The following is a 56,821-nucleotide window of genomic DNA, read 5'->3' on the forward strand; positions in this document are numbered from 1 at the left end:
ATTGATATTCTACTACTGTACTTTGATACGGAAATATCTGTAATATTTACCAATATTTTACTATGGCTAAACCTAACCCTACTCTCACACAAAACCCTCCCCCTGGTGGTGCCTAAACCTAAGGCCTCCCCCCGGATGGTGCCTAACCCTAAATCCCCCCTGGTGGTGCCTAACCCTAAAACCTCCCCTGGTGGTGCCTAAACCTAACAACCCTCCTGGTGGTGCCTGACCCCTCCCCCCTACCAGTGGTGCCTGGTCCTAAACCTCCCTTAACATCTTCCAGACCGTCTCACACCTATGGGCGGTGGGAAGGTGATGCTCCCAGGACCACGTAATGTCGACTGGCGTCAAGTCCTGGAGGTGGGAATTAGCAGGGAATGCATGCGCGCACGTTCCCTGCTCGTAAACACAGCGGGGATCTGTTAGCCTTCCAGCCACGATCGGAGCTGGCATGCTGGAATGTAGTAAAAAAGATACAATTGTACAGCACAGCGATCTAGTGCAGCGCTTTACAGGGGACAGCCCTGCCACTTAGCTGTCCCTCTGATTCGCTCACAATCTAATCCCTCTCATAGGCTGGTGCCTATGAGAGTGGAATGTTATGTATGGAGCACGGTCAGGGCCAATTTAGGGGGGAGGGAGGAAAGGATTTTTTAAATAAATAAAAAAAATAACTTTAAAAATTAATAATAAAAAATATATACAAATCCTCCATTACTGGCAAGAAAAGGAGGTAAAATTCATTTTGGTAGTAAGTTGTATGACCGAGCAATTGTTAAAGCTGCGCAGTGCTGGATTGCAAAAAAATCGCCTGATCACTAGGGGGATATAAACCTGTGGTCCTCAAGTGGTTAAACCATAACTCCCCCTGCCGCAGAGCTGCAATATGCGGCAAAGCAGGTGAACTTCGGCGCTGCCATGCTGCCAATTTTCCCTTTCTAGCTGCAAAATGGGGCTTTTGTTAAATGCGCCTATGGCTGCGCCGTTTTTTCCGAAAGGGCTCCTGCGCCCTTTTTTCCTGCTTCAGTTCTGTGAACCCTTTGATCCATAATGGTATATATTATTTTAAAAATTCTACTCCAAAAAACTTCGAACCTTGGATCAGGTCCTCTAGGTCCAGTTTGAAAAAAGGTGCCTCTCTGTCCACAAGCTCAGAAACAATAGTGTGTTGTTGCAAGATCAAATTTCGCCATTAAAAAACATCAGTTTATATTGGGTCTTCACTAAAGTGGTGATACATGGCACCTTGAACGGCACCACCATGAAAACGCCTTAGGGTTATTGAATCCTGGGGTACACTGGGGATGATCTAAAAATGAGGCAAGTGGATTGTGTGGGGATGTAAGACCTTTCACTTGGTCCCACACTTTTAGCGAGTGTGTAATTATAGGATCATATTACAGCTTTCTGTGTGCGGGAGATATACACAATAGGTTGCTACCTGTCTACCTTAGTAATATTTTACCACTTTTAATAGTGTATACCTACATTAATATCTCTGTCCCTTATCTTCTATACCCAGGACTACAAGTTTCTTATTAAAGCCACGGAGATCTCTGTGAAAGGAAATGCTGAACAATCCCTTCATTTGGGACATGTACGACATGTTCAATAATAACCCCCCCCCCCCCCCAAAAAAGTCTCTACCTCTAACCTCTCTCCATACTATCCAAAAGTGGAATTGACAAAATCCATGCAGTTGCACTTTTAGATCTTTAGTTAAAATACTATTAATGTGAGGAAATTTCTTTGCAAACTCAAAAGCTTCCAGTTCGCACAGAGATCCTTTGACTGTCAGGCCACTATATTTTCACACTGTGGTAAATGCAATTCTGTGTTTCACTTCCTTGCCAAACCAGGTAACCCAGACTAACAAATGGGAAAAATCTTGCCTATAGCTAACCACTGTTTTGGATGAGCAAAAACAAATTGAAGCAGAACTTTATAGTGTGATCAAATCTGTATTTGCTATAGTTACTCTGATACAGTAACACATTTGTATTACACATAACCCAAATGTATTATTGCACATCAGTAATACATTTGTAAAATCTATTAGGAGTCTTTTTTACATTTTTAAAATCTATGTAAAATCTATTAGGAGAAAATATTCACTGCCACATGTCAGAGGAATAAAATAATTCAAGACCTCCAACCTCCTAGTCCTCCTCTGACCCTCTGAGTATCGACTGGGACTCTGGGACATGGATTAAAATGGCCACAACAGGCCCTCTATAAGCACAAATGGTAAAATCAAACCACTCCAACACTCTAGTGCCACTCCAACCATCGCCTCAGCAAACTGAATTCAACTTTCACGTTCTCCTTACAGCCATATCATTGCTGCCTATATGTAGTACTAGCACACCCAAGGGCCACTAGAGCTTTTAATTACAAGGAAAGTTGGGAAGAAGGTTACCCAGAGTTATCCTCTTTCCTCTCAACCACCTCGTCAATCCAAAAATCCAGATGAGCAGCTACATCTGACATTAAAGAAGGACATAGAAAACACATTCCATGAGAAACTGCCATTTTCCTAAAACATAGAAGAATGTACGGCTTGAAGGACTAAGAGTCTCACATCCTGATTTTACAAACCATTTGCACTTTGGTCACCTGGTTGCCACCATGGCTGCCCCAATTTAGGAGGACTGAAGCTTGTGAAATAACAGTGGCCCGTCTCTTGTGTGCCTTCATAGCTGATACAACCTGAGTTTGTTTGGTTCCTCTAAATTTGTAGATGATGTTCCATTGCTCAATTGTTCTCTGGTATCCTTTCCTCTTTGTGTATCGATCTCCTGCCTTTCCCTTTCCTACCGACCATGTGAGCACTCATAACTGCAGCGCTCATGTAAAAAGAAAAATGCATGTGCTACTGAATCAGCACCCTCCTTGATTAAATTGGCAGGACACCCCATTATTGTGGCTGGAGCCTTGCTGTGCTGAGGCTCCCTGTCCTTCAGCTCCCACAGGAAATAAATGCTTCCCCCCAAGTGCTACAATTCGCTTTATCCACAGAGATTTCTTTGTGTTCCCACTTAATGCTAGGTCTCATTGCTTTCTGTTGTCTAAACTCCTCAGCATATCTTAATCAACCAGAGCTTCCATATGTACAGAGAGCCTTACCAAGTGCTTGGATGAAACAAAACAGAACCAAACAATCTTGTGGCACCTTTTCACCCACACTAGCCAAGACCTGAAAAGTTGTCTAGTCTAGTTTAGACTAGTTAAAAAAAGTAATTGATATCACTGCCTCTCCTGTGCTGTCAGTTTGTCCAGAAATATATCCACTTATATATTACTGACACGCGCTCTATCTAATTATTTTATTGATGTCTTCAAAATGATTTTTTCCCCTTAAAATATAAAAAACACATACATTCAATTCAATATCTCTATATATTCACATACATTCATCTCTAGAGAGGCCTCTCTATATTATAAAAAATGTTATGGATCCACATAAAATACAGTCCTAAAAAAATCCTCCTTAAAAAATAGAAGTTGGTTTGTCAGAAAATTAGTGAATCTTCCTCAACAAATATATGACAGTGTCCCCTGATACGTGTGATATGTTATCACATATATTCCTTTAATACATTCGATCAGTCCGTGCCAGACAATTCACAATCTGCACTATAGTATAGTATGGCCATACACTCACGGTTTCCTCTCTATAGATACACCGCCGCCTGACCAAGTCCACTCAGGATCTTCATGGGATAGCAGCTCCGCTCCTGCTCCAACTCCCAAACAGCTCCGTGCGACTGTCTCCGGGAAGTTAATCTGTGTGCCGCTCTCCCGACTGGCGTCCTTCGTACAGCATACGTCACTTCCGTTTGTAAGTGGCAAAGGTCCTCTCGCTGTACTGCACGTCTCCCAGTCTTCCGCATGCACTTTTCTTGGGTGACGTCACCACTCTAGGTTACTGGAACTCTGCTGGCGGCTGTTGCGCGCTTTCAGCACGCCGCTTCCAGGACCTATACAGATTGTTACAAGCTCTCCAAACACTTGAACTAAGCACCTCTACGCGTTTCTGCCGATAATCGTCGGCCTTCTTCAGGAGGGTTCAAAGTCCAGAAATATAATTCATGAAACATGCTGGTAGGTTGGACCATGGGTGAATAACTGTATGGTTTCATGATCCTTTGACAATACTGTTGCCTATCACTTTACTTTTGGCTATAAATCTTAATATGCACTGATAGCATTTCCTAAATCAGTATTTTTCAGTGTAATAACTCCATTGCAGTACTTCTGAGCACAGAGATTTGGGGAGCTGGGTGTTTTGACGTGGTAGATCTCGGGTGGTAGCTTGAAGTGACATCGGAATCAGATGATCTGATATATCCAAATAAAGCTCAATATTTACTGGTCCAATAAATGGAAGGGCTAACAACTAACAGCAAGATAGGTTAAAGTATCCCTGACATGGTCTTAAAGTGAATCTGAAGTCTCAATTAAAATAAAAAAGATACTTACCTAAGGAGAGGGAAGGCTCTGGGTCCTAGTGAGCCTTCCTGTTCTCCTCCCGGTGTCCTTGGTCTTCAGCAGGCTCTCTCGTTTGAATCTGCCGGGGGAGACTTCGGCAGCCTTTTGAAGCACTCAGGCCTCAGAAGACAGTTGGCTCTGAACCGCGCACACGCGAGAGAGGGCGCATGCATGTGTGCACACTACAGAGCGGTCTGTCTTTGGAAGCCTGAGTGCTTCCGAAGTCTCCCAAACCCGGAAGAGAGCAGCCACGACCCTTTTGGTCGTGGTCTGTTAACGGGGGAGCCTGTGGGGGAATACGGACATCGGGAGGAGAACAGGAAGGCTAATTAGGACCCAGAGCCTTCCCTCTGCTTAGGTAATTATCTTTTTTTTATTTTTATGGAGGCTTCAGACTCTTTAAATACTTATAAAATTGTTTTATTACTAGTGCTGTGACTTTCTGGCAGGAAGTGGCAGTTCTTCCTCCCCTCTGTGTCCTTAACTCCGCCCCCTCCACGCGTGGCTTTAGGTCCGTATATGTTTTACTGCACACAGCCCGCAGGGGAGCTACGCTGTGTGCGGGCTTGTGTTAATTGAGGTTGTAAGGATATCTGAGCTCAATTATCACAAGCCCGCACACAGCCGCAGCTCCCTTGCACGCTGTTTGCAGTGAAACATATATGGACCTAAAGCCACAAGTGGAGTGGCGGAGATAGAAAATAATTAATTGCAGTACTCACTTTCATAAAAATACATTTGGCAGCAGTAAGACTATGGGGTCACTTACCCCACCGTGAAGGGAAAAAAGTAAAAAATCCACAGGAGTCATTTTTTTTTAGCTTTATCTTACTGTCTGTTTGGCAGTGGTATAATGTGAACAGTGTGTGCTTCCCTGTGACCATGAGTGTAAACGGTCAAATACAAATAATGAACACATTGTATAGCAACACTGGGAGAGTACAGCTGCTTCACAGGAATGCCATCACTCCTGGTATTGCATCCTCATCAAATGATAATACCCCAAGGAATTAGGAGAAGAAAAAAAAACTTGTGTAAATGTAGTCAGAATGTTTTATTAAATCTGTATTTAGATACATTTACATTTTTACATGATGTACATTGTGTTAAAAAAATACATTCAGATTTGGATTACCACACATTTTTGTAGTTCACAGGTCTGTAATTGGCACTTGAATCCAAATTATTGGTTTATTTTGTTAAGTTCAGTAGCCCTCAGAATTATAATATTTATCTTCTCTAATCTTATACCACACTGATGTTACAGCACAAGACAAAAGTCTAATGACTACAAGTGTGTCAAATGGAAGGCACAAGTCTAATTCTTCTGGGACAACCATGATTAAAATGGCCGAAGCAAGATTCCACTGGCCTCATCTTTTAAACATTTGGGTGTGTCAGAAATGCCATGTCAAATAAGTGCTTTATTTCGCAAATGCAGTGGTCATTAAAGGCTATAATCTAATTACATAAACATTCAACACTCCCCAGTCAGAACACTGAATTGGAACAGCAATTGATGCACCAAGTTGCAGCATTCGACTTCAGTTAGAGTGCAGTCACAATCCTCAGCGTAGTAAAAGCCAAGCACCTGCCACTTCACCCACCAACCAATCGACTTAGACTATTCACCGCTCCCAATCAGAATATCAATTATTTAGCTGCTTGAAATCAAGTAACTGACTGATAATGAGACACTTACGTGGTTTTAGCAGATCTAGAAATATAAAATCTGTTCAAAATTCCCTTTTGATATTGGTAAATATGGCTAGTTTTAGATAATGGCTGGTGTGTTGAATCATTTGCCAGCTACTAGCTCGCCCAGAGACATCAGAGGTCAGATTTCTTCACAGCAGATAGGGTCTCTGATTCTCTCCACAAGGCTGTAGCTCCCAAAGTGCACTCCTTGGTGAATAAAGAAATTCTTGGCCCGACCTCAGGGCCCTAGTAGACAGCAATGCAAAGCTTGTTGGGGTATACAAACTCTAAGCATAATGGGCTCAATTCTGGTAGCGCTTAGTAAATAATTACCTCATGGAATTGGGTTTACCTCATGAGGGAAATCAACTTTTGAATTCTGGTAGTTTAAGTAAAGTTTTACCTCATGTAATTTCATGAAGTAATTCATGTGGTAATTTTGTACTAAAAATGTGTGGTATTTAGTAGTGAAATACCTCATACTTGAATTCTGAAGTGAAATAAGGTGTGTGTTTGCATGTCTTTTTCCTCACATAATTAGACCTACCTCTACCACATGACAAATGTAGTGCTGTGACAGAATTGTGATATCTGTCACATAACATGAAGCCTTTTCAGCTTGTTCTGTGTTCAGGGCCCCCATATTTTGCTGAAATAAGTAAAAGTGATCTGACCAACGAATCCCCCCAGCTTCCATTTTGTTTTAAAAAAAGAAAAAGTGCTCCAAACCCTGTACAATCCTTCGTTTTTTTTATAATGGATGCCTATAAATTTACTTTTCATAGGTTGCTACATAATCAAATACACCTTCCCGCCTCAGAAAAAAAAAAAAAAAAACATCTTCCAAAGACTATCCTAACTTATGGGAGACAATTAAAGACTATTACTTATGTGTTACTTATGTGCTGCAGGCTTACCAGTTACCACTGAAATACCCCATGTTTTACCTCATGTTTAGAAATGAAGAAAAATCTTTCAGAATTGATAAAGGAAGAGGAAAATACCTCATAAGGTATTTTACCTCCAAAAAAATATTTACCTCACATAGTTACCAGAATTGAGCCCAATGTGTCCTGGGTAGAAATTGATCATTGAGTAGGGGTTAAGTGCTGCAGGACAAAAGTGCTTACACTGCTGTTATTCACACTGACAAAGAACATCTGTACTTCTTCAGTGTTACAGATGGAATGTCTGATGGATACTTTGGATTAAAGTTTTTCATTCACTACCTCGATGATTATCACCTGGAAAGACCATTCTTTAATTGTTGTTGACACACTACTCAGAAGCCTGTTCTGTTCTATGGAGAAGGGAGGATGAATGAGAAGTGCCCCACTGTGGGAATTACAGCAGAAGAATAAAAGAGGTCATTCTCTGAGTCAACATGACAGATCGCTAAAAAACATTGTTAGTTGTAGCAGGGGACACCTGTACCCACAATCAATTTCCAAATGATCTCTCCAAGATAATCCAACAACTGGCCAATGAAAATCCAGGGCTTGTAAATAGCTTCACTTCACATTAAGTAATATCACCTCAGAAGGGATGTCACAATCATCTGACTGCAGGCATTAAGACAGTTGTGAGACATATGCAGCAAGGGTTTGCTAGGACAGCCTACAAGAGATAAAAGAAGCCAGTGTATTGGCAAGTAACCACCAGAATTTCAAATATGTGTTTAGGTGAGTTTGGCCCTTAACTTTACAGGCTGAAATCTTTGGAGGTTCTTTGAGAAAGACTACCACAAAACAAAGCATGCGTTACATAGCGCTGATGGAAGCAGTCGGTCAAGCCACATACCAGGTCTGATGAACCTGAATCAAATCATTGAGACCTTCCTCTAGAACCAGTATATAGCTGAATTGTCAGTGAACGCATGTTATTCAGAGGTTTATCCACAGGTGAACTAAGAGACCAGATGATTACACGGAGGAGTTGTGTCATGTACAGATGCATCATATCAGATCTGCATTTTTCATCTAAAGAGTCACACTAGAATTGCCAAAAAGATCTCAAACAAAATTGCATAATAAACAGTAATCACTGACAGTTTTAGAGTAGCGAAGGTGTTTCATAGGGTACTCCTCCTCTTCTTTTGATGGTGTTTTATAGGGTACTCTTTTTCTTGTGACAAGTTACATATTTATTCTTTCCCCATGCACACACCGTGCTTTTGCCATCCAAACATCCTGAATAAAAAATGGAAATACTTAATTATAATTAAGATTAATGGCCAAACAAAAAGATTTAAAAAAAAAAAAAAAGCTACAAAGAGCTGAAGAACCCTTTATCAGGACAAGGGCTAACACTTTATAATATATAAATAAAAAAGTTTAAAGCTATGCCAGAACCCACTCACCCATGTGGACCTAACTAGGGCAAATATAATCATTTAGGTGTGTTTCACCAACACCTTCACTTGCAACTCTACATTGCCTTATGAAGGAACTTACTGGTGTGTGATCAATATGCAGCAATACATAACTTGAAAAAATGCATTGTATCGGATTATAGAACCTCTACACGAAATAATAATAATAATAATAATATAATTTAACTTTCAGTTGACATTAGTAAAATGAGTTTAAAGTGAACCTGAGACGAAGAACCCTTATGTATTTTACCATATATATCAGTGGGAACATTAGAGAAAACACCTACCCTGCTCTCTGTTTCATCCTTTAGTGCTCAGCCTGCTTGTTATCAACCCTGATAAAATCCCCGACTGAGCATTCAGTCTGGCTTCGCTCAGGAATCATTATAGCTGAGTCATTATAGCAGAGCCTGAAGGGAGCAGGCTTGGGCTTGAAAAGACATCAGAGAAGACAGACTCAGCTATAATGATTCCTGAGAAAAGCCAGACTGAATGCTGAGTCTGGGATTTTATCAGGGCTGATAACAAGCAGATTGAGCAGTAAAGGATGAAGCAGAGAGCAGGGTAGGTGTTTTCTCTAATGTTCCCACTGATATATATAGTAAAATACATGAGGGTGCTTCATCTCTGGTTCACATTAACCACTTAACCCTATTTGGATGACTATAGTTCAGATAGAAGCCGCTCTGGTGTTTCCTCAGCAGAAAATGTATAGAAAATTAAGTACTTACTGAAAAACAAGTATCACCCCCCAAAAAGCCTAATTTGTGGTGAACACTAGAGATGTCGCGAACGGTTCGCCAGCGAACGGTTCCAGGCGAACTTTGGGGGTTCGGGTTCGCCTACATCAGGTGAACTTTTGCGGAAGTTCGATTCGCCCCATAATGCTCTATTGAGCAAAACTTTGACCCTCCATATCACTGTCAGCAGACATGTTATTGCCAAACACACTGCTGGAGGACCCGCCCACCCTCTCTCCTCCAAGTTAGGTCCTTATACCATTTGACTCAGTTGTCTACCTACACTAATTAGTTATGGGACAGCTGCTACACACTCTGCTAGGGAGATTTTAATTAGCCTCTTGTGGGCTCCCTCCCTCCTCCTCCTCCTCCCTCCTCCCCTTCTACCTATTCCCTCCTCCCTCCAGTAGGATCTTTTCTGCCAAGGAATTATACTATTTTAAAAACCAGTATACATCATACCATAGCTGGGAATTGAACCTAGTGGCTGCAGCTCTGGTGCTTTGAGTCCGCCAGGAGAAAAGTGTGATATAAATGTTAATTGTCTTGTCTACTTTTTCTCTTGTATTGAGCATAAATGGTAATTTTTAGGCCAGCTTCAGTTGGTACAGTGGTTAGGGTGCATGCCCACCACACAGTGAGACCCAGGTTCAAATCCCAGCCAATGTGAGTTGGCTTTTATGCTACAAATCCTTAAAGGGAACCTAAACGGAGAAGGATATGAATTTTTCCTTTTAAAATAATACCAGTTGCCTGAATCGCCTGCTGATCCTGTGTCTCTAATACTTTTAGCCACAGCCCCTGAACAAGCATGCAGATCAGGTGCTCTGACTGAAGTCAGACTGGATTAGCTGCATGCTTGTTTCAGGGTGTGATTCAGCCACTATTGCAGTCACAAAGATCAGCTGGACTGCCAGGCAACTGGTATTGTTTACAGGAAACATCCATATCACTCTCAGTTAAGGTTCCCTTTAAAGGAGAACTGTAGTGAAAGGTATTTGGAGGCTACCATATTGATTTCCTTTTAAGCAATACCAGTTACCTGGCTATCCTGCAGATCCTCTGCCTCCAATACTTTTAGCCCTAGACCCTGAACAAGCATGCAGCAGATCTGGTGTTTGACATTTTTGTAAGATCTGACAAGATTAGCTGCATGCTTGTTTCTGGTGTGATTCACACTACTGCAGCCAAATAGATCAGCAGGGCTGCCAGGCAACTGGTATAGCTTAAAAGGAAATCAATATGGCAGCCTCCATATACCTCTCACTACAGTTCTCCTTTAAGAAACCTAATGTTTCTATTGCATTAAGCATAAATGGTAAATTTTAGGCCAGCTTCACTTACTACTGTAGTGGTACAGTGGTTAGGGTGACTTGCCCACCACACAGTGAGATCTGGGTTCAATTCCCAGCTATGGTATGATGTATACTGGTTTTTAAAATAGTATAATTCCCTGGCAGAAGAGACCCTCCTCCCTCCGGGAGGAGGGAATAGGTAGAAGGGTAGGAGGGAGGACCTAACTTGGAGGAGGGAGGGTGGGCGGGTCCTCCAGCAGTGTGTTTGGCAATAACATGTCTGCTGACAGTGATATGGAGGGTCAAAGTTTTGCTCAATAGAGCATTATGGGGCGAGGGAGGTGGGAGGAGGGAGGTGGGAGCCCACAAGAGGCTAATTAAAATCTCCCTAGCAGAGTGTGTAGCAGCTGTCCCATAACGAATTAGTGTAGGCAGACAACTGAGTCAAATGGTATAAAGACCTTGCTTGGAGGGTGGGCGTGTCCTCCAGCAGTGATGTGTATTTCACTCAATCAGGTGTGCCTCCAGGTATTAGAGCTCTTGAAACATGTTTTCTAGCTGGTAGAATTTTTTCAAATTTTCAAAGTTCGCCTCCCCATTGAAGTCTATTGCGGTTCGAACCGCGAACTTTTTCGCGAACTGAACCTTTCGCGGAGGTTCGCGAACCGAAAATCGGAGGTTCGCGACATCTCTAGCGAACACCCCCCCCCCCCAGATATAGTTAATTTACGTATGATCAGTAGGGAAAAAGTTATTGGCGAATTAATGTGAGGAGTGCTGACGGGAAAATTGCTTTCATCCTTATGGTGAAAATACCCATAGGCTGAAGTGGTTGAAGCCGTTATACAGCCTTCCAATTTTTTCAAGTAAATGTATTAAAATTAGCTGGCAGACTCTAGACTCCCATTTTCTTGTGAGTTCTCAGTGCAATGTTACTGGAGAGAAGGCTCTCCAGATCAAACCTCTATCCCATCACATGAGGTAGTCCGGGAGAAGCCTGAGGGGGAATAAACCAGTATTTGCTTAGATTAGAACAGATCACCTAATCCAGCACATAACTTCCTTCTGCTGGAAGAGATGAACTGTTTATGGTCAGCAGTGCAGCCACAGCTGAGTCTCATAATGATAAGAATCTAGTGTAGATGCAGTGCTGGCACAAACAGTCTGTAAATAGCTTCGTAAAGAAGTGTAAAGGTTGGCTATGTGCTAAGCAGCGAGAACTGTTACTTAGCTGGTAAAAACTCACGCTCCTCAAAAATGCAAGCTTTTGAGAATGCATCCTGGGTAACAAGATTGAGTATTTGAAAAGTATGGCTGCATCACATATTGGAATTGTGTGAGAGATGGCATAATCCATATTCACAATGAAAAATAAGTGAGGGTTAAATATGCCTTTAAAAAATTTTTAATTGTTCCCCATTTACTAGGTCTAAAGACAAGGCAAGCAAACTATTAAACTACAAGTACAGAAAAGAATAAAAGTATTATCCATATGAAATAACACAGGTAAGCTTTTGGAGAGCTCTGGAGAAAAAATAGCAGACATCACATTTTACCTGGAGGGTAATAGGAAAATCAACTCCATAGCGCTTCATTGCAACTTCTCCAACTTCCTTCTCAATTAGCTCCTGGGATGTCCCCTTCACATCTATATAGTGGCAATCAGAGCTGGCATAGTGGCAGGAAATTGCCTAACATTCAAAAATAAATAAAAAAATAGTACTTATGGGTTATGTTGGAAACAAGACAGGACAACATTTATATTGCTCTTTTCTCCTGGTGGACTCAAAGCACTTCTGGGCTGCGGCCACTGCTCCATGGGCAACCAGGTTTATTTGGGAGTCTTGCCCAAAGACTCCATACCGTTTTACGTACTGGCTTAAGCCGGGATTAAAACCCTGCTCAAAAGAAACAGCCTTAACCAGTGCACTATAATGAATATCTATATATAAAATCGGATGTATGTGTGTGTGTGTGTGTATGTGTGTGTGTGTGTATGTATGTGCCGCGATCAGGCGAAAACGCCTTGACCGATTTGAACGAAACTTGGTATACAAATCCCTTACTACCTGGGTATGATATGTTCTGCTGGTCTCTTGGCTCCCCTGCACACGTGGGTGGAGCTACAAACAGCCAATCAGATTTCACCCATTCAAGTCAATGGAAAAAATGTAAAAGGCTTCCATTTTCACAGTAATCAAGCGAGAGTCCCCACACTTGGCACAGTTGGTCACTTGGTGACCGAGGTTACAAATCCAGGAAAAGTGGGCGGAGCATAAAACAGCCAATCGAATTTCAGCCATTCATTTTAAATGGGAAAATGTAAACTGCAACCATTTTTAGACTGTTAATCGCAGGGTTCTCAAACTTGCCACAGTTGGTCACTGGGTGAATACGATTAAGATTCAAGAAAGTGGGTGGAGCCTACAACAGCCAATCAGAATTCACCTATTGATTTTCAAGGGGAATATTTAAACTGCTGCCATTCTTACACTGTTAATGGCAGAGGCTTCAAACTTGCTACAGTCGGTCTTTGGGTGACTGGGGTCCAAATTCACAAAAGGGGCGGGGCCACAAACAGCCAATCAGATTTCCTTGGTGGATAAACTTCTTCCGTTCACACATTTTTGATGCCAGGAACCTGAAAGCTCACAAACTTGGTCATTGAGTGACTGTGTGTCCAGGTTACAAAAAGTGGGCGGAGCCAAAAACAAATTTTACTAGGAAAATGTAAACTGTGGCCATTCTTACACCGTTAATGGCAGTGTTCTCAAACTTTGCACAGTTGGTCACTGGGTGAATGAGATTAAGAATTTGGAAGGTAGGTGGAGCCTACAACAGCCAATACAAATTCACCTTTCGATTTTCAAAGGGAATATTTAAGCTGCTACCATTCTTATACTGTTAATAGCAGATGCCTCAAACCTGGTACAGTTGGTCACTGGGTGATTAGGGTTCAAATTCAGAAAGGGGGCGGAGCCACAAACAGCCAATCAGATTTGTTTATTTTTCAATGGGAAAATACAAAGTATTGATACCAAGGACCCCAAAGCTGATAAACTTGATAATTGAGTGACTGTATGTCAAGGTTAGAAAAAGTGTGCGGGGCCAAAAACTTAATTTTTTACATGGCAGGGTTCCCAAACTTGACACAATTGGCCACTAGGTGACTGGGATTAATATTCAGAAATGTGGGTGGAGCCTAAAATCAGCCAATCAAAATTCACCTATTGATTTTCAAGGGGGAACATTTACATTGCTACCATTCTTACACTGTTAATGGCAGAGGTCTCAAACCTGATACAGTCAGTTATTGGGTGACTGGGGTCCAAATTCACTAAAGTGGGTGGAGCCACAAACAGCCAATCAGATTTTTTAGATTGATTTCAGCCATTCTGTTATTGGCAGGGTTCTCAAACTTGACACAGTTGGCCACTGGGTGACTGGGACTAATATTCAGGAAAGTGGGTGGAGCCTTCAGCAGCCAATCAAAATTTACCTTTTGATTTTCAAGGGGAATATTTACATTGCTCCCATTCATACACTCTTAATGGCAGAGGCCTCAAATCTGGTACAGTCAGTCACAGGGAGACTGGGGTTTAAATTCTAAAAAGGGAGTGGGCCAAAACAGCCAATCAGATTTGTTTAATTTAAATGGTAAAATGCAACTTATTGATGCCAAAGACCCCACAGCTCATAAACTTGGTCATTGAGTGACTGCATGTCAAGGTTAGAAATAGTGGGCAGAGCCAAAAACAACTAACTTTTTACATGGGAAAATATAAATTGCAGTTATTATTACACTGTTAATAGCAGGGTTCTCAAACTTGACACAGTTGGTCACTGGGGGACTAGGATTAATATTCGGAAAAATAGGTGGAGCCTACAAGAGCCAATCAAAATTCACCTATTGATTTTCAAGGGGAATTGAAACTGCTGTCATTCTTACACTGTTAATGGCAGAGGCCTCAAACCTGCTACAGTCGGTCATCAAGTGACGGGGGTTCAAATTCACTAAAGGGGTAAAAGCTCACAAACAGCCAATCAGATTTGCTTTTTTTTTTATAAACTGCTTCCATTCACACAATTTTGATGCCAGGAACCCAAAAGCTCACAAAATTGGCCATTGAGTAGTGACTGTGTATCAAGGTTACAAAAAGTGGGTGGAGTCAAAAACAGATTTTTCTGGGAAATTGTAAACTGCAGCCCTTCTTCACTGTTAATGGCAGGGTTCTCAAACTTTGCACAGTTGGTTACTGGGTGACTGGGATTAATATTTAGAAAAGTGGGTGGAGCCTAAAAAAGCCAATCAAAATCACCTGTTGATTTTCAAGGGGAATATTAAAATTGCTACCATTCTTGCACTGTTAATGGCACAAACCTCAAACCTGGTACAGTTAGTCATTGGGGTTCAAATTCAGAAAAGAGGACAGAGCCACAAACAGTTTCATTTCTTGAGAAAATACAAATGATTGATGCCAAGGACCCCAAAGCTCACAAACTTGGTCATTGAGTGACTGTATGTCCAGGTTACAAAAAGTAGGCGGAACGAAAACAAAATTTCACTGGGAAAATGTAGACTGCGGGCCTTCTTACACTGTTAATGGCAAGGTTCCCAAACGTTGCCCAGGTGGTCACTGGGTGACTGAGATTAATATTCAGGTAAGTGGATGGAGCCTATAATAGCCAATCAAAATTCACCTGTTGATTTTCAAGGGGAATATTTAAATTTCTGCCATTTTTATACTGGTAATAGCAGATGCCTCAAACCTGCTACAGTTGTTCATTGGGTGATGGGATCAAATGCTGGAGAGGGGCAGAGCCACAAACAGCCAATCTAATTTGTTTAATTTCTATGGGATTATACAAATTATTGATGCTAAAGACACCAAAGCTCACAAACTTGGTCATTGAGTGTTTGTGCATTAGGGTTAGAAGAAGTGGGCGGAACCAACACAAGACAAATACATACCCGGCAACGCCGGGTCATCAGTGGGTGGAGACAAATACAAATTTTACTGGGAAAATGTAAACTGCAGCCATTCTTACACTGTTAATGGGAGGGTTCTTAAACTTTGCACAGTTGGTCACTCAGTGAATGGGATTAATATTCAGAAAAGTGGGTAATGGCACAGGCCACAAACCTGGTACAGTTGGTCATTGGGTGACGGGTTCAAATTCAGAAAAGGGGGTGGAGCCACAAACAACCTATCAGATTTTTTTCATTTCAAAGCAAATTATTGATGCCAAAGACTACAAAGCTCACAAACTTGGTCATTGAGTAATTGTGTGTTAGGGTTAGAAAAAGTGGGTGGAGCCGACACCAGCCAAATACATACCTGGGCAACGCCGGGTAATCAGCTAGTATATATATATATATATATATATATATATATATATATATATATATATATATATATATATATATATATATACACACACACACAGGTATTCCCCGACTTACAAACGCCCGACTTTACGAACGACCCGCCGAAACGAACGGCATGGATTCTGTGTTTCCATGGGAACAAGTCAAAAAAACTTGTAGTTTTTGAGAAAATTGATTTTAAAAAAATCAAAGAAAAAATGGCTTTTAACCACTTGCCGACCGCCCACTGCACAGAGGCGGCCGGCATGTGGATCCCGCAAGGACCGCCGCATGCACAGAGGCGGCGGTCCTTGTACGGGCATGGGCGGAGCGATCACGTCATTCGTGACGCGATCAGCCACCGGCGCCTGGCTCCGCCCCCTCGCGCTGTAACCCGCTGGCCGTTCAGAAGTGCCGGCGGGTTACTAGCACCCGGATCGCCACATACAAAGTGTATAATACACTTTGTAATGTATACAAAGTGTATTATACAGGCTGCCTCCTGCCCTGGTGGTCCCAGTGTCCGAGGGACCACCAGGGCAGGCTGCAGCCACCCTAGTCTGCACCCAAGCACACTGATTTCCATCCCCCCTGCCCCCTGATCGCCCACAGCATCCCTCAGACCCCCCCCTGCCCACCCCCCAGACCACTGTTTGCACCCAATCACCCCCCTAATCACCCATGAATCACTCCCTGTCACTATCTGTAAATGCTATTTTTTTTTAATTCCCTAAACTGCCCCCTGCTCCCTCCTGATCACCCCCCACCCCTCAGATTCTCCCCAGACCCCCCCCCCCCTGTGTACTGTATGCATCTATCCCCCTGATCACCTGTCAATCACCCATCAATCAACCCCTGTCACTGCCACCCATTAATCAGCCCCTAAAGGGCAATCTGATCACCCACCCACACCAATAGATCGCCCGCAGATCCGACGTCAGATCACCTCCCAAGGGCAGTGTTTACATCTGTTCTCTACCCTAAACACCCACTAATTACCCATCAATCACCCATCAATCACCCCTTATCACCACCTGTCACTTTTACCCATCAGATCCTAATCTGCCCCTTGCGGGCACCCAATCACCCGCCTACACGCTCAGATTGCCCTGAGACCCCCCCCCCTTATCAATTCGCCAGTGCAATATTTACATCTGTTCTTCCCTGTAATAACCCACTGATCACCTGTCAATCACCCCCTGTCACTGCCACCCATCAATCACCCCCTGTCACTGCCACCCATCAATCAGACCCTAACCTGCCCCTTGCGGGCAATCTGATCACCCACCCACACCAATAGATCGCCCGCAGATCCGACGTCAGATCACCTCCCAAGTGCAGTGTTTACATCTGTTCTCTACCCTAAACACCCACTAAGTACCCATCAATCACCACCTGTCACTGTTACCCATCAGATCAGACCCTAATCTGCCCCTTGCGGGCACCCAATCACCCGCCTACATGCTCAGATTGCCCTCAGACCCCACCTTATCAATTCGCCAGTGCATTATTTACATCTGTTCTCCCCTGTAATAACCCACTGATCACCTGTCAATCACCTGTCAATCACCCATCAATCACCCCCTGTCACTGCCACCCATCAATCACCCCCTGTCACTGCCACCCATCAATCAGCCCCTAACCTGCCCCTTGCGTGCAATCTGATCACCCACCCACACCAATAGATCGCCCGCAGATCCGACGTCGTATCACCTTCCAAATGCATTGTTTACATCTGTTCTCTACCCTAAACACCCACTAATTACCCATCAATCACCCCCTGTCACTGCTACCCATCAGATTAGACCCCTATCTGCCCCTAGGGCACTCAATCACCCGCCCACACCCTCAGACCCCAGCCCTGATCACCTCGCCAGTGCATTGCTTGCATCTATTCCCCCCTCTAATCACACCTTGAGACACCCATCAATCACCTCCTGTCACCCCCTAGCACACCTACCCATCAGATCAGGCCCTAATTTGCCCCGTGTGGGCTCCTGATCACTCAGCCAAACCCTCAGATCCCCCTCAGACCCCCTTCCGATCACCTCCCCAGTGCATTGATTGCATCTATTTTCCCCTCTAACCACCCCCTGAGACACCCATCAATCACCTCCTGTCACCCCCCTAGCACTCCTATCCATCAGATCAGGCCCAATACAACCTGTCATCTAAAAGGCCGCCCTGCTTATGACCGGTTCTACAAAATTCGCCCCCTCATAGACAACCTGTCATCAAAATTTGCAGATGCTTATACCCCTGAACAGTCATTTTGAGACATTTGGTTTCCAGACTACTCACGGTTTTGGGCCCGTAAAATGCCAGGGCGGTATAGGAACCCCACAAGTGACCCCATTTTAGAAAAAAGACAACCCAGGGTATTCTGTTAGGTGTATTACGAGTTCATAGATTTTTTTTTTTGTCAAAAGTTAGCGGAAATTGATTTTTATTGTTTTTTTTCCCCAAAGTGTCATTTTTCACTAACTTGCGACAAAAAATAAAAGCTTCTATGAACTTGCCATACACCTAACGGAATACCTTGGGGTGTCTTCTTTCTAAAATGGGGTCACTTGTGGGGTTCCTATACTGCCCTGGCATTTTAGGGGCCCTAAACCGTGAGGAGTAGTCTAGAAAACAAATGCCTCAAAATGACCTGTGAATAGGACGTTGGGCCCCTTAGCGCACCTAGGCTGCAAAAAGTGTCACACATCTGGTACCGCCGTACTCAGGAAAAGTAGTATAATGTGTTTTGGGGTGTATTTTTACACATACCCATGCTGTGTGGGAGAAATATATCTCTATAAATGACAATTGTTTGATTTTTTTTTTACACACAATTGTCAATTTTCAGAGATATTTCTCCCACCCAGCATGGGTATGTCTAAAAATACACCCCAAAACACATTATACTACTTCTCCTGAGTACGGCAATACCACATGTGTGGCACTTTTTTGCAGCCTAACTGCGCTAAAGGGCCCAAAGTCCAATGAGCACCTTTAGGCTTTACAGGGGTGCTTACAAATTAGCACCCCCCAAAATGCCAGGACAGTAAACACACCCTACAAATGACCCCATTTTGGAAAGTAGACACTTCAAGGTAATCAGAGAGGGGCATGGTGAGTCCGTGGCAGATTTCATTTTATTTTTTTTGTCACAAGTTAGCAGAAATGGAAACTTTTTTTTTCTTTTTTTACTTTTCACAAACTGTCATTTTCCGCTAACTTGTGACAAAAAATAATATCTTCTATGAACTCACTATGCCTATCAGTGAATACTTTGGGATGTCTTCTTTCCAAAATGGGGTCATTTGGGGGGTATTTATACTATCCTGGAATTCTAGCCCCTCATGAAACATGACAGGTGGTCAGAAAAGTCATAGATGCTACAAAATGGGAAAATTCACTTTTTGCACCATAGTTTGTAAACCCTATAACTTTTACCCAAACCAATAAATATAGGCTGAATGGGGTTTTTTTAATCAAAAACATGTTTGTCCACATTTTTCGTGCTGCATGTATACAGAAATTTTACTTTATTTGAAAAATGTCAGCACAGAAAGTTAAAAAAATCATTTTTTGACAAAATTCATGTATTTTTTGATGAATATAATAAAAAGTAAAAATCGCAGCAGCAATCAAATAGCACCTAAAGAAAGCTTTATTAGTGACAAGAAAAGGAGCCAAAATTCATTTAGGTGGTAGGTTGTATGAGCGAGCAATAAACCGTGAAAGCTGCAGTGGTCTGAATGGAAAAAAAGGGTCTGGTCCTTAACCACCTTAGCGGTATGGACGAGCTCAGCTCGTCCATTACCGCCAGAGGGTGCCGCTCAGGCCCTGCTGGGCCGATTTTGACCAAATAAAAAGCAGCACACGCAGCCGGCACTTTGCCAGCCGCGTGTGCTGCCTGATCGCCGCCGCTCTGCGGCGATCCGCCGCGAGCAGCGGCCAAAGAGGGTCCCCCCAGCCGCCTGAGCCCTGCGCAGCCGGAACAAATAGTTCCGGCCAGCGCTAAGGGCTGGATCGGAGGCGGCTGACGTCAGGACGTCGGCTGACGTCCATGACGTCACTCCGCTCGTCGCCATGGCGACGAAGTAAGCAAAACACGGAAGGCCGCTCATTGCGGCCTTCCGTGTTACTTTTGGCCGCCGGAGGCGATCAGAAGAACGCCTCCGGAGCGCCATCTAGTGGGCTTTCATGCAGCCAACTTTCAGTTGGCTGCATGAAATAGTTTTTTTTTAATTTAAAAAAAACCCTCCCGCAGCCGCCCTGGCGATCTTAATAGAACGCCAGGGTGGTTAACCACTTGCCGACCAGGGCTGTATTGGCTGATCTGTGCTGCGTGGGCTCTCCAGCCCGCAGCACAGATCAGTATTATGCCAGGGCGATCAGACTTCCCCCCTTTTTTCCCCACTAGGGGGATGTCCTGCCGGGGGTTCTGATCGCTGCCGGCCATCTGCGTTTTGCGGGGGGGGCTCCTCAAAGCCCCCCTCCGCAGCCATTTCCGCCCTCTGTCTCCTTACCTCCCTCCCTCCCTCTCTCCGTAATGCGCAGGACGGAGTTCCGTCCTGCGCATTGAAGGATAGGCTTCCACCTATCAGATGTCGGCGATCCCCGGCCAATCAGAGGCCGGGGATCGCCGATCTGCCTTACGGCGCTGCTGCGTAGCAGCGCCGTATGATGTAAACAGCGGGGATTTTTTCCCCGCGTGTTTACATTTTGCCGGAGAGCCGCGATCGGCGGCTCTCCGGCTGTTCACGGAGACACCCTCCGTGAACTGACATGGAAAGGCCGCTCGATCGAGCGGCCGTTTCCATGGTAACCCGCAGACGACCAGTTTACGCCGATCGGCGTTAGCTGGTCGTCAAGAGGTTAAAGGGACACTTAAGTCAAACCAAAAAAATGAGTTTTACTCACCTGGGGCTTCTAATAGCCCCCTGCAGCTGTCCGGTGCCCTCGCCGTCTCCCTCCGATCCTCCTGGCCCCACCAGCAGTCGCTTCCTGTTTCGGTGACAGGAGCTGACAGGCTGGGGACGCGAGTGATTCTTCGTGTTCCTGGCCACATTAGCGCCATCTATGCTGCTATAGCATATATCATATACCATATAGCAGCATAGAGGGTGCTAATGTGTCTGGGAACGCGAAGAATCACTCGCGTCCCCAGCCTGTCAGCTCCTGTCACCGAAACAGGAAGTGGCTGCCGGCGGGGCCAGGAGGATCGAAGGGAGACGCCGAGGGCACCGGACAGCTGCAGGGGGCTATTGGAAGCCCTAGGTGAGTAAAACTCATTTTTTTTGTTTGACTTAAGTGTCCCTTTAAGGGGGGTAAAGCCCGCGGTCCTCAAGTGGTTAAACTTGTATAAACAGGTACAAAGGACAGAGGTGACACAGAAGGGGACACTGGAGGCACAAGGGGGGAAAGAGGAGGTACAGGGGACAGAGATAGCACACTGTTCCGACTTAAGAACAGATTCAGGTTAAGAACGAACCTACAGTCCCTATCTCGTTTGTTAACCGGGGACTACCTGTGCGTATATATATATATATATATATATATATATATATATATATATATATATATATATATATATATATATATATATATATGCATTTGAAATAAATGACAAGGTCATTTTTTGAGCACCACAGAATGAACCTGCTTCCTGAAGAGGCAGTTACCCAGAGAACTGTATTGTTTTAGAAAGATTAGGCTGTTGTGTTAACCCTTTCTTTTCTAGCTCAGACTAGATAGTGGGACTAATCCCTCAAATAAGTGGAGGCAGTTTACCGTTAACATTGTGAGTAGCAGAATTGTATTCTGGACTCTGTATGCCCATTTCCAGCAATCTGGCATATTGACTGTATACATGAGATTGGTTGGTCTGTGTGCCTGAGTAGATTGGGAGGCTTGACGCAGGCTGGCCGTGGCCAGTAGGTGGCGTGTGACATTGGAGCAAAAGTAGCAACTGCCTGTCAGCAGGGCATATACTGGTTTACATATATAGGTATGCTGACGGTGAGCATCAAATTTGGACAGTAGATTTGCTTATTTCTGTGTGCAATGCGCGATTCATGTATCGATGCAAGTCAATGGAAATGCAGAAAATTTGCATAAAACTGTTCATTTGGCGTAAAAATTTGCATGCAATTTTGTAATTAATTAGATGTATTTTCATTCAAATCAGCTTCATTAATATTCATGGAAAAATCACAATGTGAACTTTTGCATACAAGCGCGTATAATTTTTTTTTTTTTTTGCAAAAACGTGCACAAATGTTAGAAAAAGGAAAATAACATACATAATAAATAATAATAACACACATACATAATAAATATTACTTTTTCTGTGTCCTGTGCAGACAGGAACTCAAGTAAATGTATCAAGTCTTCACTGTTTTCTTCCCTTCCTGCCTCAGTGGCCCCCTATGCTCACTCTAAATTTCATGATGCAAATGGAGCTCAAAATGAGGGAAACACAGACAGCAGTAACAACAGAGGTTCCAGCCCTTATGCTATACAAAGCTAAATGAGGAATGGTCTGTCAGTGTTGGGCTTTAATGATTTACTGTAACAAGAAACAACACATGTGCCTGCTTTCTCAGCTCAATCTCTCTTATAATTTCTATTTTTATTCTATATAGAGTGGGAAAGAGTTTGAACCACTATCAGTTTATTATTGTTGTTGGTATGCCTGTTGGGGAGGTTTCCTCTTGCATTATGTGTCTCCCATGGGACAGACAAGAAGAAAGGCAAACAATGAAAGCAGTGAAAAAAAACAAAAAAAAAAACCTAACAGTGATTCAAACTGTTCCCCACTCTGGAAAAAAAATGTCTGTCTATTTCTTTGTTTTGATCACTTCACCTCTCTTCTTTTTGTTTCTGACACCCATAAGAGCAATAGGAAGTGAGTAAAATTCTCAATGTGAAACTTGACAAAAACGTGTCCTAGGTTCTTACCTTTTCTTGCTCTGTTCAAAAACCCCATGACATAAATCTGTATTCATAAAGGCCTTTTCCGCATGAAAAGCCGACATTCGCGAGCAGAGTGATAAATCACCGCCTTGCGCGGTGATTATCATAACAAAAGTAACAAGTAGTCAATTCATAAAGATTAGAGGTAGCGGTATGCGGACGGGTATTACCGCTACCTCTGATGTGGCGAGAAGCGTGCGGAATACATTGCAGTGAATGGGACAGACCTCCCAAGCAGCTGCAGAGAGAACACCGCACAGAGGGACTCCGCCTGCTTCTCCTGTTTCCGCATGTCTCCCGACAGCCTAACACCTGCCTACAGCGGAATATCTCCGCACGCCTGTCACAACTAGCAACATTTTTATGAATTACCACCCTGAAGGCTGAAATACCGACAGCGGTGTTTCCCCGCTCGACGTTACCTTACCGACAGAACTTTTATGAATCGAGGCCATTGTAGGTGAAGTAGGAATATTAGACTTTAATCTTAAAGTGAACCTCCAGACTAAAAATCTACTCAGCAGAACTGAAAAGGCTTGGTGTTTCTTTAACAGTTTCACAGCATCAGAATTTTGTTTTTCTTACCAAAGCATCATTTTTAGCTGCATTTTTAGCTAAGCTCCACCCATCCAAGAAAACTGCCCAGGCTTTTTTTCCCTGATGCTGTGCAAAGCATGATGGGATTTCCTATGTTGTTGTTTACGTTGCCTAGCAACTGGTAGGGGTGATCAGCACACAGGACAGTTTGAACTGTGTCTCATGCTCCCTGTCACCTCCTTTCAACCAAAAAGATGGCTGCCCTCATGAAATCACAAACATTTGCCTGTTCTTTTAAAACAAGGTTGGTAAAAGATTATATTACCTATCTATTTTAATTAATATAACTAATGTAACTTAATGACAGTATGTTTGTTTAGGCTTAAGTTCCTCTTTAAGTACCACTGTCATGTCATTTTACTGGTAATAGCAGTAGAATATTGTACAGGTAGTCCCCGACTTACGAGCGTCCGACTTACGAATGACCCGCCGATACGATCGGCATGGATTCTCTGTTTCCATGGGAACAAGCCAAAACATTTTTTTTCAAATTGGACTTGTAGTTTTTGAGAAAATCGATTTTGAAAAAATCAAAGAAAAAATGGCTTTTAAACTTGTATAAACAGGTACAAAGGGCAAAGGTGACACAGAGGAGGACACTGGAGGCACAGAGAAGGTACAGGGGACAGAGATGGCATAATGTTCTGACTTAAGAAAAGATTCAGGTTAAGAACGAACCTACAGTCCCTATCTCGTTCGTTAACCAGGGACTACCTGTATCGTGTTAGCCTTTAGTAAAAGCAAGAAGTTTTGAATCAGGATGATACCATTTATTGACTAACTTAAGAAGTTTTGAATCAGATGATACCATTTACTAACTGCATATAGATAATAGGATAACAGAGGCGCCAATAGGATAAAAAACACTAAAAGAACTTAAAAACCCATCTTGGTAATAGAGGAGGAAGTGGTGGACTCACCCCCTCCAAGCAGAACACACGACTGTGGATTTTCAGTCAAAACAATTTTATTGGATACTCCAAATAAAGTGCAACGCGTTTCACGGGATACAAACCCGCTTCATCAGGCAATAACAGATAGGAGTAAACAGCATCTGCCAGTATCATCAACACTGAGCGCCTTACTTTGCACTTTATTTGGAGTATCCAATAAAATTGTTTTGACTGAAAATCCACAGTCGTTTGTTCTGCTTGGAGGGGGTGAGTCCACCACTGCCTCCTCTATTACCAAGATGGGTTTTTAAGTTCTTTTAGTGTTTTTTATCCTATTGGCGCCTCTGTTATCCTATTATCTACATCAAGTCCACCCTTGGTGGAGGGTTGTACCCTTCCTTCTTCAACTACAGAGAGCGACTTTTTAATCCTGAGTGGGGTCAGGACAATCTCCCCACCTGCTTTGACAGTGGTTGCCTACTTGGTAACCCTGGTTTGTGAGTATTAAATTAATATTATTACTCTATCAATTATACCTTACCAGTACATACTACACTATATTGGGCTCTTGGTGTTCTCTCTTTTTCTCTTATTAACTGCATATATTCTGACAGGGTGGACAGAGACAAACATTTGGATTACCTTTAAAAAATTTCATTAACAAGGTTACAACCCTCTGACTGAGACCCAAATCAGGAAAGCTAACGTCATCCCTAGGGCTCGGCTCCTGAAATATAAACAAAACCAGTAAGAGGGACGAATCCCACTGGTTGTCACCTAGAACCGACACCTGGAAATCTTAAAATGGATTGCAAAAGAACTTCATTCCATTTGACACAAGGATTACAGACTGAGAAAGATATTCCCTGAACTTCCGCTCCTGGCATATCGACAGCCACCCAATCTAAAACAGATGATTGTCCGGAGTTCTTTGAATAGGCCACAACAGAATGGAACATCACCCTGCCAACAAAAAAGGTGTGAAACCTGCAGACACATCTACTCCACTGACAGGATATCAATACCAGGTACACAACAGGAATACAAGGTAAAAGGCACCTTTTCCTGTGATTCTACTAACCTGGTATATCTGATGAAGTGTGCAAAATGCCCCAAAGGAACTTACGTAGGAGAAACTGGACAAACTCTGCGTAAACGTATGAACAGACACAGGTACACTGTTAATAATACAGAATCTAAACTCCCAGCCCCTACACACTTTCCCATTGAAGATCTTAAATGATCTTTGGGTTACTGCCCTGGAGGGTGGTTTTACATCACAAAATGAGAGACTGATAGCAGAGACAAAATGTATATGTTGGTTCAAATCTGTAGATGACATATTAAACAAGGATACCAATTTCTTAAATTGGCATGAGGTTGATGATGATATTTAATGTCATACTTCTTTTTTAGCCCAGACTAACTTCATCCATTCTGTTTCCAGCTAACTCTTGAACTAGGAATTTAAAATGTCTGTGTGACAGGCAGAGTCTCAGTTGTGTGAGTATTGAGTAAACAATAATATATCACCTAACAACCTCTCAAAGCCCTCTTTGGATGTTTTGTTTTAATTAAGGCATCATAATGACATGTATTAATGTTTCCTAAAAAATCCATGTATCCCCTTTGATGTTGCATGTACTGTATATAGCTGTCTTGTAAGCATATAGGAATCAGTCTGACGAAGGCTGAAAAGCAAAAAGTTTAGCCTATTTATCTCTAAATTAGCCCATAAATGGTATCATTCTGATTCAAAACTTCATCCTTTTACTGGTGGTCCTGAGATTATATTGTAAAATGCGGTGCCCAAAAAAACAAAGACTTATTTTTCCACACATAGTATGAGAACCAGGGCCCATATGCAATTAACTTTTTCTCTTGAGATATCTCCTAGGAGATAATTTTAATCTGCTCTTTAAAATAACTTTTCAGTTTTTTACAATTGAAAAAGAACCTAGGTTGAGTATTTTCTTACTTGCTGGTGATTTAAAAAGGCAATGTGTGAAAATATTACATAGGCGAAAACTCAGGAGAAAAAATAAATTGTATATGGGCCCAGTGATCAGATATCCATTTACCTTTCTGAAGCCTGCTGTTTTGTTCATTCCAGAGCCATGGATAAGGACTGGATGGAAAAATACAGTGTCCCCCTTCTCCATAACCAGATGCACTCGGGGAGCATTTGGATCAAAGTCCCGCACACCGTGATACATCTTGTTAACACCTCCCTAAAGACAAATATTTCAGTTATACAGTTCTAGAAAGGTTTACCAAATGCACAACTGGTATAATGCTGAGCAATAATAAACACGGTGTAGTTCTTTTTATAATAAAGAAAATTGTTGTCTGATTAAAATAATTCCAATTAGAATATGACTAATGTTAGTTGTTCATCTATTCAAGCTTTCTGTTAATACAGAACATTTTCTAGTTCTAAATTATAAGTAATGTATTCAATGAGATTTAAATGTTGAACTAGAGAGGTATTTACATAATCAATCAAGAAAAGACACTGGCAAAAGGAAGGAAGCAAATGTATCCTGGAAATATGCAGTCACATGACGCTGGAAACCATTAGAGATGTCAGAGCATATTTCCCAGCATCCTTGTGTTGCAGGAGAAACTACCGTATGTGTCCTGTATATGAGGAGGCTGTCTTGTAGCTTGGTAAAGAGGTAAAATATCTCAGTATGCAAACAGGAAGGTAGCTAGGCCTAAGGACTGATCTCCATTGGCTGTGATTATCTGCGTTTTGTGGAACGTTTACAATTTGCAAAGCGCGAGCAGACAGGCTCTCTAATGGGAAATCATAAAGGTACATTTTCATTAGTGTGATTCGATTGTGGTGCGATTTTGCCCAGTTCTAAATGTCAGTCCTGCTGCATTTTTTATGCATTTACACAAAGTAAAGGAGTGCAAAAAAAAAAAAAATATAGCAATTAGGGTGCCATTTGATCTTTTTGCGATCCAGCAAGAAAAAAAAATTCTCCCCTCTCTTCCGTTGCAAACGCAGATGCGCCATGGTGTAAAACCCATTGAATGAAATGAAAATCGCACCAGCAACTTGTGCAGTGGATAAAGGTAACCATGATCACATCACAGCGCGACTGTGATCCTAGTGGAAAACAGCCTTAAAGGGACTCCGAGGCACCTCTCATGGGCATGCCTTTAAGGCTCCGACCAGCAAAGTACTTAAAGATGCATACCTTCCTGTAGCACAGGGCAGCACTGAACAAGGGTCAATTTCTGAGGTTCTGAGTACCACATTGCCAGGGGGAGAGTCCTAAGTGGATTAGGACCCTCTGGAAGTAAGTGTGTTACCTCGAATCACCTGTATTGCCCTGTTTTATCCAGAAATAAAAGAACAGATATTTTTCCACTAAAAGCATCCCTGTCTGCTTTGTTTGCACTTTGAGTGCACACCGGTGGTGGAGTGGAAAATTACATACCAGAAGAAGGATATACCTGCGCTGTGACTCATTGCTAATATATTGACTTTTTGGATATAAGGATTCTATCCTAGCACAGCTGCAACTCTATTCTACACGCTTAAGTGGGGCGCCACAGTACATACTGCACAGAATACCTTTCTGTAGTTTGTGCTCTCCTCTTTCATTTGATGCCTGCATTACTGTTCTACACCAAATAGTTTTCGTTTGATTTCAATTTAAAAATCGCGGCTGCCATCTTGGCTATGTTATAACTCCCTTGACTTCTCTGTTAGAGAAGTGCAAATACTTGGATTTTGGCAAGTGTAGTCAGGTGACCAGCAGGCACTAGTGCAGGAGACAACATCAGGCCCTCACAGCAACCTTACTGGTAGTATGTAAAGTACATCTACATGGATGTCATTGGAATATTAAAACTTTTAAATGTAACTGCAAGCTTTATTCTTTAAAATCATAAAAGGGTCAACAATCCGAGGAACACGGCACCTCCCTAACACTACTGGACAGATTCCATTCAGGACAATGAGCAGCAACAAAGGTCAGCAAAAGTCCAGCACTCATCTGATCTATATATTTACTATTCCCTGTAGTAACCAAGTATTTATACAGTCTGATTAACACATTTCAAGACTAACAACTTGCCCCAGCACTAATGGTATCTTGACTGAGGATACAATGTCAATTAACACCATGTGACTACTTCCTTGGATTAAAATAGAGGCTTATAAGGCTTTTAAACAAAAACTGTTGAGAGAGTTATAAGGAGGTTGCCATCTTTTTTCACTCTAGAAAATGGCAATTGCCTGGCTGCCAATTCCAGAGCCACGCACCTGGAGCACATACACAGCCAATACAGGCAGACCTGAATCAGATCACTTGATTGCATATTATTTTTGTGTTAAGGACTCAGAAAGTACAGTATAACAGCTATTTAGGAAGGTAAAAAAAGATAGGAAGAAGCTAGCTAACCTCCCATTCTGGATAGTCATGCTGCTTTAGTTCTCCTTTGTGTGTTCCAGGGACAACCACAAGGCAGCCATTGCTACGATCTATACGCTCCATAGCTGTCCAGGCACAGACTACCCGCTCTGCAGGTCTGAATGGGAAATAGTGCAGATCTTGATGCATTGGGTGACGAGAGGTCTTTTTACCTTGCAGAGAAAGAAAGAAACTACCGGTAAGTCTTTTATGCAGACAAAATAGGAGCAAAAGCACAGTTGCTCAGTCCTCAGTTTCTCAATTCACAAAATGAATAATTTTCAGTATCTAATTTGAAACAATGTAAACAGTAACAGATGCAGGAGTTACCCTGCAATCCTGCTGGACCAGGCACATCAGCTACCTTGATGGGTGAGATGCAGTAATGTAGATGGTCTCATTTAATTGCTTTCTGTTAGGGCCTGTTCCTACTACGCACACTATGTTGCATTTCTACATGAAGAATTAAGGCATGGTGATGCATTACCTATTACTTTTAGGCTGCTTTCACAGTGGGACGTTACAGGCGCACGTTAGAGCAGCCTGTAACGCAGCCCACTGCACAGTAATGAAAAATCAATGGGCTGTTGCGTTACATTGTAACGCTGCACGTTCTGGGAAAGTGCAGCATGCTGTGCATTATACTGGGCTTTAGCTGCGTTAGACTGCTTGCACATGCTCAGTGACTAGCCACATGGCTAATTAATATTCACTGCATTGTGGTGACTTAACCTGGACTCATAGTGTTGTCCGGATCATGAATGAATCATTCATTTGATCCAGATCTTTTTTGTGAGTCGAATCATCCGGATCATCACAATGAACGATTCGTTTCACAGTGGATGTCTGTCTGGAAGAAACAGGAACATACAGAATGTACAGTGCAGGGAAAGTCGTGTCCTGCTAGTCATTTCACCCCCAGTCTGCTTCCCTAGTAAAATGATTCAAATGATTTGGTTCAAAGATCCGGATCTTTTCAATGTTCCGATTTGAACCATCTAAATCTTTGAAAAGATCCGGACTTCCCATCACTAGCCTGGAGCGGCTGTTCTATCAGTATAGATAGAACAAAAACAGCGCACCAAGAGCCGCATAACGCGGCTCAATCTGACGTCCAACTTCAACACCACCATGCGTTGCGTTAGGGGCACGTTATGCGATCTTTTAACGTCCCCTAAAACGCAACGTCTTGGTGTGAAAGAGGCCTTAAAGGGAAGGTCCAAGCAAAATAAAAAAATGAGTTTCACTTACCTGGGGCTTCTAGCAGCCCCATGCAGCCATCCTGTGCCCTCGTAGTCACTCACTGCTGCTCCAGTCCCCCGCTGGCAGCTTGCCGACCTCGGAGGTCGGCGGGCCGCATTGCGTACATTTTTACGCATTCCTGCTAGTGCAGGAACATTAACACATACATTTTTACGCATTACTGGTTCAATGTGTAAAAATGTACGCATTGAACAAGTAAAAATGTATGTGTTATTGTTCCTGCACTAGCGGGAATGCGTAAAAATGTACGCAATGCGGCCCGCCGACCTCCAAGGTCGGCAAGCTGCCAGCGGGGGATTGGAGCAGCAGTGAGTGACTACGAGGGCACAGGATGGCTGCATGGGGCTGCTAGAAGCCCCAGGTAAGTGAAACTCATTTTTTTATTTTGCTTGGACCTTCCCTTTAAGGTGGGTATTCAGATTATGCGCATCGCAACTTGCAGCATAATTTAAAACCACTGCCCTGTAATGTGTATGGCATTTTATGTTAACATAACTGAAGCATTAGTATGAATAACATGTTAAAACATGCATAAAATGCATTGTATACATGCACAATACAATCCACATATTGCATAACACATATACTGTAAGCCCTGATTCACTAACCTGCAGCAAGACTGCCATGTGCAGGCAGCCCAAGGCAATATTACAATTACTACTGCTACCAGCATAGCATGTGTTGCATAATTAACGTGACCCTGATTACCTAAGTAACGCGGGCATTGCTAGCATAACGATTGCTGCAATGCGTGTTACCCTAGCAATGCTCGTGTTAATTAGGTAACCTTACTGTCAGTTAATGAGTTGGGGCTAGTGTGTGAATGGGTCCTTACCATAGCAGTAATAAAGAGGAAGGCCAATGTGTGAGACATTTTGTATCCTGAGCCACAGTTATATATTAGTAGTGCTTTTGATGTGACTAGACTGGAACTCACAAACCTATTCCTAGAAATTATTTTCTTGATACCTTGAAATTGAAATGGACAATGTTCAGCATGATTGCCCTCTCTCTTCCTGCCTGCCCCAGATTTTTCAACCTGTAGCCTCTTATTAAAGCAGCGTGGAGCAATCCAGCTCTAGTTTCACTTAACCACTTACCATTCCTGGGTTTACCCCCTTATGATTCCTGACAATTTTGACACTTCAGCTGTGTCACTATTGATACAGCGAATCCAACTAATTTTCATATAACAAATGCAACTGCTATAAAACACCTCAAAATATATTCCTTGGCTCCTCCCACCACATATGCCTTAATTCATGACTAGTTGGGCATGTTGCAGACCATTATCCCCAGACTGTGTGCCTGTAGTGATGGGATCTGATCGCTAGGATGACAGTTATGTAGACCCAGATACTGTACAGGTGTGTTGCAAGGCAATGGCAGAGCGAAACATCTGTGCAGCATTGGGGCTTTCAAGCAGACCTGAACTCAGAACTTCCTCTCTGCTCTAAAAGATAAGCAACAGCATAATAACCTTTAAAGAAAAAACATTTATTTGTTACAGCTGATAGAAGTCCTGCAATAATCTAAGTGTGTCTACTTCCTGCTTTCCTTAGCTGCTCTGCCAAGATTCCTGTGATTCCTGATTCCCAGCTGAGAGATCAAATTACAGTTGTGATTAGTCACAGATGAGGGGGCATTAACCCTCCTGGCGGTTTGTCAAAATCCGCCAGGGGGCAGCAAATACGTTTTTTTTTTATCTCTTGTAGGGCTTCCCCCGTCGCCATGGCGACGGGGCGGGATGACGTCACCGACGTCAAAGGGGACTCCGATCCACACCACGGCGCTGCCTGGCACTGATTGGCCAGGCAGCGCACGGGGTCTAGGGGGGGGGGCTGCGGCGACGCGTATAGCGGCGGATCGGCGGCGATCGGGCACTGCACGCAGCTAGCAAAGTGCTAGCTGCGTGCAGCAAAAAAAAATTATGCAAATCGGCCCAGCGGGGCCTGAACGGTGCCTCCCGGCGGCATAGCCCGTGCTCAGCACGGGCTTACCGCCAGGGAGGTTAAACAGGCTACTCACTATATAGTGTCCCCAGGGCTTGAATCAGGAGGCTGTTCCCCTCAGTGATACAGTGATGCCTGCCATGCAATGTGCATTATACCACTTGTGCGCCAATAAGTTCTTTCTAATGCAGATATGTGAACAAGACCAATGAGTTGTATAGGCCTTGTGTTTGCACACCTTAACAAGTTGCATTGTTATGCAATGCTCATAGGCCCAACCCAATATCTATCTGTTTGTAATGAATAGTAACTTATCAGCTGCGGTGGATAGCAGTACCACCGCAGCTGCTTCTGGTTCCCTGCCTGTCAGTCTCTCAGCGCCTCGGGCGTCTAGCACGCCGAGGACAGGCGTGGGCAGTCAGCGCTTGTCGGCTGCGGTGGACGGAGGGTCCACCGCAGGTATTGTTGGGTCCCCGCCTGCCAGGTTTTCCGCGTCCCAGGCGTCTAGTACGCCGAGGATGCGCGTCTCTACTGTTCTCCAGAGTACATTAGCGCGTGAGCGCTCACCGCCAGGATCTTTATGCCAGGAGGAGGCGCGTCAGCTGACCGGCTGACGTCAGAGGGCACGCTTGCCTCTCCTGATTGGCTGAGGCTGCTGGGCGTGCCTCGAGGGTCTCCTCCGCTTCTTAAGCCTCTCGGCTTCACTTGCAATTTGTCTGCTGTCGTGAATACTTCGTGTTAGCGCTCAGACCTTAGATAGTTCCGGTGTGCTTTGATCTGGGAGGAAAACAGGGATTTCACACAAGACTAGGAATTATTATTACTACTGTTATTATTGCTTGATTATCTGTGTATGACTCTGGCTAGTTCTGACCAATCTTACTCTCAGTGATTCTGTATCTCTGCCTATCTGATCCTGGTGCCAAACCTAGCCTGATACTCGTTCTGCCTCTGTCTCCTGATTTTGTACCTCTGCCCATCTGATCCTGTTGCCAACCTTGCCTGATACTCGTTCTGTCTTTGTCTGTCGATTCTGTACCTGACCAGTCTGTCTGTTGCCGAGCTGATCTGTCTGACCATTCTGCTCTCACCAGGGACCCTTTGTCTCTGTTGAGAGGTTCAGTACGGGTAGTGCCCACCAGCTCCTCTGGTGAGGTAGTGCTAATACTGCCAGTACTACTGTTACACCAATCACTACACTTAGTGCACTTAGTGTGATTACGTCACTTCTTAGTGGCATATTAGCATTGCTAGCTAACACATCAGTATCTATATATCTGTATTATTGGTGATTCTGCAGATCATCATATAATCAGGTATATATCTGTATTATAGGTGATACTGCAGATCACCTGATAATCAGAAATTTGTTCTTGCTAACACCAATTGTTACACTGTTACTATTATACACTTGAAACACATCTCACGTGAATGTTGCTCTGTTACTTAGCAACTAGGGAGTAATGGACCAGTGGTCATGTGAGATTTAGGGTGAAAGGAAGGGGAGGACTTTCAGGCTACTACACCCTGATGTATTGTCCAATTAGGACAGGAAACACATAACTGGTTATGTGACACAAGGGAGGATCAAATTACAACTTGTGATTAGACACAAACGAGGGGGAATTAAACAGGCTAAACTCTCTAAATACACACATTGTGGATTCATCTATGTTTTCCTTCTGTCCTGTGCAAGAGTTCAGGTCCACTTTAAGATGTGTGCACACCTCTAATGAATGTTGTCTGTAACAATTGTTAGGGTAATTTAAATTTTCCAGTTGGCTATTCCTGTAGCATGTGTTTTACTTACTTCATCTGGATCCAGCGTGACACACTCACAACCTGTGAAATACACCAACTACACATGAACTCTGCACGTCAAGGAATGAATATTCAGCCACAGGAGCTCCGTCTCCCCAAAATGCCGGTATAGCTTGGATGTCGTCTTCCACTGACAGAAACAGCACTATCGCCGGTTACTCCCCTAATGCCTTTTACCTACATAGAGCAGTGCTGATTTCCAGCCTGCTTTCCAGGTGTGCACATTCCTTAATATCACTTTCTAGTTGCTTGAGAAGTTGAGAGTCAATGTTAAAAATAGCCCTAGCAAAAAAAAAAAACAGTACTATACCCCACACTGTATAGTTACCAAAAACTTTGTATTACAGAACCACTAAAGTAAGCAGTTAAATTCTGACAGAACGGATAGGTTTTGGACTAGCCCATATCCTCATGGGGGATTCTCAGGATAATCTTTGTTTTCAAAGGCATTTCTTGAATGGCAGTTGCTAAGTCTAACTGCCAAGATCGAGTGCAATTGAGTAGGGAGGCTGGCATCTTACTATTTTGGCAGTTAGACTTAGTATTCAGGAAATGCTTTTGAAAACAAAGAAAACCCTGAGAACCCCCACGATGAGATTGACTAGTTCAAAACCTGTCCATTCTGTCTCTTTCACTCCTTATTTTTTTACTATAGTGGTGTAACGATCGGTGTAACAGAGAGGGTCTGATTACCGGTGAACTGCAGTATCACCGAGAATACAGAATATACCCGATTATTGGTGATCTGCAGTATCACCGATAATCAGATATATATTCTAACCTCTGGATACCTGAGGGATAGGAGTGTTTTGGTGTAACAGTAATACTTTGAGTATTGCACCTTAGGAGAAGGTACAGAAGCAGTAAGGAGTACTGCACAGAATAAGTTCCTTCCGTATGCCCAGACTCTCCCGGGGGAGGAGCTAGGCTGAGGATAGGAAGGACAGAACGTGAGTGACACCAGAGAGAGGGTGTCACTAACAGGTCTGGGAACTGCCTCTAACAGTAAGGCCAGTTCTCGAGGTCGGGCAATCCAGGTCGTTAACACACAGACAGATACGGTACAGATTCAGGAGACAGATACGGAATCCAATAAACAGGCAGGGTTTGACAACGGAGTATCAGAATAGCGGGGTACAGAATCGAGAGGCAAATACAGAGTCCAGAAACGTGCAGAGTTTGGCAACAGGATATCAGAGATAGCAAGGTACAGAGTCAGAGTTCAGCAGGATAGTCAGGCAGGCAGAAGGTCATAACAAATAATACAGTTCAATATTCCTAACGCTAAGGTGTGAGGTCCGTGATCGTCAACTACTTTGGAAACTATGCTAGAACACAGATACAGACAAGGCCTGAGTGCTACCACGTAGTGATCGCAACGACAGACAACCAGAGAATGACCAGCACCCAGTATATATACACTTGTGCTCTCCAGCACCTCCCTCAAGTGCTGGACCAATGAAAGTTGCTGTGATTGTCAGCTGACTGGCCTGGTCAGCTGACCGTTCTCTGACTGCCATAAAGGTTCTGCCTCTCCGCGCGCACGCGCGTCATTCTGAACCTAGGTGGACTATCAGTCCCAGCCCCCCCAGTACTGCTTTGCAATGTCTCCGCTGACCCATGCGCGGGGTTGGTCGCACCGCTATCTGCACCGGCGGCTGCCTCCCCGCGCTGGGTCAAAGTGTCAGCAACAGAGCCATGCGTGCTAACCGCCGCGTCAGACGCGGCGGTTTTTCCGCGTTTCGCCATGCTCTCTATGGAAACAGCTGCCTCACGCTGAGTGGAGGCGGCTGATTTTCCGCGTTTTCTTACTAGTGGTCCTTTAATGTTGAAATACAGTAATGAAAAGCAAATTAAGTCAAAGGACAGACCTGACTTCATGTAACAGAGATTTATAACTGTATAAAGAAGTGTAAAAGTAGATTTTTGTGTCCTGCAAGCCAGGATTTTTTTTTCTGGTTGCTTGAGAATTCTGGCTAACTGAGTTCTGGTTAAAGGGGGTTTTACTGTAAATCCATTCAGGTCAAACGTATCTGGCAAATGCTGAGGAAAGCAAATATTTCCCCTTTAAATGTATTTCCTGGTACACCTTTACGTAGATAGAAAAAACAAAGTCTTGTAAAAGTAATACCTTTTAAACCTACATAATTTGTTTGGCTAACACAGTACATAAACATTTTTACCTGTACACCTTTATTGCCACTTACCTGCATCAGGTGGCTTATTTATCAGCATGGTATGCATGGCCATAATATTCGGTCCAGTAAAGCATTCCACATAGTTCACAATCTAAGGAACATTAACAAAGGTCTAGTGAAAATGCATAATAATTCCTACAAAGATGTTATACTGTAATTTGGCTGGGGGGAGGGGTGACATCGATATCGCCCAGATCAGCGCATAAGGGTGATTATAGCCAATACTGGGGATGGGAGGAACGCTCAGTGTGGCTAAAAAGTGCTGATTTGCTCTACGCCATTAGCCCTTGATGAGTACATCAGTATGAAACGTATAGGACGGAGGGACGGGAGAGATTAGCACGAGACGGACTTGTTGTTGTTACATGCTTATCTATGGAAATGTGAGTGCACTATTTGTAATTCTTTTATAAAGTAATGTTTTACGCTATGAGGAGCTCCTTTAGTTATTAGAAAACCTGTGTAAGGTCTAATGCAAGATGTGCAAGGAGAGTTACTGAGTGATGAGAGAAGGTTTGAGTCACGGAGTGAAGAGCACGAGGTGCAACATATATAGTGTTACAATATGTTTTTTTTTCTATCTCCATTTTCTCTGGAGAACCATACACATATAGGATCAAGTTGGGACCAATTGTATTAAACGTGTGAGCGCAGCATACTTCAGGAAAACTCGAACATTCACTTTACAACAATGGCAGACAACTTAGAAAATGAAAGTAATGGAAGTAACCAAAGCCAAATATCACAGGGGTGAGGGTGGCGGGGCAAAGGGTATAAAGCCACGCTGAAAGCATGGCCAGGATGAAGTGTATGGTACATCCAGTAAAAATGAGGCATGGCAACAGTTCAATCATATACTGGCTTTATTATCAATGAGAAGCAGACGTCATTGACACAGTAATAATACTAGCAACAGGTAGAGATTGCCAACGGCAGACAAATATCAACAGCATCCAAATATAAATAACAACAGGCATATATTATTATTATTATTTATTATTTAGTATTTATATAGCGCTGACATATTACGCAGCGCTGTACAGTGTATATATATATTGTCACTAACTGTCCCTCAAAGGAGCTCACAATCTAATCCCTACCATTGCCATATGTCTATATTATGTAGTGTAAGTACTGTAGTCTAGGGCCAATTTTTAGGGGGAGCCAATTAACTTATCCGTATGTTTTTGGAATGTGGGAGGAAACCGGAGTGCCCGGAGGAAACCCACACAGACACGGAAAGAACATACAAACTCTTTGCAGATAGTGCCCTGGCTGGGATTCGAACCAGGGATCCAGCGCTGCAAGGTGAGAGAGCTAACCACTACGCCACCGTGCTGCCCAATATATTAATAATATGCAGTTATTACCACTAACAGACAGACTGCCAAGTAATAGCTACACCAGAAGCAGAATATCTCAGAATTCAAAGCTGCACACAGTTTACAAAAAAAAACTGCACACAAGCAGGAAATCTGCATTTTCTTAACCATTTGAAGTTGAAGGACAACTTTGCCTCCTACTTTATCCAGGGCGAAATCATGTTTTTCTGAGTAACATTTACTTGCTTCTGAGTCCTGCATCTAATCCTGAAAGTCACCTGCATTAGAAACATCTCACCTGCACCTGTATTATGCTCCCTGCACACTGCATGTGATTCCAGTTTTTACATCCGATTCCCATTCCGATTTTTAATTGTTACTGCATGTTGCGTTTTTTCCTCCGTTTTTACTGTTGATTGCATTCAGGGAAAATCAGAATTGCAAATCAGAAACGGAATCGGAAAATGGATTTGCAGTGTGCAGGGAGCCTTAGTATGTAATAAGAAAACACACTACCTGTGGTAGACTGCAGTATCTATACAAATCAGGAACCTCTTGAAAGTCTTGAACCTTTGTTATAGCTTTTTGGTCAGGAACAAATTCTGATTTAGCAATGGCAACATCTCGCATAATAACCAGTCCTGGTGCCGTCAATTCCTTCTTGCACAGTTTCTCAAACACATTCCTACACAGAATAATCACACATCCATAAATAAAGTACATAGAGTGGATATAAAAGACTTCAGATTTAACTGAGCAATGTCCACATTTTTTTAGACAAAAGTTTCTTCCTTACATAACCTCTGCATGAAGATTTATACAAAAAGCATTTAGTGACATATATATATATATATATATATATATATATATATATATATATATATATATATATATATATATATATATATATATATATATATATATACATACATATATACATATACATACTCAAACTCAAATAATAGAGGAATAATTATCTTTACACAGCACATCAGAGATGTTATAAAGATAACATAGCTTAATTGTAGGTTCACTGCCAGATAAAATACTTCATCAGCCTCATGTTTTGATAATAAAGGTGAACTGCAGTAGCTTTGTTATCGTGCTCTGATTTGTCAATCTGATGTCTGAATGCTTACATAGACAAGCAACATTACAGAGTGTGGATCTTATTCTAAAGCGTACTACAGGTATATAATGGTATTATGTCTTGTGCATCTCTACACTATATACGGTCATATGCAGAACATAAAAAGACATTTCAGTGATTCAGAAAACATTTGTACCTGAACTCATCAATGTCCTCATGTGACACCAGATTCTTTATGACAAGAAATCCATTTTCCTCATAGAAGTGTCTTTGTTCTGTGGTCAGCAAATCATTATCCAAAGTGTATCTGTAAAGAGAGAGAACAGGAATAAATCCCCCTCCTTATTCTTTTTAGAAGGAAGATGGTAACCAAATACACAAATGACTGCATTATCTGATATAACCATCGGTAACCTGCAAAGTAGAGAAGCTTAATGTACAAGGGAACTCAGTATACACAGAAATAAACCTATTTCAAAGAGTTGGCTTCACTGAACTAGAAAACATGACTCCTTAAAACTGGCCTGGATTTAATAATAAAAAAATATTTGTGTAAATGTCCAAGGTAACCTTACAAAAACCTCAATTAAAGTGCTCCATAGATTCTGCTCTACATCTTATATGCCACAATTTTTCAACCTCCAAACCCAGCAACTGCCCACAACCGTGACCGCTCTGCGTGTGACGTAGTCGTGACATCATGCGCATGCACAAAGCACTCCCGGCCGCGTGCCGACGGACGTGCAAAGCTGTGCCAGCGCAGTGATGACTGACTCCGGTGACCCGGAAGAGGATGCCGGAGGGCAATTAGTAGCATCAGAGGGGCAGAAAGGGGAACAGGGGGAGCGGTGGACATCAGGACGGCTGTATTAGCGAGGCCTATTTTTAACATCAACTCTCAAGCAACCGGAAAGCACACTTATCTGGCATCAGCTGATCCACTGTGCTGCTGGATAACAGGACTCTACAGTATAATTACATAGTAACGACTGGCAGGAGCCTTAGGTGAGGACCATGGCACTTCCTCCTTACAAGTTAGTTTTTGCATGGAGCCCAGAGTTTTACTTCATGAATGTAGTGGTACATTATTATTAAACATTATTTTCATGCCATTTTAGCGTAGTTACTGTAAGAATGCTTATAACGATTATCCTGCCGCCATTTACATATCAGAGTATATCACCTGTGACACTTGCTGAATATAAAAATTGTACTATAGTTATCAGCTCACACATACAATTACTTCATGCTCTTTTAATTCATATTCAGAATGCAAATGTACTTACTTGAAGCTTGCTGGATGAGTGGCAACTGAAACCTGGCCTGACACAGGAACTGCTGTCTGAAGCATTATGTAAGGCAACCATAATGGTTTCATGTGGTATTTTTTAAATTAAAACACAGAACCGAAGATTTCTCTATGAGCCACATTTAAGCTGCAATGTGCAGTGGGTGCAGGCCACATTTCTTGCAGAGAAAAATACATACCCTTACAACTTACTTTAATGCAACCTCATCACAGAGCCTAGTGTGGTCAAAAACACACACCCGTTACCATATTTCCACTTTATTTCATCATAAATACCATGTAACTCGCACAATGCACAATAAGGCCTCTTGCACACTGCAAGCAATTCAGATTCAGATTCCGCTTTTTAATCTGTTTTTACTTCCGATTCAGATTCAGATTTGCAGTTTGCCCCTTGCACACTGCAAATCTGAATCTGAATCGGAGGTAAAAACTGATTAAAAAGCGGAATCTGAATCTGAATCGTTTGCAGTGTGCAAGAGGCCTAAGTGGCACTGCAATTGCCATCTCAATCCCACTGTAACAGGCTGCGATGATGGAACACTTCACAAGATAGGGATCTAGCTGTTTAGAGCGGTCACTTATTTGTTGAAGCTGGACCAAACACAACAGGAGCTGTGTGCAGGGGACTGCTGTGTTGCTGGAATCGGAAGCATCTGGGAAGATTTTGCACTCAATATAAAAAATGCATAATCAAGAGATTGTTTTCAGTGACATTTACATGTAAAACCCAATGAGTAAACCCAGGAATACAGACACCAGAATTAAACTTCAAAATAAAGCTTTCCTGTAAGGGTCAGCCTTATGGTGGCCAAACACATGACAATTTTTTTTTTCCGATTAGGCAATTTCGATCCTTTTTTTTTGCTCAAATGAAAAATTAGACTCTTGTAACCAATGTACCACACGCGTATGTTCGATTTTAACACAAACACAACACAAAAACTATCAAATAAAAGAATGAATAAAATAGAAGGCTCTCTATACCAGCCTTTCAAAAGTACTTGTACCGCATACTGCTGCCACACTGTTAACCAACCAACCAACCAACCCCGTCACTGCCACATAACGCCAGTCCTGCACTCCCTTCACTGGCTACCTATAAAATGGAGTATTCTTTTCAAGATCAGCCTACTGACATTTAAATCACTGCATAATCTGGGCCCTGGAAACATGAAAGAAATGTTGCAGCTGTGTAACAATCCCTGCAATCTCAGATCCACAGGTTCTAATAATCTAGTCATACCCAGAGTCCCAGAGCCTTCTGTCATACCACTCCTACATAATGGAACTCCTTACCTCAGCAGATCAGGTCAGTTCCATCTCTGGACGTGTTTAACCTGCTATGGACTGCCTAACGCAGAATGGCAGCAGGTCTGCTGGCTCTAATTTTCCGCGATTCAATTGGGGCTCGCACGAGCGCCCGCTCCCGTCAGCGTGCACAGCAGGCCCCAGCGATCAGCCAATGATCGGCGCTGGCAGGCTATTTTTTTTTTCTAGTAATTATTTATAGAAGTATTTATTTAGCGCTGACATCTTACACAGCGCTGTACAGAGTATAGTCTTGTCACTTAACTGTCCCTCGGAGGGGCTCACAATCTAGTTTCTAACATAGGCATATGTCTATGTATGTATAGTGTAGTGTTTGTAATGTAGTCTAAGGCCAATTTAGGGGGAAGCCAATTAACACATCCGTATGTTTTGTTTTTGACAAAATTTTTGTTAAAGTTGTGAAGTACCGAATTGTGAAAAATGGCTGGGTCACTAGGGGGTATAAACCTCTGGTCCTCAAGAGGTTTAATCCAGACTAAAAACCCACCTGTTCAATTTGGCATTTGCAGAAATATAATTTTTGTACCCTATGGAAGAAAAGCGCTATAGAAATGTTATTGTTATGTAATTAGTAATGTAATAATGTGTAACGGGTGCTCTGTGCCATCACTGCTATGTATAGAAACACACAACACAAACAACTTTAGAAAATTTGCCTTACATTAGTTCCTAATTTATTTTAAACAACAATACTACATGTACTACAGTTAAGAAATACATTTTATCTAATGTGTCACTTTGACAAATAAAGTTTCTTTATTCTTGAATGTAAACTTAAAATCAGTTCGAATTACTTTCATACAACCCACCACACACTATTCAATTTCTGACAAAATTGATCAGATTTTTTTCAACCTTGCTGAAAAAAAATACAATTTCTTTTGAATTTATCAATTGGAAAAAATATTTCCTCTCGATTTTTTTCACACGATCAATCGTTTTAATCGAATTGGGGTAAAATTGAAGAGAAAAATTGTAACGTGTGGCCACCATATGTCTTAACTCATCTCTTGGAACTTCTCCCTCCTGTGTTGTGACAACACCTAATATTTGCCCAGTTATATACTAGGCCATCATATGCCCCTGCCAGGAACTTAGCGCCTACTCATACAGGATGTACTGTAAAACAAATGTTTAATGAAGAGACTGTTTGTTTGATTCACAAAACCTCTCTATCACCTTAGCTATATAAAATATTTTTTACTGTATGCTTATTTTGAGTGATTTATTCACTTGGGAAGTGCTGAAAAGTTCATTTATAGATAAGCTGAGTTGTAAGGAAATGTAATTTAGCCTTCTTTAACCACTTCCTCTCCTAACTACAATATATTCACGCCGTACAAGTGAATATAAGTAGCCTCCTTTAAATGAGCACAACGCGCATTCCCTCCCCTCAACAACACGAATCAGGGCTGACAGCGGTACTGAATGGAGGGGAGCCTGATCGTTGCAGACACAAGGTCAGGTGAGAAATCCATACTTTATAATGCTTCATTGCGCCCATCTCTGCAGGAGGCGGTGGGTCATAAAGGGAACTCACAAAGCAATCCATGGGGGGGGCGAGCGGCGCACACACACACGACATTCAGGGGGGGGGGGGCTTAGAGATAGAGGAGCACACACCTGGCTATCCATGGGGGGGGGGAGAATAAAGAGGCACATCTGGCCAACTTGGGGGAGGGCAGAGAGGGCAAGAGGCACATCTGGCTAACTGGAAGGCGGGTAAAAAGACACATGTGGCTAGTGGGGGGCGGGGGGGGGGGACTGCGGTGGTACATCTGGCCAACTATGGTGGGGGGGGGGGATATATAGGGTCATATCTGACTAACTACGAGGGGGGGGGGGGGATAATAAAGAAGCACATTTTTAAAATAAAAATCAGGCATGAAATGGAAAAAAGGGTCATAATTTAAATGTAATAACCAGGACAAATGGACAAATAAAATGTGTGGGTTTAATTACCTTTTATTTTTAAACTACTGTATAATGGCTGAAAACAGAAATAATGAAGTTTTTTTCATTTGTTATCCTTTATTCCCTTTAACATGCATAAAGAATAATATAATTCTTAGCAAAAAGTACCACCCAAAGAAAGCCTATTTGGTGGCGAAAAAACAAGGTATAGATCATTTATGTGTGATAAGTAGTGATCAAATTATTGGCTAATGAATGGGAGGCGTGTAAAACTTAGAAAATTGCTCTGCTTTTTAATGGGGAAAACCCCAGGGTAGAGAAGTGGTTAAACAGAAGGTATTTGCGCTCATTCATCTTTAAATGAACATCTGTGGTTTCCCATGATACACCACTCCTGAATATTCAAATCATCTATTTATGCCCCTCAAAGCCAGACACAAATCTAGAAACACTAGTGTATATAGTGAGCTTATAGCTAATACATTTTACAAAGGAACACTAATCCAACATGCAATACAGCCTGTTTCTGACTTTCTGGTCCTCATCAGTGCATGACATGGATTGATATGGCTCTATGTGATAGGGTTTGGACCAATACTAAAAAAAAATATCCAAATAGCTCATGATGACCCAAAGAGGGCTAAAAGAGACCAATGGAGGGCTTTTTGGTCTCTTTTAGCCCTTTATACTCTAATAGTGCTTTGGGGTCACCATGAGCTATCTGGATATTCCCAAAAAAGTAAGAAGAGAAAGTTAATGAAAAAAAACCCTATACCGGTAGTTCTTTTCAGTGTTAGTTTATATAATAAAATATTATTATTTGGACTGTTAAACTAGAAAACAGTGTGATAATACAAGGAGGATAAGCTAGTGTTATGTGACAAACAAGCCATATCTTATCTAATATAATAAGCAAGCACAGCTCTGCATGGGACACAAAGTAAAGTTCATAGACCATTCAGTGACTGAAGTTCAGATTATGTTCGTACTGTAACACTGTTAAAAGGTCACTCCCCCAAGCTCACACATTAGCAGATTGTGGAAACATGAGAGCTAAATGTTCAGTGCAAGCAGAAGTAACAGATCAGTTCCACATTAGATTAGGCCACAATCAGACAGACCACTGACCAGCCGATAACTGCTTTCATACAGTGTCTGCTCAAGTGCATTGTACAGTGTGGCTTGACTAATACCTGCTGTGGGAGTTTGGTACCAGTGGAATGAAAGACCCTGTCACAACCACCAGAACCTGTGTTTTATTTTATATAGGTAGTTATATAGGTAGTTAAGACTACTAGACATTAAAGCTCTACTATGGCGGCTATCAAACATATGACAGCTGTTTAACAAAAACATTGTAATTAATTGTGAAATAGAACATAGGGAGGTGGTTAGCTGTGTTTAAGACATTAACAACCTAGGATTCTTGACCTATAAAGACTTGAAAAAAAAATCTATTTGAAGGAAACCTTATTGTTGCTGCTTGGTAGGCCATAATATGGGCTGCAGCAATTATGAGGGTCTCTTTTATTCTCATTGGACTTTTTATTTAAAGTCAACCTGTAATAACAGAAATATAGGAGCTGCCATTGCTGACCTGTTTTAGTTGCTAATTCGCTAGCTGTCCACGTCTCCCTATGGCTTCACTACATGCACGTTGCAGTCTGAACCATGTATGGAAGTCCGGAATTCTGACTGCACTTAGAGCACATTTGCTTTAGACGTCTGATAGCAGTTGATAACTCCTCTTGACACTTATATTCTTATATTGCTAGGTATGTTTAATATTTTGGCATACATTCTCACATTTATAGTTATGTTCAATATGTTGGCACTTTACAAATATCTAATGTGATATCAAAGACAATAAATAGTAAATGTGCTACACATCCATCCATTCTTATGATACTCAATCCAACTGGCACTTCCTCCTGCTACAGTAATAACAAGGATCGGCTTTGTGATTGCAAAAGATTGGATATTAACATTTTTTAGGGGAAAGCGATGCAATATAAACAGATTCAATTAACTAAATCTGTATGAAATTGTTCTGTTCTGCTATAGAAGGACATATTCTCGGTTGATATATTCAGAAGATATTTTAAACAGGCACATAACACAAGCCCTACAGAGAGAATTGAATGTGTGCATTAAACACCAAGTGAACACCTGACATAACTGGCTGAGCAAATTTGGCCTAATTGGCTATTCATGAGGCAATGCTCATGCAAATATGCATTCGCTTTCGCATGCCAACTTATGCAGGGTCCAAAACCAATGCCGCAAAGCGGTTGCCCTGCGGGAATTAGTTCATGCTACAATAGCACTATCCAGGAGCAACACGAGGAGGATTCCCAATGCCCCCATACAACCAGGGACCGCAGGGGTCCCAGGCGCTCTCACTGCCGTCCGCACCCACCTCCCAATATTTATGGGGGCATTGGGAAGCCTCCCCGTGGCGCTCCTGGATAGTGCTATTGCAGCATGAACTAATTCCCACAGGGCAACCGCTTTGCGGCATTGGTTTTTGACCCTGCATAAGTTGGCATGCGAAAGCGTATGCATATTTGCATGAGCATTGCCTCATGAACAGCCAATTAGGCCAAATTTGCTTAGCCAGATATGTCAGGTGTTCACTTGGTGTTTAATGCACACATTCAATTCTTTGGGTAGTGGTTCAAATAACACAAGCTACTGGTCTCAGGGTGTGGTCTACTGAACAGGGCAAATGGATCATTTGCTACTGGTCCCCAATCCCAGGGAAGCCATTCTGCCCCTGTAGTAATGCTGCTCTGCTGCTGCCACTGCTACTAGTATCCTCTATGATGAGAGCACAGGATAAATGCCACAGGGAAGCAAGGATGATAGTCACCTGTTCTGGCTGCTTCTGTGCTCAGGGTTCTTTAGCTGTCATGTTGATCTCTGTCTGATTTATGATTACTTGAAACCACATTGACATCGCTGCAGGATAGATACAGACAGAGCTGACATAACAGCTGTGGGCGATGCTATGGGGCACATACAGGCAGCAGTGAACGGGAACACTGTGAGCTGATACTAAAGTGATGAGGGACACTGAGATGATACTAAAGGGGAACACTGAACTAATTCTAGTGGCTCACAATCTAATCCCTACCATAGTCCAAGTCTAATGATCCTACCACAATCTAAAGGCCAGCACCCACCTCGCAATATTTCAATCTCGCAATAACGATTTTGCAGACTGGTTTTTTTTTGAGCGACAAGCGGTCGTTTCTTTCTCGTGACATGGGTACAGGCGCATGGTCACGTGAACACCGCTTAGTGTCATGCGGTGATCATCACGGTGGATTAGATCTTTAAAATATCCGATGACTCCCACGCAAAGTACCGCGGATTGCTTGAAGTCTCATTGTGCCTATTGTGTAACATCGCTCATACCCACCGGCCGGGAGATGGAGGAAGATCGGGGGAGCGTTTTTCATCAGGGAGACGTCGCTGGATCCATCTCAATGCATCGCAAGGTGAATACTTAGTTTGAGGCCTCCTGGCTGCCCGCCATTAGCACCTTTTGGCTGCAATTAAATGCAGCCAAATAGCAGGGTTAGTAATCTCACACGTGTACATGGAAGCAAAAAAAGCAACATGTGTCTGAGCATGGCTATGGCCACACTCAGGTGGTACTCGATGGGGGACCTCCTCACCATCTCCCAGCCAGTGCAGGAGAGCAGATGACAGGTGGTCAATTCACTGCCTTCAGCCTCCTGTGTGAAAAAGGAGTAATGATTGTTGGATGCAGACAGAAACCAGACTGCTCAGAAATAACCCATGCAGTCTTCCTGTGTGAAAAAGGAGTAATGATTTTGGGATGTAGACAGAAACCAGACTGCTCAGAAATAACCCATGCAGTCACAGGAAGAATGTACAAATTCCAAATACATAGGCCCATATGCAATAAACTTCTTCTCCTGAGATTTATCCTAGTTCATAATTTTTCATCTTCTCTTTAAAATCATTTTCAGCACTTTGCAACTGAAAAAGCAACAAAAAATAGGTAACAAAGTACTATGAAGATTATATTATTGTTATTAGTATTTTCTTGCTTGCTGGTGATTTATGCTGGTGATTTAAAAGGCATTTTATTATTATTATTATTATTGATTTATAAAGCGGCAACATATTCCATGGCGCTGAGAAGATTTGAACATATCACCTAAGGAAAAAGTCCAAAGAAAAAGTTAATTGCGTATGCGCCAAAGTGTCCACGTCAGTAATTGAACCGCGGACTTTAGGTTTTACTGATTTCAATTTGCTCCAGTGAGTAAAATATAAAATCTGATGTTAGTATAGGTAACCACACTTTACAAAGTAAACTACATGCATTTACAGCTATACATACACTGGGCCAGACTTCCTAAACATTTCTAAAGTGGAGATTATTTAGGAACAAAAGCGATCCTGCAAACCTGGCCTAAAGTTATTCAAAATGTCTGCTTTTTAGGTTGCAAGAATTGCCTGGGACATATTAGATGATTCTGAGAGAAGCTTAACGCGAAGAGCAATAGTGGCTGTGCAACTCCATGAAGGCTGAAGGCATCTCTAATCCTGTGGTGACCGACTTCTTTGATCATGAATGACAGCTTCTCTAAAGCTTCATACACATGCTCAACTAAAGTATTTTTAAACATCTGACAAATCAGACTTCACAGTGTTGAATGACAATCTTCTTCAAAAACGCAGCCAAACGCCATGGCAAGCAATAGAGATCAGGCATTTTTGCCCAATCCGTCAGGTGGATCAACTCGCACAACTTTTGGGCAGATGTTCTGCAGTTGGCCACACATGTACATAGTAGGTTGAACGACATAATTCCACTGAATGCGGACATGGCTGCATACAGTCATTTCTGCTTGCGCACAGTATTTAAATAAGTTGGTCATTTACAACAACTGAGTGCTCGTCGTTTCAATGAATTTGTTTTTGCCACATTGGTCGTGTGTTTTCTGTGACTTTTGTTTGACAAATAGCATTTCAGCAGCATAGTTTGATAACAGGCTCTGCCCCATGTGCCTCCTGGACAGGCACTTGTGGGTTGCCCTGCTACTTCATATTCACCCCCCCCCCCACCACCACCACTTACACACATAATTTTTCTCTCTTTTAGTCCATGCAAACACCACCCAATCCAGTTCTCTGAGACAGGACATCATGGGAAAATCTAAGTAACTGGGCAAAACAAAGCACCATTAACTAATTATTGTACAAGTATGCAACGTTTACCTGGGTTATATCAGGTCATAGCAAGGGTTACTGAAAAATTAGGGAATGCATTCACAACAAGTATTTTATTCTTCCATAAAGCCAGAACTGCCTGCAATTGTAAAGCCACTAAACCAATAACTTTCCAGCACCCTTCACTGGGCTCTGGTTGGTGAGGGCTGCAAATGTTTGCAATCTAAGGCCCCATTCACACTAGCTGCGATTTCGGCAAAACGCTCGGCAAAACCCTATGGGCTCGTTCTTACTTGGGCGATTTGCGCTAATCACCGCAAATCGCCCAAAAACTGGCAAAAACGTGAAACGCAAACGTATCGCCTGCACCATTTTCAGGTGATTTCCCGGCAATCGCATTTCGGTGCTATAGAAGCAAAATCGCCGCAGTGTTCAGTGATTTTTCTGCAAAACGCCGGAAAAAAACACTGGCGTTTTGTAAGTGTGAATGGGGCCTAATAGCAGTCACGTTTTAGAAAATCCAGGCCAGGCTCTGTTCTGCCAAAACCTTAGTAAATCTGGCCCTATGAAACATGGCATTTACAGTACCACCTGAAAAACTAGTGAATCTACACAGCAACGGTCACAGTCATTAGAAAAGTTCTGGTTACTAATTTGGAAAGATTTCTATTTACTTGTCTATGGAAAAGGCACACCAACCTCATTGCACTGCATTTTCAGCACAGTAACTGAAGAACTATCTCTAAAATAATGTATTAGTTATGCAGCTATTATTCACCTATGTTTAATCATTCAATTTGATGGGTGAGCGATAATTATAGATATTAATAGGATCTGGAGAGACAAAACTGAGCAATGTATAGTTACATCTGTATATTCTATGACACTGTCTGTACATACTGTTATTTGAAATTACAGTTCACACTTCTTACAACATCATTGAACAATCATAAAAATTGCAGTGGCAAAGTAAAACCTGTTATCTTTTATGGACATCTTTTTCAAAATGTCTGAGGCCTGGAACCCACTAGGAGTGCTTTTTTGAGCACTTTGTGATTTGAAAAGCTCTTGCTAATGTAATGCTATGGGTGTGATCCCACATGAGCGAGGTGATTTTATAAAAATCCCCCATAGCATTGCATTAGCAAGAGCTTTTTCAAATCACTAGATTAGAAAGAGCTGCTAGTGGGTTTGAGCCCTAAATAACCATTGGGAAGATTTCACCTAAGGGCTGGTTTACACGGACGCTTGGAGGGTGTTTATCGTTGGCGTCCAGGACTCGACGATTTAACGCTCCCATTCAAGTGAATGTGAGCATTTGTATCGTGCTTTCAGGCGACCCTGGACGCTACATGCAACGTCCAGGGTCGATTACCGTCATATCTTCATGTATCCCTGCAGCCATAAAAAACCGATGTGACAGGACGCCGTTGAACAAGACGCCGTTAAAAGCTGTGAACCAGCCCTAACTCGCTGCAAAAAAATAACCCAAAATTATAGGAAGGTTGGAAATTTTTCACCAGCTTCAGCTCTAGGTAAAAACTCAAAGAGAAAAAAAGTTTACAGCTGTTTCAATTTGCAGAGAATTGCAATTACATGATTTTCTGCAAAACGTAAAACTAGTAAAACGGCATGTTTTGCTACCTCATGCCTCGTATATATTGTCAGTCCTGTTACAGTAGGACATCTTTCCTTCTCCTCCATAGCGTCAGTGCTTGAAAACACGCATCATATTTCCGTCAGGCAGGCTGACTGACTACTAATATGACGTAACGAGCCTCCTTCTAGCAATGAAGGCCTGTGGTACAGAGAAAGGATACGAGGTGCCGCTGGAGGACAGACAGGCGGCCGCCCCCTCCTGGGGTGATCTGGTGGCTCTGTGCCTGCATGTCGCTGCTGATGGTGGCGATGTCTCTGTCACCAGCTCTGCTCGGGGTCGCGAACTTTGCTTTGGCTTCTTATTAGGGAACTGTTCCCAGTAGCGCCTCCTCACTGGAAGACGCTGTGCACCGCCCTCGCCCTGCACGAAGTCCAACAATACAATCGGCGTGACACAGACCTGCCAATAACTACAGGAGGGGAACTGCCACAGCCCGACCTTCATATACCGCCCATACATTCATGTAACCACCCATTCTTACTGTATGCAATAGCCTTTTTCTCCCACGCTTAACATTCATTACAGAACTCCAGGCACTCAGGCAGTATTACAAGAAACCTGGCTGTGATACATCACACATGAATAGAAAAAATAGCTCAGAGGTTACACTCAGTAATAACTGCACATTAAAGCAGACCTGAACTCAGAACTTCATCTCAGCTCTAATAGATAAGCAACAGCATAATAACCTTTAAAGAAAAAAAAAACATTTCTTTACAACTGATACGAATCCTAAAATAAATCTCAAGTGTTTCTACTTCCTGATTTCATTGAAACAGACATATTGTTAACATCCTGTGCTTTCATATGAGCTTACCTCCAGTGGCAGTCAGCTGGCAAAGGGGAGAGCTCAATTTATCACAACTTGTGATTAGACACAGATGAGGGGGAATTAGGCTAAATACATACAGGGTGCATTTCTCCATGTTTTCCTTCTGCCCTGTGCAAGAGTTTTGGTCCACCTGAAAATTCTCACGCATGGGCAGCATCTGCAGAAAGCAGAGCAGTTGAAGTGTACAGGATCTTCTCAAAAAATTAGCATATTGTGATAAAGTTCATTATTTTCTGTAATGTACTGATAAACATTAGACGTTCATATATTTTAGATTCAAATACACACAACTGAAGTAGTTCAAGCCTTTTATTGTTTTAATATTGACGATTTGGGCATACAGCTCATGAAAACCCACATTTCCTATCTCAAAAAATTAGCATATTTCATCCGACCAATAAAAGAAAAGTGTTTTTAAAACAAAAAAGTCAACCTTCAAATAATTATGCTCAGTTATGCTCTCAATACTTGGTCGGGAATCCTTTTGCAGAAATGACTGCTTCAATGCGGCGTGGCATGGAGGCAATCAGCCCGTGGCACTGCTCAGGTGTTATGGAGGCTCAGGATGCTTAAATAGCGGCCTTAAAGGGAAGGTTCAGGGAGGGGATTAAAAAAATAAAAATAAAATTTCCACTTACCTGGGGCTACCTCCAGCCCATGGTAGGCAGGAGGTGCCCTCGCCGCCGCTCCGCAGGCTCCCGGTGGTCTCCGGTGCCCGACCCGACCTGGCCGGGCCGGCTGCCAGGTCGGGCTCTTCTGCGCTCCATTTCCTGGCACTTCTGCGTCCCACGCCGGCGCGCTGACGTCATCGGACGTCCGCCGGGCTGTACTGCGCATGCGCAGAACTACTGCGCCTGCGCAGTACAGCCCGGCGGACGTCCGATGACGTCAGCGCGCCGGCGTGGGACACAGAAGTGCCAGGAAATGGAGCGCAGAAGAGCCCGACCTGGCAGCCGGCATGGCCAGGTCGGGTCGGGCACCGGAGACCACCGGGAGCCTGCGGAGCGGCGGCGAGGGCACCTCCTGCCTGCCACGGGCTGGAGGAAGCCCCAGGTAAGTGGAAATTTATTTTTATTTTTGTAATCCCCCTCCCTGAACCTTCCCTTTAAGCTCATCCAGAGTGTTGGTTCTTGCGTCTCTCAACTTTCTCTTCACAATATCCCAAACACTGGTCCACATGACAGCCCAGGGGCCCCAGGTCTCTCTCACTCACTGGGGCCCCCAAACCACCATGCGACACCTAGAGGGAAGTGCGGGCAAGCCCTGGACCTCTCACCTCCAGGGAACTCACCCCACCACCTCTAAACTGAATGCCAACTGCAACAAACACAATTGCTAACTTCCAGTCAGAGCAATATCCTGCCTCTATCTGGCCAGCAGACGCTAGTCAGCCAATCAGGTGCACTGTCATACACCCTTTGCCTGCTGTACCATACCTAGCAGGAATTACATAGATTAGCATTCAGGTGGGAGGCTTCGGTTGGACGCAATCGTGAATTGCGTCGTTTACAGGGACGCCTCGTGTAGGCACATCTCCCACACGGTCCCCTCCCTAACCACTCACCTGTCAACCGCATCCTAGAAGCTGCAAAAAATAAATTTAAAATCACAAACACTGGTCCACATGACAGCCCAGGGGCCCCAGGTCTCTCTCACTCACTGGGGCCCCCAAACCACCATGCGACACCTAGAGGGAAGTGCGGGCAAGCCCTGGACCTCTCACCTCCAGGGAACTCACCCCACTACCTCTAAACTGAATGCCAACTGCAACAAACACAATTGCTAACTTCCAGTCAGAGCAATATCCTGCCTCTATCTGGCCAGCAGACGCTAGTCAGCCAATCAGGTGCACTGTCATACACCCTTTGCCTGCTGTACCATACCTAGCAGGAATTACATAGATTAGCCTCCCACCTGAATGCTAATCTATGTAATTCCTGCTAGGTATGGTACAGCAGGCAAAGGGTGTATGACAGTGCACCTGATTGGCTGACTAGCGTCTGCTGGCCAGATAGAGGGAGGATATTGCTCTGACTGGAAGTTAGCAATTGTGTTTGTTGCAGTTGGCATTCAGTTTAGAGGTGGTGGGGTGAGTTCCCTGGAGGTGAGAGGTCCAGGGCTTGCCCGCACTTCCCTCTAGGTGTCGCATGGTGGTTTGGGGGCCCCAGTGAGTGAGAGAGACCTGGGGCCCCTGGGCTGTCATGTGGACCAGTGTTTGTGATTTTAAATTTATTTTTTGCAGCTTCTAGGATGCGGTTGACAGGTGAGTGGTTAGGGAGGGGACCGTGTGGGAGATGTGCCTACACGAGGCGTCCCTGTAAACGACGCAATTCACGATTGCGTCCAACCGAAGCCTCCCACCTGAATGCTAATCTATGTAATTCCTGCTAGGTATGGTACAGCAGGCAAAGGGTGTATGACAGTGCACCTGATTGGCTGACTAGCGTCTGCTGGCCAGATAGAGGCAGGATATTGCTCTGACTGGAAGTTAGCAATTGTGTTTGTTGCAGTTGGCATTCAGTTTAGAGGTGGTGGGGTGAGTTCCCTGGAGGTGAGAGGTCCAGGGCTTGCCCGCACTTCCCTCTAGGTGTCGCATGGTGGTTTGGGGGCCCCAGTGAGTGAGAGAGACCTGGGGCCCCTGGGCTGTCATGTGGACCAGTGTTTGTGATTTTAAATTTATTTTTTGCAGCTTCTAGGATGCGGTTGACAGGTGAGTGGTTAGGGAGGGGACCGTGTGGGAGATGTGCCTACACGAGGCGTCCCTGTAAACGACGCAATTCACGATTGCGTCCAACCGAAGCCTCCCACCTGAATGCTAATCTATGTAATTCCTGCTAGGTATGGTACAGCAGGCAAAGGGTGTATGACAGTGCACCTGATTGGCTGACTAGCGTCTGCTGGCCAGATAGAGGCAGGATATTGCTCTGACTGGAAGTTAGCAATTGTGTTTGTTGCAGTTGGCATTCAGTTTAGAGGTGGTGGGGTGAGTTCCCTGGAGGTGAGAGGTCCAGGGCTTGCCCGCACTTCCCTCTAGGTGTCGCATGGTGGTTTTGGGGCCCCAGTGAGTGAGAGAGACCTGGGGCCCCTGGGCTGTCATGTGGACCAGTGTTTGTGATTTTAAATTTATTTTTTGCAGCTTCTAGGATGCGGTTGACAGGTGAGTGGTTAGGGAGGGGACCGTGTGGGAGATGTGCCTACACGAGGCGTCCCTGTAAACGACGCAATTCACGATTGCGTCCAACCGAAGCCTCCCACCTGAATGCTAATCTTCACAATATCCCACAGATTCTCTATGGGGTTCAGGTCAGGAGAGTTGGCAGGCCAATTGATCACAGTAATACAATGGTCAGTAAACCATTTACCTGTGGTTTTGGCACTGTGAGCAGGTGCCAGGTCGTGCTGAAAAATTAAATCTTCATTTCCACAAAGCTTTTCAGCAGATGGAAGCATGAACCCACTTTTGAACCAGAAACAGCGGCAGAAGTGCCTGACCTGGGCTACAGAGAAGCAGCACTGGACTGTTGCTCAGTGGTCCAAATTACTTTTTTCGGATGAAAGCAACTTTTACATGTTATTCGGAAATCAAGGTGCCAGAGTCTGGAGGAAGACTGGGGAGAGGAAAATGCCAAAATGCCTGAAGTCCAGACAGTGTCAAGTACCCACAGTCAGTGATGGTCTAGGGTGCCATGTCAGCTGCTGGTGTTGGTCCACTGTATTTTATCAAGGGCAGGGTCAATGCAGCTAGCTTGACCCTGCTTCCATGCTTCCATCTGCTAAAAAGCTTTGTGGAGATGAAGATTTCATTTTTCAGCATGACCTGGCACCTGCTCACAGTGCCAAAACCACTGTTAAATGGTTTACTGACCATTGTATTACTGTGCTCAATTGGCCTGCTAACTCTCCTGACCTGAACCCCATTTAGAATCTGTGGGACATTGTGAAGAGAAAGTTGAGAGACACAAGACCCAACACTCTGGATGAGCTTAAGGCCGCTATTTAAAGAGGAGCTGTTAGGTATAAGGTCTCAGAGAAAATAAACACATATATCAGTAGCTAAAGATTGGCTGTACTTACATTACATATGCATTTCACTGTCCACGTTTGGATTTCACAGAATTTGTATATAGTATATGCAGAGAATGATGCTCCTGACAGCTCATGGCAGGCTCCATGTTTTTCTGTCAAATGTGTGGTCATGTCCTGCTTGCTTCCTGATCCACAGATAAGCTCTTACTAAATAACACAGTGTGCAGTGAATATTAATGAGCCATGTGGCTAGGAACAATAGCTGACTCCTGCAGTGTAGTCTGCCCGAGATTTATCAGTGCTACGGGATTACAAACTGCTGTAACTTCTCATTAGCAGCCGAGGGGAGAGCCCCAGAATGCTTTGCAGTATGATATGCGGCTTGCGTCTTCTTAAGAATAACAGACTTGCTGATAAGCACACATGAAAGGTAACTGAGATTTTTATCTTCACTAATTGCTTTTGGGCTTCCTTCTAAACTGTTTAACACAGGAGAATAGAGGTTTAAATTAGCTTCTGCAGCCTGACAGTTACTCTTTAAGCATCCTGGGCCTCCATAACACCTGAGCAGTGCCACAGGCTGATTGCCTCCATGCCACGCCGCATTGAAGCAGTCATTTCTGCAAAAGGATTCCCGACCAAGTATTGAGTGCATAACTGAACATAATTATTTAAAGGTTGACTTTTTTTGTTTTAAAAACACTTTTCTTTTATTGGTCGGATGAAATATGCTAATTTTTTGAGATAGGCAATTTAGGTTTTCATGAGCTGTATGCCAAAATCATCAATATTAAAACAATAAAAGGCTTGAACTACTTCAGTTGTGTGTATTTGAATCTAAAATATATGAAAGTCTAATGTTTATCAGTACATTACAGAAAATAATGAACTTTATCACAACATGCTAATTTTTTGAGAAGATCCTGTACATGTAAAAAAGGTGCCCAGTAAAAAAGTGTGCCTGGCATGGCTGCTAGTAGAATATCCCCCAAAAATTACCTAGTAAAATTAACAATATTCTACGTAATTACAATAGTAAAATATCAATAATTTTCACCTACATTTTTCCTAACCCTTCTCTCACAAAGAACCCTCCCTCTATGCATACCTAGGGATGAGCGTAATGACCTAATTACGAATTTTCGAAATTTCGCGAAATTACTACAATTACGATTTTAGCAGTAATCGAAATTTCGTAATTTTTGCAAATTACGCAAATTTTCGTAATTACGATTACGAAATTTAGTATTTTAAAGTTTGCAAAGGTTTCTATCCCTCTAGATGCCTTTATAATCGAAATTTCACTCCCGTAATTACGAATTTCGTGTCTCCAACCGAAATTTTACTGTTTCAGGTTTGTAAGGGTTTCTATCCCTCTACATGCCTAAAATGAATAGCACAGCCAGCCAGTCCTCCTCCTCCTCCTCCTCCTCCTCCTCCTCCTCCTCCTCCTCCTCCTCCTCTCTCTCTCTCTCTCTCTCTCTCTCTCTCTCTCTCCAGAGATCTGTAGTACTTCAAAACCATACTCACATTCATGACATGTCCAGGGATCAAACCCAGGCCAACCACATGGAAGACAGCTATGCTCACCACCATACCACCAACACACACTAAATAGACTGCTAACCTAAATCTTACTTGTAGACAGTCATATGAGACACATGCTGGGTGCAGGGCTTTGTGATTGGACCATGCGATAGAGTGAGGTGCAAAAATGAAATCATGCCTAGCAGAGGATGGTTTCACAGTGCTAAATGCTAGGCTGGCTGTGGTGCAATTGGTTAGTGTGTCTGGCTGGTAACAGCAAGGTTACAGGTTCAATTCCATCCAGGCATGTCTTTTCCTCTTGCGTTCAACAGTTGTCCAAACAGAGCCAACAGAGCCCCAGATAGCCATGTAGAGTTAGGTCACAGCTAGCCTGGCTGTGGTGCAATTGGTTAGTGCGTCTGGCTAGTAACAGCAAGGTTACAGGTTCGATTCCATCCAGGCATGTCTTTTCCTTTTGCGTTCAACAGTTGTCCAAACAGAGTCAACAG

The 56,821-nt window shown here is 43.1% G+C and overlaps 1 protein-coding gene across 1 annotated transcript; it reads right to left on the reverse strand.

The window, feature by feature from the left end:
* Nucleotides 1–5,530: 5,530 nt before the first annotated feature.
* On the reverse strand, nt 5,531–50,299 carry LOC137563533 (phytanoyl-CoA dioxygenase, peroxisomal-like). The gene is made up of 9 exons (XM_068276112.1): nt 50,088–50,299; nt 39,788–39,843; nt 38,698–38,808; nt 37,928–38,096; nt 36,099–36,180; nt 28,847–29,028; nt 26,507–26,656; nt 12,155–12,289; nt 5,531–8,378 (listed from the first exon to the last, which is right to left on the reverse strand). Exons 1-9 carry the CDS (start codon nt 50,154–50,156, stop codon nt 8,325–8,327), a joined length of 1,008 nt encoding a protein of 335 aa, XP_068132213.1. The 5' UTR covers nt 50,157–50,299; the 3' UTR covers nt 5,531–8,324.
* Between the last annotated feature and the right edge of the window lie 6,522 nt (nt 50,300–56,821).

Source organism: Hyperolius riggenbachi, chromosome 3, assembly GCF_040937935.1.
Source record: "Hyperolius riggenbachi isolate aHypRig1 chromosome 3, aHypRig1.pri, whole genome shotgun sequence".
In the NCBI taxonomy this organism is placed as follows: domain Eukaryota; kingdom Metazoa; phylum Chordata; class Amphibia; order Anura; family Hyperoliidae; genus Hyperolius; species Hyperolius riggenbachi.

What these genes read in the sequence shown, in the direction of transcription:
- LOC137563533 (XM_068276112.1), bottom strand. Translation starts at nt 50,156, where the DNA reads ATGCAGGCACAGAGCCACCAGATCACCCCAGGAGGGGGCGGCCGCCTG. An exon ending in AAACAGCAGGCTTCAGAAAG is followed by an intron (nt 12,290 to 26,506) that starts GTAAATGGATAT and finishes TTTGAATGTTAG; the next exon opens with GCAATTTCCTGCCACTATGC. An exon ending in ATTTTCCTATTACCCTCCAG is followed by an intron (nt 8,379 to 12,154) that starts GTAAAATGTGAT and finishes TTTTTTATTCAG; the next exon opens with GATGTTTGGATGGCAAAAGC.